Source organism: Euprymna scolopes, chromosome 15 (genome assembly GCF_053919585.1).
Source record: "Euprymna scolopes isolate OS-2025 chromosome 15, ASM5391958v1, whole genome shotgun sequence".
Taxonomy (NCBI): Eukaryota; Metazoa; Mollusca; class Cephalopoda; order Sepiida; family Sepiolidae; genus Euprymna; species Euprymna scolopes.
The window spans coordinates 19224665-19296753 of NC_136496.1; positions in this window are offsets into that span (position 1 = coordinate 19224665).

Here is a 72089-nt window from a genome sequence, read left to right on the forward strand (position 1 = left end):
TATATATATATATATATATCTGTCTACTATTATATAAAAACAAATTGTATGTGTGTCCGTATGTTCGTGTATTCGTTCTCTATGGACTCGGAAATGGTTATTTCGATCGATTTCAGTGTTCTTAAATAGGTTTTGTATGAGAAAGTGTACGATAAGTATCAATAATCGATAATCGAAATAATCTGACGAAAGAAGGAACAGACGATGTTGACCAAAGTAAACACCGTGCACAGCCTAACATCAGGGGCGCATTAGAAAAGTGTAATTATCGCACAAGCCAACAGATACAACACATGAAATCAACACTGAGTTCTTTGATATCCAAAATGTGTGCTTTCAAAATGAAGCTTTCCGTTTAAAGCACAATTTCACTTTACTTTGTATTTAAACTTTAATTAAAGCAAAGTATCACCGAACAACCAATTTTGACAGAGACCTAATATAGAATGTAGGTTTCTTTATATGAGAAAAACGGGTACGAAATTAACGTTTTAGTTTAGAAAACAATTAACGCATGATACTAGACTATTACATTTTTAAATTTAATTCAGGCGATTATATATAAATATAATGATATAAAATCAAAAGTGCCTTCCCTAAACTTCATTGTAGATTACTTCTATTGTGAACTTTAATCAAAGCGAGAAATATATAAAGCTTTCAACAGATGCATCGTGATGTGTGCCCAATTAGCACAAACAAACAATCGATTTGATTGAAAAAGAGACGATTTGGTGGACATCGATGAAAGTAAAAATATGAGTGTGTGAAATATTCGATAATCATCCCTCAATTTTTGACAATGTCGAATCACTGTGATCACACACACACACACACACACATATATATATATATATATATATATATATATATATATATACCTTATACTATCATCTCACTACTTTTCGAATATCTTGTACTAGAATATGCAACGAAAAAAATAAAAGAGCATTATAACATTTTTCAAGCGATCAATATTAGCGTTTCTATCTCTTACTCTTTTCATTGTAGAGTGGATAATTTGCTATAGAGTTATGATTGATTATTATTCTATTGTGCCTGATATACAGTAATAATTTCAAAAGTTTAAAACGAAGGATATCAGTTAGAAGCGAAGCAAAGCATTTAGCTTTTCAGCGGTATTCGCTACCATTTGACTTTAAAAGAAAACTAGAGTACAAAAATTTAACAATTAACGCACTAAAACACATAAAAATAAGTTGTGTCAAACTTTGTCATACCGTGATTAAATCTTCAAAATGCTAAGAATGCGTACATATACATTTCAGACCCATTATCCATTAAAAGTTGTGGGGATTCCTCGAATCTGGGAAAAATCTCGTCAATCAACATATGCACTAGTGTTTTTGCTTTTTTTATTATTGGAAACTAGAAATGCCCCCGGCCAACAACTGTACATATCTATGAATGCCAATATATACTTGGTTACTTGAAAGAGTCTTTTGTTAGTATGTGGAAATATCTAACCCCAATTTCGCAAAATTAAATGGAGACAAATTGCACATCTGCACTTCAAGTTCTTGCTTCCTCAAACTTCTCGTTTGGAGGAAATACATTTACCAATGTATTCATTTACTTCCTTAAACTAACCAGGCAAGGGATGTTTATAGCGTGAAACATATTTTCTACGCCCATATGACCACTATTATCGTGGTATTGGACTAACATCTTTTTCATGGATATGACGCTACATACAATTAATGGTTTATCGTCGGGTTGCGACAATAATACACGCCTTCGTCTATTTATATATAAACCTATTTTGTATTATTGATGAAGATTTATGACTTTTTATTCGCTTCTTTAAATTTAAGATCAGCTACTTTATCCATAATTAGAGATATACCCGATAATGTAGGTTGCTCGGGCTTTACTAGGACCCGCCAAAAATAGCCGAAAAATCAAGTTGTTGTTTTTTTTTAAAACGAAATTACATTTATTAAAATCCATTATTTCTGAGTAACTTTTTTCCAGAAAGATAAAACCCTGAAATTTATCATATAGAAAACAGAATAATGTAAAACTTTTTCTAATATTTTTAATTAAATTTTAAATGTTAAATTTTCCCAAAAAGTTAACAATTGAGATTTTTTTTCTTGCACAAAAAAACGTACATAAATATTTTAAAAAAAAGTTTTTTGAAAAAAATCATTTTTTTATTTGTTGTCTAATTAAGATTAAGGATGATTCTCTATGAGAATATGCAAAAATATTATAATATAAGTACCAAATAATTCCACTTATTCATATAGGCAACCAGTTACTTCGCGTCGATCTAGAGTCTAGATCGACACTGTTTACGTTTGTATTCGATAAAAAGCAAACTATGGAAGACCAAACAGGCCAAAAAAACTTTTTTTTCAGTAACGAAAATTCCAATGTATTATTAACGCTGAGGCTGGCCAGTACCAGATGGGTGGCCATTTGTATGAGTTTGATTTTTAATGTCTATGTGTGTGGGGGGTCAGGCTCCCCAAAATGGGGAAGGGGCAATTTAAAGCAGAATAAAAAAAAATATTTCAGCGCGTTTGGTCCACCGTAGTCGAAAGACGGCAAACGTTTTCAAACGGGATCGAAAAAATGATGCTATTTTTAACACAAAGGGCACAATATTTATCGATTTTTTTTTGTATCGATTCTTCAAAGCATGCCCTGTTTAATAATGGTCATGCATTATTCGGCTCGCTAAAAAAAAATGTTAATTTATTAATCAAAGGTTTTAAAATGGCTTTTTTCGTATAAATATTAAAAAGTTTTATTTTTTATTTTGCTTTACTTAAATTAATTATTTTACTTAACATACTCACCGAATTTCACGCTTCAAAACTCAAAAGCGGGATAATTAAACACAATCGAAGTTCTGATATTCAGACGTCAAAATAAGGTATGCAAACAATTTTTTTTAAATCTATATTTCTCTCCCTTATAGCAACACAATATGTTGTGTTCAGTTTCAGATGATTATTTTAAGCATATCTGTACCACCTCAAAACAAGGGAGGGTTTTGTAAGTAAAAAACATATATATATATATATATATATATATCGTTTATGAAAAATAAGTACACTGTTATAAAGTTCATTCCTCGCTTAATAATCGCTGAAAATTTCGTATTGATCGGATAATTACCTGATTTTTGGTAGATTTTTAAAAAGACGGTCCGTCAAAAAGTACTTGCCTGCCCCCCCACAGTTTTGGCGGTGCCTAGGCTTTACTGATGAATCCTCAGTATGCTTGTACTACACAACCTCTTTTGGCTCAAAGAGATTCGAGTTCAATGCACTCAGTAGATAGTTCAAGCTATCTAGCTCTACCGGAGTATCATCAGTGTCCTTACCCAAATCCATAGCACCTGACAAGAGATCCGCACAAACATTATATTTACCTTTCAGGTATTGTACGGTGGAATTATAGTGAAATATACTTAACTACTACGTTTGTATTTTTTTTGTGTCGGTGAGTTCAACAAATATTCGAGGGGTCTATGATCTGTATAGAATGTGAATGTTGCACTACGCAAGTAGTGGTTTAATTTATAAAGAGTGTGGTGTTTCGCATATGCTCCCTTTAGTATGCCTCACTATCTCGGCTACGTGTTACTAAATTTATGAGGTATAAAGAAGAGCGATTTTCTACCTTTTATTCTCTCCCTGATCATTTGTGACAAATATGCCCTAATTGAATGATCGGAGGCATCTATATACAATCGGTTGCTCTGATCAGGATCGGGTTGCGCCAGTATTACCATATCTGCGAGTTTCATTTTTAGGCTGTCAAAAGCAGAGTGCGACACGTCGCCCCATTGAAAACGCGCATGTTCCTCGCCAACCGGACTAATAGTTGGCAATATCCGATTTTCTTCAAAATAAATGACAGGTAGTATGAAGGCATACCGATGAAAGCCTTCACTTCTCTCGCTGCGATTTGAATCGAATAGATTTTATAGATTTGACTTTGTCCAGGTCTGCTGTATACCCTTGTAACTAACCTTGAAATCTAAATACTATATTTTTTCCTAAAAAATTCGCACTTTGTGGGTTTTCACTTGATGTTATGCTTGCGTAAACTATGTAATACCGTATCTATGTGTGTGAAATTGTCTTCTTTCGCGTTGGACAATATTAATATGTCGTCCAAATACGGTAACGCCAATTTTTCTTGTCCGTGTAAAATTATGGACATTAATACCTAGAAGACCATGTGAGGGGGTCGGTAGTCCGGACGGTATCGCGTTAAAATGAAATAAACCCGATTTCCGGTGGAAGTTGTTTCCTATTTATCGTTCAAATTATGTTTATCCTGCCAGTAACCAGACTTGAAATCTAATTTGGAGAAGTACATTCCTGACCCAACCGGGTCTACTATCTCCTGAATAACTAGTAATGCGCCGATATACTTCTTTGTGACTGTATTCAATGCTCTAAATCTGCACACCATCTCTTACATCATCATTTTTGTACTACATTAAAAACCAGGGACACGGGGCCACAAGGATACGTTTTTTTCTAGGTTACGATGTGAAATACGATGTATTTACGGATCCTGATTACGATATTTACCCTACTGTACGGTGTTATTGATAGTGTTATTTGATAATATACATGCGTAGCATATATTGAACACAAGCAAAGAAAATTGTAGATCCAGCAGTTGGTTTAATTTCGTGGGCAGAAGTAATTGGAAGATCGAACTTGAAGTTTCTTTATAGTATTACAGTCGAACCCCGGGATACGGCATTAAAAAAGTAGCAAATTACAGTACCCTACACAGCCACGAACAAGTTTTTACGAAACTAAATATAGGGGAAATATTCACAAAATATATCTGAGTTAAGCGTGCCTATAAAATCCCTTTGAGGGAGAAAACTCAAAACTGATGTGGATTACCACTTACAAGACACTTTAAGTTTAATGTTAGCTTTCAGGATCAGAGTCGCACCAGCGACTTTCAACAGATCATCGACAGGATTATTAGCGATCTTGATTTTTCCATCGAATAGCTGGACTATTTTCTAATGGACAGCGAATTTATAGTGCAACATAGAAAGCACGAAAAGTTTACCGACTATGGCTTCACACTTTAAGAGGAAAAATGTGAAGTTTTCTTCGACCAAATAAAATACCTAGGGCGAATAATATCTGGGAATGGTAGGCAGCCATATCCATAAAAAATATGCCTTAGCTACACGACATAACAATACTGCAAAATGTATTAAATTTATCCAATAACTATCAAGCCTTCATTCCTAAAATGCACTTAGAGCGCGCAGCTTTAAATGAACTACTTACGATGAACAAGGTTTGCAACTATACCACGGAATGCAGGACTGCGTTCGAACAGAGGTGATCACATCGGAACAAGTCCTGACCCTATGCAACCCAGATTTTGACATTATCATCGTAAATGACGCAAGCTCATACGAAATTTGCGCGTTTATCCTGCATAAAATGCGCGATGATTTTGCGAAACCGATAGCATCAAGAACCCTACTACCTGTGAAAAAGGAATTATTTCCAGATAGAGAAAGAATCCTTAAGCATGTGTTTTTGCTTTAACCATATTTTACAAATTTTTTCATGCACGACATTTCAAATAACAAAAAAGACAAAAAGCAATTGATCTCTATCTTTGTCTCGAAGAAAGTGTTGCCTACACATACAGCAACTAGACTCTGAAGATGGGGGAAATCCTACTAAATTACGACTTTGATATGAAGAACCTTCCGTTAAAGTGCTTAGAACACGCCAGTGGACTATCTCGGTTAATACAAAAGAGTATTGAACTACTTGAAGACTCGATGATCACATCACTACGAAGAGAGAGAGCGAGAGAGAGAGAGAGATTATAGTTCGATCCTATACAATGTTACTCTGGATGATATACGGACAGAAGCCGAAACCGACGATTTTATAAGAGAACCCAAGGAACATTTTAGACTGATACACAAGTAGCAGAAATTTTCTAAAAATGCGATCAAGTATTATTTTTTATGGGGAAAACGTAGGTGGCCCAGCGACTCTCCAAAAGAATATCATAAACGAATGTTCACACATGACGCCCTGACACCAGCAGAATAAAAAGTTTAATTTAGTCCATGGTTCAAAGCTGACAACCCATGGTCACGGATACATGTGGATTACGCGCGACAACTTGATGGGCAGTACTACATCTTAGTAATGGGCCGCTTCTCCAAGTGACCTGAAGTCTTTAGCTGCAAAACTTTAACAACGAACTTACTATACTCCTACTTACTATAAAAACTCTTCGTGGGTGATTCGCATGGTCAGAAACCGCACTCAGTTAACCTTCGGGGACTTTGAAGGGTTCAAGGAGGACTTTCAAGTGAACAACATCTTAACGCCGACATATCATCCCAGTAAGCGGACAGGCAGAAAAGTTTGTGGTCACCTTGAAGCGGATTTTGAAGAAGGCAAAGGACACTATGCGGAAACACGTTGCAACAAGTTCTTGTGATGTCCGGATAACGCCTTACAAGGAAACACCTTTCCAGATCTCACCAGCGGAATTGATGTTCGCGAGAAAAATACGGCCAGTCTTTGACAAACTATTGCCAAAACAAGTAAAACCCGCAAAGACAGCTGTTCCCAACAAGAATGACGTGCAGGAGAAAAATATTCTTCCGGATGTACAATGATAATAATGCTTTCTGAAAACCGGAAACAATCAAAACTATAGTTTACGTGGTGGAAGGATCACATTCCACGCATCAACAAACACTTGAATCAGATACGCAAACACACTTCGAACGAGTTAATTGGAATGACGCTAGAAGAGACACTGGATCTATTGCATGACTCATTGACGTTGAACTACTCAAACTAGTACAGAAATATATCGTTCCGGGAGAAAAAATAAACTGATGGAACCCTTGGATGAATAAAAAATTATATTTGGGGGAAACATTTTTGCAGTAGGTGTTCTGGGATAGTTAACACCCATATATTTATCATAGTATTGATTCATAGAACAGTGAGAACACGTGCAGTTAAAGCACTCGCAGTGATCTCCATAACCCTTTCTATCTTAATATTGAAACAATAAATAGGCGAACAGCATTAAAATGATTAAATTCATTTTTTTGAGATTTTAAGTAATGACACACATTATAAAAAAAATGTTGCATTAAGTTTTTGTTTCTTTTTTGTTTCTTCATTTTAGATGTTATAGTTGGGGGATTAAATCGACGTGGAGAGAAAAAAAATAGTTTCTTTTATTGACGCGGCAGCTAGTCTGAATCGATATGCACAATAACAATACGCTTGTCTATCGAATCTTACATAGCAGGCTAGTTGTCACACCTTAGAATACATTTCTTAGGTGAATTAAAATTATTTAAAGACCAGAGAATTTCAAGGAGTTTTTAAAATCATAAAATATTTTTTTTCGAAATAATACACTCACTTAGTTGTTAAAGGGATGTGTGTCAAAAACAAAAAAAAGAAAATGAAAATAATTTTATAATTAAATAAACTAAAATACCTTGGCATTTTATTGTTTTCAAATAACTTTGTATTTACTAAAGAAATGTATTCTAAGATGTTACGACAAGCCTGCTATCTGTTCGCGCCAACCAAGGTAATGTGTACATCGATTCGAACTGAGTGTCATTTTCAATAAGAACAGACGTCTTTCTTCACTACACGTAGAGTTATTCCACAATATCTATAACAGCAAAAATAATTTAAAAAAACTAAAACAAACACTAAAAGCAACATCTTTCTTTGATAATATATGTAATATGTATAGACTTTGTAATATATGTAATATGCATAGACATCGAAAGTATTAGAAAAGGTAATGATTTTATCTTTTAATACAAACATATTACTTGAGATTTCCTTTTTTCAAATCATTACCAAAGAAATGTTTTCTAAGATGTGACAACAATCCTATATATATATATATATATATATATATATGCGCGCGTGTGTGTGTGCATGCGTGCGCGTGTGTGTGCGTGTATATACTTGAGTCTAATTGATATAGACACTTGATTTTTTAAATAACTTCATAAATGACAGCTATCTCACACCCACTTTAATTTGATTGAATAATTTACATTCTTAGCAGCATCCCTTGCGGACGGCTATTCAAATTTCATCTCAGCTGCGTAAGCACTCGCAGTTCATTTTTTTCTAACGTCTATTTTGATATAAGATGTCATTATTCTTAATAACATCTACTCTTCCCGAACAGAACACGGTTTTGAGAGTAGAGTTTAATAAACTAATATCAACTTTTGTTTTTCAATGGAGGTAGACAAATAAAATATTACTAACGGGGCATGTGGATATTCCACAGGGGACTCATTTATATGTAATATATTGATGTTGGCATTCTGTCGATATTACCTGTAACTGGAGACGCTTTAATTTTATTGCAGCTTTTCTGTTAAAACTACAAATGTGTGTATCTAAATTAGCAAGAGCGCCCGGCAAAGCTCGGTCGTAAAGAAAAAAAAACGCTTCAATATCATATTTTAATTATTGCGAATTTCGCATATATTGTTAATAGAGTTAATGTGCTATCGAATTTTATATATTATAAAGTTGCGATTTAAAAAAATATATATATCAACATGACTTGGATGCACTAGCTTACATCGAAACCGAAATAAAAACTTACGAAAAAAATATGGGTGTATATGTAAACTGAGTTCCTTCAGCCATAATCAAAACCGAAACCAACACTTATGAAGAATTCTTGATAAAATTATTTATAAGAAAATATAGATTACGGGAATGGCATAGTTATAATCGAAACAGAAAATTATTTATGACAAGCAATCAAGTAATGACACCTTATCAATTCTCCAATACTATTGCTACACTATCCAACTGAGTACTGTACACGAAATAACCCTTATCCCCGAGTGGTCATTGGCCTTGATAAGTTATGAACTCCATGTAAAAAAAGTATATAACAATTAAACGAACCAAATGTAAGCTTTACACAGTGGTAAATAACATACAATATCGCATTAATATAGACGATACATTTTCTAAACTCAGAATTTTAAACACATTTCTCAGCATTTTTCGGGAATTGTATTCGATCTTTCTCTAAAGTCCATATTAGGTTTTAATGTTCGAATATGGCGGGGTTTAATGACACCAGACTACACTAAACTATTAATATACACATGCTTTATAAGCATCAATAGTTATATATAAAATGCATTTGTGTGTATCTTTGCCTATTTCCTGCGGACTCCGAAACAACTGGGCCGTTCTGTTTTTTTTAATTTATCATAAATTACATTTATGGGTATGGGGGTGTATTTAGATAGGCATTTAAATGCCTTCGAAAGTATTGAAAATCGATAATCGACAAAGTTGGATCAAAGACCGAATAGTCCAATTTTAACTAACATATACATCCTTACACTGCAAAACATCAAATCGTATTTACGAAGTTTTACACCGCACAAGCGAAAGGCCCCAGTGTATAAAGATTTACTGTATTTATTATTGCAAGGAGCACGTTTAAAATTATTTTTGTGTAGTACATAATTCTACCATGATACTTGACATTTGTAATTTAGACTTTTACTGAAGTTATAATATAAACTAATTTTATAACATCAACAGTAGATTCTCTACAGTGCTATGTAGATTACAATAATATTGTGGACTAATTAACTGCGGGAAAGCATGTAATGTTTTCAACTGGTGTACCGAATTCCTCCCGATTAGAGAATGCAACCAATCGATTTGATTGAAAATAGGCGATTACAATGATGCTAAAGATATGTAATGTATTGGAATTGTGGAATAATCGTTCAAACTCCTAAAATCCCGGTTTATATCGGTTGTGTCTGCTAGTTTATCCATACAGAATTTAACACATTTCTCGCTGTAGCAAAACTCTTATCTGCCTGTGGAAATACAAGAAGTTAAACATGTTATTTTCGATAGTGTATGCCTATCTGCTTCTGTGTACATGAAACTTGTTATGAGTACATGAAATTCTATTCAATATTAACTGTGTTAGTATCTAATTTTCCTCGATGATTTTATCCGGAGAGTTTTGCATTATCGCTAATGTATTCTTATTTACGAAATTTCTAAGTCAACGAAAGTGTGGGATAAATACATTGTCTCATTTGACATATTTTTAATAGATATTGCTTCCATTTGTAAGGAAATGGTTATTTTTTTATCTAAATAGTGGTCAAATCGAGGTATATGACATTTGTCCTTATTATGCAGTAACATTGCCATCAATGATAATATGTTATTAAAGAAATCGAAAAACGTACTTGCCCAGATATATGCCTGGACATAACATTTAATTTAATCGCGGTATTCTCTAATGTCATTATAAGTGTGCCAAACTGGTATTGAAAATCAATTTATATTTATAGAGAGAGATAGAAAGAGAGCAACGTTGAGCCAGATGAATACAAAAATGTGTGATTATTTGGGTATTCAAAGTGCTTTGCATGCTCTCCTTTTATCACGGCATTGGGTCCAGTCAGTTCATGAAATGTCACTGGACTTTAGCAGTGCCCATTCAGTATGCGTGTGGTCGAGGATTGTGTAACTCTTATCAAAAAATTACAGGCACAGCTACACTTACGATAGTGTCCATTGTCTCTTAATACTCAACGATGGCATCGATATATATATATATATATATACACACACACACACACACACACATATATATATATATGTATATATATATATATATATATATATATATTCAGGTTTGAGGTGTTCAAAAATAGGAACTAACGAAGACAACGAGGTTGCTAGATAGTGCTCACTACAAAGAGCAAAATATTCTTTTTTTATTATTTGAGGGTAAACAGTTACATATGATACCTACAAATAGCCATCTGTTTCGGTCAAAGAGACTTCCTCAGGTTAACTAGAACCTCTTGATACCCCCAATATTTTTTTCTTTTTAGCGTCAAGAGGTTCTGGGTCGCCTGAGGAAGTCGTTTTGACTGAAACAGATGACTATTTGTAGCGACCATATATAACTGTTAACCCCAAATAATAATAATTCTGATTTCGTTTATGAATGTCTCTCTGGGAAGGGATGGGGTTCATTTCCAGAGGAGTTCCCTTAATCCCGGCTTAAACCAGGAGCTTCAAAGATCAAGGGTTTTCCTAAGGATATTGGTGGTACCTATAATTGCAGAGGTTTGAAGCCAACCTAAAACATCGGGGATTTGTAGTTTTTTCAATTGCCCTTCCAGACGACTGGATACTACTCCTAATGTACCAACTACGGCCGGGATTATTTGTGTTTTAACCCCGTGTATACGCCTTATCTCCAAGGCCAATGGAGCATAATTGCTCCACTTCTCATTCTCCTTCTCTCTCACATTCCTGTCCCATGATACTGAGAAGTCTACAATCTGCCAGTCTTTTGAGACCTTGTCAATGACGACCAAGTCCGGAGTATTATTTTCCAATTGCTTGGTCGTTATGAAATTTTTTACACTTTTCAATCATCCCCCACCATATTTCCTCTTTTGATACAGCCTTGCTTCGCTACTTCGAATGTGAAATATACCAAACATTGCTAAAACTTTTCTTGTTTTTATATCCATGGCATCCAAATCCTAATCAGACCATTCTAAAATTCCCGCACTGTTTCACAAAACAATGACTGTCCATGCATTTACTGATTTCATTAGATTTCCTCCATACAGTTTCGAGTTTTCTTTCATTTCTCTGTTCATAATGCCTACACCCTCCAACACTCCTAAATACTTATATCCTGTATCTTCTATTTCTTTCATGATTTCTCCATTTGGCAGCACCATTCCATTCGAATGAACCTTTACTCCTCTTTTCATCACCATCACCGCACATTTACTAATCCCAAACTCCACCCCAATGTGTCCTGAATATGTCCCCACAAGTTCTACCAGTCTCTCAATTTCCTTTTCATTTCTACCGAATATTTTCAAATCATCCATAAGCAGTAGATATTTGAGGCGTCTGTTACCAGATCCAAAGTTATACCCCAGTTTTTCTCTCTTCAAGAGGATGCGCAGTGGCATCATTATCATTACAAAAAGAAGTAGCGATAACGGATCTCCTTGAAATATCCCATGTTTAATGCCAACCTGCCCCATCTCCTCTCTGCTTGCTGTCAGCACCGTTTTCCATTGAACCATACTTGCATCTCCAAAAGCCCTACCACATTCTCAGCAACCTTCATCATCAATAGTATTTCACGTATACATGAATGTGGAACCATGCCATAAGCCTTTCTGTAATCGAGCCATGCTACGCTCAGATTTCTCTTATTCTTCTTCGCATCCTGCATTATTGCTTTATCAATTAGTAGTTGCTCTTTAGTAGCTTTCGAGCCTTTCCGGTACCCCCATTGTTCGTCAGGAAAGCACCATTACTCTCTAGATGTTCATAAATTTTCTCCGCAAATATTCCTGGGAATAGTTTCCACATCAATGACAGACATGTAATTAGTCTATAATTTTTGGCATCTGTTTCTTTTGCAGGATATTTCCTAATCAGTCTTGTTCTTCCCTTCACAAGCCAATCAGGGACATCTTCCGACTCTACAACCCTTTGCAGAGCAGCAGCTATAGGTGGAAAAAGGCACGAAAACTGTTTAAACCAGAAGCCCATCAATCCATCTGGACCAGGTGCCTTCCAGTTTGTCATCCTTCGTATGCCAGCTTTAACGTCATCGATGGTTATCTCAACGTTCATCATCTGCTGCATTGCCGATATCCTTTCTCTGACCTCTCCCAACCAGCTAGCCTTCTCACCCTATCGCCCTTATACGGACCAAATCCCACTCCAGAGATTATTTGCATCTTTTGAATTTGGAGTGTTGTTATTTCCCGCCTGTTTACTATCATTTAATCTTTGCACAGCTGAGACTGATTATTCCGGAAAAGATTGTTCTGCTGAAACGCAACACATTTCTTCAACAAAGTTCCTTATTTTTTATACCAACAGTGTGGACCTTCTCTTTCAACATTGTTAGAACGTCCATCGTTCCCCTTTCCAGCAATATATACCTCATTTCAAGCTCGTCCTTAGCTTCCTGTTCTAGTTTAACTCCTTTTCTTATTTCTTCGATTCAACCAATGTCTTTCTGACACCGTTTAATACTTTCTTAAAGCCGCTTCTGCTAGCGTGGCCTTCTATCCTTCATTTTTCCCTTTTTCTTGTGTAATAAGTCAAGACGATTTGCAATAACGTATGACGCTGCATATAGAAGCCTTTTAAGTTCCGTAATCGATATGTTCTTTCTTATGATGTTGTGAATTACTCCTTGAATTATTTTTACCTCGTTTTTACCTCGTTTTTCACCTTCCATAATAATAATAATAATAATAATAATAATAATAATAATAATAATAATGATGATGATAATAATAATAATAACATATATCGAGAGAGAGAGAGAGGGTGTGTGTGTGAGAGAGAGAGAGAATAGGAGAGAGATATTGGAAAAATGAGATGTTATTAGAGAAATAGAGAGTGGGGGGATAGATGGTGGAGACAGAAGAGTGGAGGAAAATTATATAACATGTTGATATTGCAGAAGTTCGACTTTATTATATGAAAAGAAAAGAATTGAAAAAATGATATTGTAATGAATGTTACAGGAATTTAAATAACTAAAAAAAACGGGAATTTCAATATTTCTTTTTAAATCGTAAAAATAAAATGGAAAATAGAAAGAAGACGAAACATATAAAAAAAAACAGCGGAAAAACAAGGAAGGTTTTGAGATGCATTTTTACAACGTGAAGAGTCAGTTTTCGTGCATATTGTTTTTACTATTGTCTTAAGAAATAGGCTCCAACTATTTTATTCTCGCAGTCATCCTGTATCACTGCGTATACATTACAGTTATTTTAATTGAATATACTTTAATTAATACATTGCATGTGTACCCCTTAAACGTACAAAGACTTGACAAACACGTGTAGTAGCAAAATAGCACCCATTTCTAGATGTCCCTACACGCGTTTTACTTTAAAACCTTCATGAACATTGGGCAATCTTCTTTCTGTTTTCATGGCTGTGCTAATCAAAATCTGCACCTCACTCATCTCTGCAGTAGATACGAAGTAGTTTCTATAACTCTAAGCGGAAATAACATTTTTGGGGAGTAAAGAAAATAACAATGTCAAAACATTGTATATTCACTGCCCGCATAGCAGCAGCCGATAGCGCAACGGTTAGAAGCCCCGACGTTCATTTTGGCGATCGAGCTTCGATCCTGCCTTGAGGTAGTTACTTATCTAGCCGCACCGATGAGCTGTGAAACATCGAAACAGTACTCTGTGTGGATGACTTTATATATATATATATATATATATATATATATATATATATATATATATATATATACGCCATCACAAAATATGTTGTTACGAGTCGAATAGAATGATATTGGGGTAAGGACGATTCCTCATTTGTCTCTAGAATACCACATCTTTTTAAAAGAAAATGCTTGGGGCAGTGAACTTTTCTGGACCGAGTCGAATAATGCCTCCTGTTTTGACAATAGCTACCGTAGTTACCGCCTTGATGACTTTATTAGTTTAAACAGAAATGTTTAACTTGTGCACGTTTACTGTAGGAAATTTGCCTGCGAAAAATATACATTGATACGTAATTAATACTAACTGGAACGGCCAGATAGATAGTGTTTTCTTAATAATTTACTGAGAATGATATTTATTTATATAATGTATTTGATAATTAAATTAGCCATTGGCATTATCCTCTCTGAAAATCATTGTGACAGTCAGTATAATAATCTCTAAGAAATTGAAATCCTTTACTTGTTCCAAAGAAGAGAATGTTTATCTTTTTACATCTGATTTTTTCCTATTGTTTCTGGAGCTTTATTTTAAGTAATTTGAAACGTACTTTGAAATGTGCGATAATAATTTCATTTTCTCTTCTTTTTTTTGCTACTCCAACTACTGATTTCGTGATGTTTTTACTGTTAGAAGGTTTTGATCGATGCCGGTCTGTCGGCACTAACCTTATTCGGGTTTAACTGGCTTCCTCCAAAGAAGGACGTTCCATGGGAGTATGAAATTCACAAGCGGCCCCTAGTCGCATGTATATCCCCGTTAGGGGAGATGACGATGTTAGGTTTTTGAACTCTTCCAGGCAGGTGTCGACGTCCTCTTACATAGTGCGCCTGAAATCCGCAAATTCACACCGATTTTAGTAATAACCATATTCCACGTTGCTTAACTGCGGTGAGCTGATACGAACACGTGTGTCAACATGATTATTTCGTACACAATTGATGTACCCGAAGATTGCCAGATACGTGTCGGCTAAGAATTACACCTGGTCGAGGCTAAAGAAACGAGAAAATGATATCCATGAGTATTTAATAACGGATTCCTGTTGGAATTCTGCACAGATGCTAGTGTTCGACAGAATAAAAAAAATGTGGCAATATCCTCTTAAAGAAATTCCGATATTGCATTTACCAAACGTTGTGAGAATTACATTCAGCCATGAACAGAGTCTGAATAACTTAAATAAGACAGATAATGTTATGCTAATAAATAAAACCAACACCTAGGCTTTTTTTGATTTTTTTTACCGCTTATATGCATAAAAATGAACACTTTTCTTTGATTAGCGGATACACAAACAACGAGCGACATATTCCATCATTTAACTTGATAACATATCCTTTTTTCTAGTAAAGCAACTAGCACTGACGGCATCACAATTATAGTGTACAAAAAGCTCCAACGAGAACGTACAAATCTCCTTAAGCGTTGCCTTAAGGAGAAATGCTTCCCAACCCCCTGGACAACCTTATCAGTATGTCCTGCATTAAACAATTCATGTGATAAGTCATCTCCTTCTCAGTACAAACCAATAAGTCTCCTGTATGTTATGAGTAAGCTGCTGGAATCCATATTATATAGAGAAGTATTGAACCACCCCAGCAGAAATAACCTTATTAGTGACACCCAAAGGATTCCTTTCTAGGGCAATTGGTTTTGACAAATCAAAGGCCTTCGATAAGGTATTGCATAAAGGTCTATTTCACGAGATTTCCAGCTATGGTATAACTGGAAATGTTTTCTCAATTATTAAATCATGTCTCTCTGATAGCGGCATAAGAGTAGTGGTCGATGGGCAGAAATACGAGGCCCACAGTATTAATGCTGCAGTTCCTTAGGGGTCCATCCAGGGCCCAACTCTCTTCCTAATCTACATCAATGACCTCCCAAATCGCATACTTGAATCAGTCGTTGACATCTATACTGATGACACGAACATCTATAGCAACAAATCAAAGACCGTAAATGACAACGTTCTCTTTGATTCTCTCTCATCTGATCTTGAGCGCGTCGTACAGTGGGGGAAGAGGCTGGTTACTTTTTTATGCATCTAAAACCAAGCTTCTATCTTTACACCATTAATGCTCTGATCTGGCATCAATTGAAATGGGTGGCTCTCATCTTATGGAGTCTCCATGTTCTGACAAGCTTCGGGGTTGACCCTTACTCCTGATCTGGAACACGTATATCAGGTGTGTTGCCAAGGTCGCTGGGAAAATGGTGGGATCCTTCTTCCGCTCCAGAATATATTTCACTACTGATGCAATTGTCTATCTGCATAAAAGCCAAGTGCGTCCAAGGATAGAGTACTGCTGCAACATCTGGTCAGGAGCTGCTAAAAGCAGCCTATCCTGCCTTGACAGAGTACAAAATAGACTTCGTGGCTTAGTGGGAGATGCCCTTTTCCCTGCAGCCTCTCACCCACAGAAGAGACGTTGCGAGACTGTCTTTGTGTTATCGTAATTTTCATGGCAAGTGCTCATCTGGGCTCCAATCCCTGGTCCCCGCTCGCCAATCTTTCAAGAAAAACACCCGGCTGGCTAAAACCATTGTCATTAATTTTACCCACTCTTTATCTCTGCTTAAATCCAAGTTTAAATTCCATTAGCAGAGCTTTTTTCTTAGAATTGCACGACTGTAAAACTCTCTTTCGATTTTCATGTTTCCCAACTGACTTCAACTTGGATTCCTTCAAGTCCAATATAAACAAATTCCTGACAAACAGCCTCCTTAATTAAGACACTATGTCGAATCTCCAATGCTTACGAGTACTACTATACTATCCCATTGTTTACTGTACACGCAATAAACCTTATCCCCGAGTCGCTTCCGGGCCTTGATAAGCGGTGACCTCCCTGCAAGAAAAAACAAAGATATAGGAACCTAAAATAAGTTTGGAGTCTTATTGTAACAGTGCTACGTATCTTGACACAATTTAGTTAAATTTGCTCGAAATGTTTCATGGCGTAATCATTCAGTCATTAGTTAAACATTGTCTTCAGCATATTAAGGTTTCAGTCTTTGCTTAAAGTTATATTACTTAATGATAATATTATTAAACCATTTAGGAATCAGAAACCATGAAACGCCTGAGATGGATATTGTTGTGATACATTCGCCTAGAACGTTAACAAGTCCAAAAGAATCTACTGAGAAATTTCGATGAATTACAGTTGACGCGAAGCAATGAATTTACAAAGAAAGATGGACCAATTTTTGGAAAATAATGCCATGTAAAACAACACCAGGTACATAATTAACGTACTCCCACGAAAAACATACTAATAAAATTTAATTTTACGCAAGTCAACTAAATTTTTATGATACTCGACAGAAATTTAAACTATTTTAATAAAAGTATTACTTGACGAATATTATAACTATTTTAAATACAAGTAGTTTTTACTTGACGAATATTAGATTTGTTTTCATAAAAGTATTTATTACGTGAATATTAGAACGGTTTTAATAAAAGTATTTATTCCTTGATGAATATTACAACTATTTTAATACAAGTCGTGTAATAATAAAAAAGATTTATTACTTGACAGATATAAGAACTATTTTAATAAAATTATTTAACACTTTATTAATATTAGAACTATTTTGATAAAAAATATTTAATACTTGACAGATATAAGAACTACTTTAATAAAATTATTTAACACTTTATTAATATTAGAACTATTTTAATAAAAAATATTTAATACTTGACAGATATAAGAACTATTTTAATAAAATTATTTAACACTTTATTAATATTAGAACTATTTTAATAAAAAATATTTATTACTTGACAGATATAAGAACTATTTTAATAAAATTATTTAACACTTTATTAATATTAGAACTATTTTAATAAAAAATATTTATTACTGGACAGATATAAGAACTATTTTAATAAAATTATTTAACACTTTATTAATACTAGAACTATTTTAATAAAAAATATTTATTACTTGACAGATATAAGAACTACTTTAATAAAATTATTTAACACTTTATTAATATTAGAACAATTTTAATAAAAAATATTTATTACTTGACAGATATAAGAACTATTTTAATAAAATTATTTAACACTTTATTAATATTAGAACAATTTTAATAAAAAAGATTTATTACTTGACAGATATAAGAACTATTTTAATAAAATTATTTAACACTTTATTAATATTAGAACAATTTTAATGAAAAATATTTATTACTTGACAGATATAAGAACTATTTTAATAAAATTATTTAACACTTTATTAATATTAGAACTATTTTAATAAAAAATATTTATTACTTGACAGATATAAGAACTATTTTAATAAAATTATTTAACACTTTATTAATATTAGAACAATTTTATTAAAAAAAATATTTATTACTTGACAGATATAAGAACAATTTTAATAAAATTATTTAATACTTGATGAATATTAGAACAATTTTATTAAAAAAATATTTATTACTTGACAGATATAAGAACAATTTTAATAAAATTATTTAATACTTGATGAATATTAGAACAATTTTATTAAAAAAGATTTATTACTTGACAGATATAAGAACAATTTTAATAAAATTATTTAATACTTGATGAATATTAGAACAATTTTATTAAAAAAAAGATTTATTACTTGACAGATATAAGAACAATTTTAATAAAATTATTTAATACTTGATGAATATTAGAACAATTTTATTAAAAAAAAGATTTATTACTTGACAGATATAAGAACAATTTTAATAAAATTATTTAATACTTGATGAATATTAGAACAATTTTATTAAAAAATATGTATTACTTGACAGATATAAGAACAATTTTAATAAAATTATTTAATACTTGATGAATATCAGAACAATTTTATTAAAAAAAAGATTTATTACTTGACAGATATAAGAACAATTTTAATAAAATTATTTAATACTTGATGAATATTAGAACAATTTTATTAAAAAAAAGATTTATTACTTGACAGATATAAGAACAATTTTAATAAAATTATTTAATACTTGATGAATATTAGAACAATTTTATTAAAAAAAAGATTTATTACTTGACAGATATAAGAACAATTTTAATAAAATTATTTAATACTTGATGAATATTAGAACAATTTTATTAAAAAAAAGATTTATTACTTGACAGATATAAGAACAATTTTAATAAAATTATTTAATACTTGATGAATATCAGAACAATTTTATTAAAAAAAAGATTTATTACTTGACAGATATAAGAACAATTTTAATAAAATTATTTAATACTTGATGAATATTAGAACAATTTTATTAAAAAAAAGATTTATTACTTGACAGATATAAGAACAATTTTAATAAAATTATTTAATACTTGATGAATATTAGAACAATTTTATTAAAAAAAAGATTTATTACTTGACAGATATAAGAACAATTTTAATAAAATTATTTAATACTTGATGAATATTAGAACAATTTTATTAAAAAAAAGATTTATTACTTGACAGATATAAGAACAATTTTAATAAAATTATTTAATACTTGATGAATATTAGAACAATTTTATTAAAAAAAAGATTTATTACTTGACAGATATAAGAACAATTTTAATAAAATTATTTAATACTTGATGAATATTAGAACAATTTTATTAAAAAAAAGATTTATTACTTGACAGATATAAGAACAATTTTAATAAAATTATTTAATACTTGATGAATATTAGAACAATTTTATTAAAAAAAAGATTTATTACTTGACAGATATAAGAACAATTTTAATAAAATTATTTAATACTTGATGAATATTAGAACAATTTTATTAAAAAAAAGATTTATTACTTGACAGATATAAGAACAATTTTAATAAAATTATTTAATACTTGATGAATATTAGAACAATTTTATTAAAAAAAAGATTTATTACTTGACAGATATAAGAACAATTTTAATAAAATTATTTAATACTTGATGAATATTAGAACAATTTTATTAAAAAAAAGATTTATTACTTGACAGATATAAGAACAATTTTAATAAAATTATTTAATACTTGATGAATATTAGAACAATTTTATTAAAAAAAAGATTTATTACTTGACAGATATAAGAACAATTTTAATAAAATTATTTAATACTTGATGAATATTAGAACAATTTTATTAAAAAAAAGATTTATTACTTGACAGATATAAGAACAATTTTAATAAAATTATTTAATACTTGATGAATATTAGAACAATTTTATTAAAAAAAAGATTTATTACTTGACAGATATAAGAACAATTTTAATAAAATTATTTAATACTTGATGAATATTAGAACAATTTTATTAAAAAAAAGATTTATTACTTGACAGATATAAGAACAATTTTAATAAAATTATTTATGCCTGATTAATATTAGGACTATTTTATTACAAAAATATTTATTACTTGACAGATATAAGAACAATTTTAATAAGATTATCTAATACTTGGTTAATATTAAAACTATTTTAATAAAAAAAAGGTTTATTACTTGACCGATATAATAACTATTTCAATAAAATTATTTAGACACCTATCTGACGTGAGACCATCACAAGATGTTCTAGCCTCATTTACCTCGTTATTTTCAATATTTTGATTTGACATTCTCCCATAAATGGGGTTAGTGAATTTAAAGTTGCAACACCACCGATAGTTTTATAAAGACATTATCTCTATATAATAATAATAATAATAATAATAATAATAATAATAATAATAATAATAATAATAGTAGTAGTAAGATCCTGTGAAATTTTCTATTGTCTTACTATATTATTTATGAAGCAATATGTATTTATATGCTAATTTTCTTAACGATTTTTATAAGTTCCTGTCATTGTAATCTGAGTATGCTTTAAATAAAGTAAACAAATATGATTAAAATTAAAGCTAATAAATTTGTAGAAAAAAAGCTAGTAAAACTAACTGCCAGCAAAATGTTTTACAGATCCATGAAATAAATAACTATTCGATAGTATATATATATATATATATGTATATATATATATATATATATATATATGTGTTAGTTTATATATATATGCATATATATATATATATACATATATCACTTATAAATATATTCATGCATTTATGCATATATACATTTTACGCTTCGCAACAAATGAATTTAGATTTAAGAGGGATTTAATATAAAATGTATGAAATAGTATATTTTAATTCAATGAACAAAAGATTGAATAGAAAAAAAAATTTCAAGGTTTATTTTAAGATATGCGCGGAAAATAGTAACGTACAGCCAAATTCGGATTTGGATAATGTAATAATAGTAGAACCATATAAAGTAATATACTACGAATATAATAATTTAGTAAATAACGAATATATAAAAAACTAGCAAAAAAACGTGACGTCTTTGCTGTTACAACCACCGCTAAACCGGAAGTCACAATGGTTTAAATTAACTAGACAATCGAAAAGAGGGGATGACTTTCGAAAATATCGGCGAAAAAAGTGGCTATTCTCTGTAGAAAAGTGCCCAATTGAGGGTGAAGAAAGTAATGTTTTTAGGTAATTCTTCGGGATTTGTCGTCGGATTGATCGAGCTTCAAAACGATACAAATCTTCTACAAATCCATCGGTTCGGTCGAGAGTTTTAGGTAGAAATGCAAACATACATACATACATTTATATATTGGTAACTCAAGTTTTCGACCTAAACAGATTAAAAGGTTTGCCCTATCTCTGAATACCATTTATGTAAAATTTAAAATGTTTAGACCAGGAATTGTCTGAGTAATTTTGTAGAAACCGCAGAGTTTAATTTTTTCTTAAACTTTGACCCATATTATGACCCCTTAACATTTATTGTTTTGGGCTCAAATAAAGTTATCAAGTTAGATTCATGTCAAAGGAACCTATATATAAAATTTACAGTGTTTATATCCAAAATTGTCGGAGGAGTTTGTTAAAGTTCTCAAATGCCAAATCGTTGAACTTTGACCCCTTAACAGCCAAATTCCGGCTGAAAATAGATTACAAAGATGTTCCCCAATCTACATACCCTGTATATAAAATTTCAAGTCTGTGGACTGAATATTGATAGAGTTATTGCGCTAGGAAATGTACACATACAGAAACACACATAGAGAGAAAGATTAAATTTTATAGATATATAGACTAGCATGGGTGCCCGGCGTTGCGCGGGCGTTTGGAGGTGTATGCTGAGCAAAAAGAAAAAGGTCATTTTTTTTAACTTTGACCACTACTATGATCCCTTAAGATTGATCTTTTTGGGCTCAAATATAGTTATTAAGTTAGAACCATGTCCAAGGAACCTATATCTAAAATGTCAAGTGTGTATAACCAAAATTGTTCGAGGAGTTTGGTAGAGTGCTCAAATGCCAAATCGTTGAACTTTTACCCCTTAACAGCCAAATTTCTGGGCGAGAACCGATCACATCGATGTTCCCAAATCTCAGTACCCTGAATATCAAATTTCGAGTCTGTAGACTAAAAATTGACAGAGTTTTTGCGTAGGGAGTGTAAACAGACAGACAAACACAGACAGGCACATAGACAGACACACAGACACGCAGACACGTTCACTTTTATAGATATATAGATAGATTATGTTTAAAAAGCTGTTTACAAAATAAAGTCACAAGCATGCAATACTGGATGAACGATAAAAAAAGAAAGGTCTCTTGCCCGATGATACTGAGAATGTTTTCGTGTCCAATTCACTATTGGATATTTTGAAGTGAGATCGTTTTCTTAATTTTTTACATGGAGGTCACCACTTATCAAGACCCGGAAGCCACTCGGGGATAAGGGTTAGTGCGTGTACAGTAATCAATGGGATAGTGTCGTAATTATCGTTAGTATGTGAGTTTTGATAAAGTGTCTTACTTAAGGGGGCGGTTCATCAGGAATATTTTTATGTTGGATTTGATGACATCCAAGTTGTAGTCAACGGGGAAACAGGCAAATAGAAGGGCTGCCCTCTTAAGAAAGAAGCTTTGTTCATGGACTCTACGTTTTGATTTAGGCACAGATGAAGAGTGGGGAAAATTATTGACAGTTGTTTCAGCTAGGCGAGTGTTTATCGTGAGAGATTGGCGAGGGGAAGCAGAGATTGGAGCTCAGACGAGCACTCCCCATGGAAATAACGATAAAACGAGGATAGGCTCGCAACGTCTCTTTTGTGGGAGAGAGGATGCAGGGAAGAGAAAATGTTATCCCCCACTAAGCCACGAAGTCTATTTTGTCAAGGCATGATAGGCTGTTTTTTAGCAGTTCCTGCCCAGATATGGCAGCAGCACTCCCTCCTTGGACTTATTTGGCTTTTATATAGATAGGAAAAGGCATCAGTAGTGATATATTTTCTGGACCGGTAGAAGGACGCCACCATTTTCCCAGCGACCTTGGCAACATACTTGATGTACTTGCTCCACTTCAGATCAGGAGTAAAGGTCAAACAAAGAAGCTTGTCAAAACATGGAGCCTCCCCAAGAGCAGAGCCACTCATTTCAATTGATGGCAGATGGGTATCAGAACGTAAAGATAGAAGCTTGGTTTTAGATGCATTAAAAGTAACCAGCAACCTTTTCCCCCATTGAACGACGCGCTCAAGATCAGAGGAGAGAGAAACAGAGAACTTATTCATTTACGGCCTTCGATGTGTTGCCATAGATGATCGTGTCATCAGCATAGCTGTCAAGGAATGATTTAAGTATGTGTTTTGGGAAATCATTGATGTAGACCAAGAAGAGAGTTGCGCCCAGGATTGACCCCTGAGGTACTCCAGCATTAATACTGTAAGCGTCTGATTTCTGCCCATCAACCACTACTCTTATGAGCATATAAGAGAGAACTGATTTAATAATTGAGAAAACATTTCCAGTGATACCGTAGCTGGAAATCTTGTGAAATAGGCCTTTATGCAATACCTTATCGAAGACTTTGGATTTGTCAAAAGTAATTACCCCAGAAAGGAAGCCTTTGTTGAGAGATTCACTAATCGTATGAGATATAACTGTTAGCATATATGCTGTAGATCTAGCAGAACGGAAAAAATATTGCGTGTAATTAAGAAGGTTAATTCTGCTGAGGTGGTTGACTACTTCTCTCTATAATATGAATTCCAGTAGCTTACTCATGACACACAGGAGGCTTATTGGTCTGAACTTAGAGTGAGATGACTTATCACATGAATTCTTACATACAAAGCTTACTGATGAGGTTTTCCAGGTTGTGGGAAGTACTTCTCCTTAAGGCAAGGATTAAAGAGTTTTGTAAGTATGGGGGCAAGTTCTAGTTGAAACATTTTCAACACTCTGATTAGAAGTCCTTCAGGGACATTTGCTTAACTAGAATCAAGGTTCTTGCTTAGCTTGGCGACCTCATGCACAGATATTTTATGTTATAGCGTGCTGTCTGTTATAGGAGAAAATATGGGGAGTTGATGGCCTTCTTCACATAGGGTAGAATTAGCTTGGCAAAGAGTTCAGCCTTGTCTGATGCTGGCAAGATGCCCACAGGTCCATTAATGATGGGCGGATAAAACACACGCTTCTGTTCTGTTTGCTATTCGCCAAAACTAATGGGAACCAAGCCGCTGCTCAACTACTTTGTATTTAACGGACTGAGCATATAGCTCTCTTGCATTTTTATTACTCTTTTACAACGGTTGCTGGTAGTCCTTAAACAGCTTTAGTCTCGGTGCATCTATTACGTTGGTAGCTATGGAAAAATAAGTTCTGTACGCGATGGCAGCTGCATATTCGGGGAAAACCATGTTCAAGGGTTGAAGGGTTATGATTGTATGTCACCATGAACTCTCTCGCTTCACAACAATCACCAACCACAATGTTGTTTCATAATCAGCCTTGTCGTGTCTTCTTCTTCAGGCTGTTTCAATAATTGTCACGTTGAGGACGTAGTGTCTTTCTGGTTCAAAAGTCTAAGCAATAAGAAACCTAAGAGTAAATACTACAAACACAACCATTTCAGTTGGGCTATTAGGTTTATGTGTGACTCAGTAGCTGGAAATGATCCTCTAAGGGTTAACGTTTACGTTTTAGTAGTCTGGCGAGTTCTCTCTTTTTTTACATAGGCATCACCACTTATCAAGGCCAAGAGACCACTCAAGGATAAGCGTTAAAGAGTGTACAGTAGAAATTGGAAATATAGTAACGGTTAGTAATGAGGATTCGGTAAATTTGTTAACTTATATGGAACGGCTAATCAAAAACTTGTTTACATTATACTTGAAGAAAACAATATTGTAGTCAGCTTGAAAGCAGAAAAACGGAAGACAATTCCATAGTCGTGCAGTTCTAAGAAAGAAGCTTTACTCATAGAATCTACGGTTAGGTTTAGGCAAAGATAAAGAGTGGGAGCAACTAGTGTTTTCTGCTAGACGAGTGTTTCTTGTGAAAGTTGGCGAGGGGGACATAGAACGGAGCTCAGCCGAGCACCTGCCATGAAAATAACAATAAAGCAGAGGCAAACTCTTAAGGCTCTGTCGCTCCGGCCCAAGCTGCAGCCTAAACTGTAAACTTTCGCAAACTCAAAAATGTCCGTAAACTTTCATTACATGCCTTAACAATTCGACAAACTTCATTGGTCTCTGTGTTCTATCGTTTGTACCCATTAGTGCTATGCATTGCTTAACAAGCCTGTTATGCTACTTATGCGTGTTTTCGTAAATGCTTCCTACTCTATTACGTTTATATTGTTATCATTTTATAAACTTTCGTTTAGTTGATAAACCTATAATATATTTTTGTTACAGATTTTTTTCTAATTTCTTTTAACTTCACAACACAATTAAGGGGGATGTCCATAAAATTACTCTTCCTAAAAAAGCCCAGCACTGACGGTGGTCGAACAAAAGTAACACATAAATCGATGCTTTCTTTACTGATTTAAAATATATATTCTGCTTAGGTCTCCAGGTAGCTTCCAATTTGGTAAATATTTGTTTAAAATGATCTGTCAGCCAGGAAAAAAAGTTTTTCATAGATTAAATAGTATTATAAAATTGTTTTTTTTTAAATTTCTATTTTAAGATAAGTTTTCCTTTTTTTTTCTATTTTTAAGTAGTATACATTGGACAGTTGTCATCCAAGTCATATAGTTGTTTCAAATATGTAGTTTAATGGAGAAATTTGTCTAAATTAGCGTTTGTCATTAAAAGTAATACAGTTTAGCACGAGAAATGCATTAAGACAACACTTTATTTATAGATGTTCGCTGTTTAAATCATCGCAAAATATCTCAATTTCAAATCCTTTTTAAAGATAATCATGTCTATGTAAAAATAAGAAATCGGAAGTAAATGCATCTAATTAAGACATTAATACACGTTTTGTAAATCTGTAAAGTGCTTGACTTTACTACACATTCACAGCTTTTTATGATTTTTAGTTTTCGTAATTATTTTTGACGAAAGTTAGAAATGAAAATTGGCTGTTTGAAAAGATATGCAATATACGATGCGTTCTCAAACTTGTGCAATATCAAATCATTGATAGGTTATTTGAGCTTTTATAAAAATACTAGCAGGCCGCCCGGCATTACTGTAAAATACGCTAAAATATAATATTTGGATTTATGCAAATTTCGTATTTATTATTTTTTATATTTGACTGAATATATAATAATGATTTTTAAAATGACTCGCGTACCACCAACGAAAAATCAACCCAAACTTTTTTTCCTTTAATGTTGATGCCTGAGCTCTTAAGGCTTGAAATTAAAACTGACCCAATAGCTATTACGTTACGTATACATATTCGTAATGCTGTTGTTCGACCTTCATCTGGCAAATTGTAGTTTTTTTTTAACGCTCACCATTTTGCAACGATTTTTCCCCGGCTAAAATTATAGAATAAAATTTCGCATGGGTTCGAATACCCCACATATAAGTTCCATGTCTATATGCCAAAAACTGACGGAGGAATTTGGTAAACAAATATGTATACGCATACATAAGTGTATATATAAATATGTTTTGTTTACTATAACCGTTTTACCAAATATTACGCAAGTACAAATCATATAGACTGTACGCATGAATGAAATTACACTTGACAGTTACCTAAATATGATCATTGCATTGGAAAACCAAAAAATTGAATTAGAAAATAATTAAAATAAATTCTTGAAAGAATATGTGAAGTAGCTAGATCTTTTGCAGATTAATGTAAGTCCACGACCCATACATAACAAAGTTCTATGTTCTTATTAAATACATAAAAGTGGGGATTTTATTATGAATACCTATACACATAAAAACACTACAAAATTCATATATAAGATAGGCTCTAGTGTTAATAAATTACTAGCATAGTAGAGTGTTCCCGCTCTCTCAGTAACCGACTGATGTTGCCCGTGAATTTTAATAAATCTTATTATTTTTTTAGATATTATCTGTTCTACTTGAAGTTGCTGTATTTTAATCTGACGTGTATTTTTTTTCTTATTTGAAAATGTAACAATTTTATTTGAGGCCTTATTCTTTTCTTGAAACCATTAAATAAAACTCAGCTCCGAATCCTGCAATCATAGTTAGATCTGATAAAGTCCTTTTTTCTTTTTTCAATCGATAATGCATTTCTTAGTTCCATTTCCCAATATTTTGCTGCATTATCAGAGAAGTACGTATTTAACAACGTTCAGTTGATTTCCCAAGTGGGGCGATGTTATGCACAGGTTTGTTTTCAAGTGAGCCAAGAGAACCTATTTCTTTCGAACTATAATGGATGATCTTTTCCCTTGTGAATTTCCACTAATATTAAGAAAAAAGTATCCTTTATAACCAGGGATGGAAAGGACATATAAAAAATATCGTTACACTTTCTTGTTTCCAAAACCCATTATGCCTTTCTTTCACTATTTTTAACTACTTCCTACCAATATGCAAGGCCTAAGAGCGACCCAAGCCGAGTGAAATAGTGGCATTTTTCTGGACTGATTTTGTAAGTCCGTGGATATAGCTGCTAATGCCTTACAATGTAAAGAAATATGAACTTGACAAGCATAAATTGCCTTAATTCTAGTGCACTCATGATTTATATATATATATGATGATCCCTTAAAAAATATAAAAATTGGTATTATAGTAAATTTGAGAGTTGATGCAGTGATTGCAGGTGATTAAATGACTTACTGACTAGATGTTTTTTTTAATGAATGATAAAAAATAATTTTTTGTGTGGTTTCAAATGTTAAAAACTTCAAAGACTATATATATATATATATATATATATATATATATAGAGAGAGAGAGAGAGAGAGAGAGAGATGAACAAATGATTAATAAAACATGTTAAAAGACATCTTGAAAAAGAGTTAAACACATATTTAATTTTAAAAAAGGAAGCACAAGATAAGTGGATAGTCCTTAATCCGCGGAGTTTTGAAGAAATACTCTCCTTCTCATCAGAGGGCAGGAATTAGCAAAATGCAGGATCGGATATTGCATATAAAAGTATTTAATGAAACTACAAGTAAGTCAAAGATCTTACTTGGTTAAAAAAGGGTGAGGTAAGGGGAACAGGAGGCAAAAGAAAAATGATAAAAAGATTTCACATGAATGGATAGTCCGGTGAAGGGTAAAAATCCAAAAATGGTAAATCCCAAACGGTCGAATTAAAAATTTCAATTCTATGGGTAAATTCCAAATGGTCCAAAATAATCCAAAAGGCAGAGTTCCTTGAAAAAAAAGCGCAAATGGAATGAATTCCAAATCACTAACAGAAAAGCACTGGAGATAAAATTTTAAACACGTCTGTCAAGGCTGGATGAATCAAAAAAATTAAGGTTTAAAAAAAAAACGAAAAGCGGTGAAAGTTTAAATTTGAAAAGCAAGGTCAAACTGACCCAGACAAAAAGCTCGAAAGTAAGCGTTAATAATTAGGTCAGCTTAGATATGCACGTGAAAGTCCCAGAATTAAATTAAGAAAACTGATCAGAAGATAAATAAATGGCCAAGTTTAAGAAATGGGCCGTCCGTTATATAAATATATATATATATATATATATATATATAAAGTGAAAGTAAATAAATAAAAAATAGAAAATTATATATATACACACACATACATATATATATATATACTTACACACACATATACATACATACAGACACACAAATGCACACATACATGTATATACATACATATATATATATATATATATATATATATATATATATATATATATATATATATATATGGTTTTTACGATATCCAAGATGGCCCACCTGTAAAAACGTTGGGATGGAATTTCTTTTCCCAAAATAACATACCAGGTGTATGATAAAAAATAACTTAACACCGGATGGAAATTGCATCTAACAAGGTGATGGAAGGAAATTTTCGATGAAAATATAAAATCATAGAATTACCATCCCATTAACAAAATAGCTGCAATGAAGAGATCCACGCGAAATAACAAATATTATATAAGAGAAAATATGTCTTTAAATTGCAACCAAACTTGTACCATATATATATATATGTATATATATATATATATATATATATATATATACATATGTATTCATATATATATATATATATATATATATATTTATATATATATATATATATATATATATACTCTTCAGAATAGTTTTTTTTTAACAATCAGTTGGTAGGGAAAGTGGTTGAGTTTCATATCAAAGATTTTAATATTCTAAGCAAGCCAAAGAATACTTTAGTATATTAATTTCCTTAACCTATAGGGTTTCGATTTTTACTATCTCATCACAGGAGAGAAAATATTAGCAAATATTTATAAAGGTATGCAACCTAGTTGCTAAAGTCAGTGAGCCATGAAAAGTCAAAATCAATTGTCTTTAAATTATCAGAAGTCCTGTAGCAAGAGGATTTGCAGAAAAGGATATGAAAATTGTAGATCCAAATTGCTAGGTAAAATCCACAGTAGGCGTTCTTTACAGTAGTTGGGTAATAAGGTCCAAGTTATATATTAAGTAATCCGTATAGCTGTGTAGATATCCGAATCGGGCAACTGCTTGTATAAATTTGTTTGTGGGTCCAGCGAAAATAATTCAAAGTCTGGTGGAATCCTTAATGGAATGGGTCAAAGACGCAAATTGAATAATGCGATTTTTTTTCAAGAGTTATCCTTGTTTCCTAATAAATTCCTTTGTCAGATTAAATCGAATTTGTTCAGTCAACTTAAATTATATATATTATCCAGGAGGTGCTATTATTTTTAATTTTATACATATTTATAGTTTCCCTTTAAAACGGAGTATTGAAATAAAGGTTAAGAATATAGTAATGTTCATGAGCGAATTGTAAAACCAAGGCCAAGATTATTAATAGAACATATTATCGTCATTTTATAATCCTTATGGTAATAGTTTAATGTTAAATAAAACTAAAACAAAATAATTAAGTGATAATAATACCTTACTGAAAAGTATTTAAAAGTAATAAATAATATCCATATCATTATACTATTTTATAATATTTAACTTGGAACATACATATATACCCGCAACCATTCAGCATATTCAATTATACACACTTACACCTATATAGGTACATGCACACCCATATATACCTACATATAACCTCATATATACGAACACATTGATTTAGACATAAAGAAGGTTTACCAATAGCGAACACTATTAATTATAATAATAATTAGTGTAGGTAGCATAGCTACGTTTATCATAAATGATATTTAGCCCCTACACTGCTAGTTAACATTAAGCAGATGAGAAGAATGGGATTGTGTAACTTATGTTATAGAACTGAATTACTTTAGTACCAACAGGGATGACGTATCATTGAGTATAAGTTCTATCTTGTTTATATGTTCGGATCTGAAAAGTAAAATCAGAATGTCTAATTATGACTGACATAAAGGGGCATGCATAAAGGGGTTACCCTGAAAAGCCGTTATCCAATTAAAATGCAAATTGATGATTCAAACTTTTTGCCAGTTTGTCCAGTAATCAGACTCAAACGTTTTCGATTATCCATTCATGCGAAATGATGAGTGAAAATGATGTGTTGAAAAGACTAAACAGCCAATTATAATTTTTGTTGTAGAGACAGTATGTGTTTAATACATTTTTAGTTATGGTATTCATCTTATATTGTTTACACAGTATTTTCAAAGAGTTTTAAGCATTAGGTGTGACTATAAACACATTGAGGAGTCGGGCAGAGCTTACGTCAGGAAACTATAGTACACTCCTATAAATGGCGTACTTAAACAAGAGAAAAGCGAATATGTCTCAGAATAAAACAAAGTATTATTTCCCTATAAAGAAAAATGGAAGTAACTATCTTCGGTTTATAAACGAATGGATTTTGGAGAACGAGAAAAAAAAAACATCCTATACTATGTTACCGAGTCGTCGAACTACATTTGAGAAAACTTCAACCATGTCGAAAAAACATAATTTTATCAAACATAGTCACAAACCGCCGCATTTATGAAATAGAAAACAATAAAAGTATAAAGTAGGACGGACAAAATCTAGCGAAATATCTGGCGTTAAATTAACAAAATCTAGCGAAATATCTGGCGTTAAATTACGCAATTACGTAAGTGTCAAGATTTTAACAAAATCGTCAAATTACACCGAGATGAATAGTGTTCTTCCTATAATAATCCGAGATGCTATACAGCGAGATTGCTTCCCATCTGATCATAACATTGAAATTTTCAAAAATAACGCAAGCAGGATATTGTTTGCCCGTCCTCTTACATAAAAAAAATCCTTACACAAGTTCCGCTCTTTGTGAAAACAAGCGGGTTGCCTCATCGTCTACCCGAAACTCATTAACATCTATCCTAGAGTGGTCATTAATTTTTAAATAACTTCTAAACACAAGGTTGCTCTTTATTTGCTAACGAGAAGATTTACAACATATCAAGACCAAAAGCTACTCGGTGACTGTTGTAAATAATATGAATACACTCTTGTTCCTCCACAAAAGCATATAAAAAAAGAACACCAGCTTCTTTTTTTTAGTTGTTTTACTTACATTATCAGGGCTACTTGGCGTTACCCGGAGCAAAAGAGTAATATATTTCTATATCTTATAATCTTTGTTGTTTCCCCTTGTGTATCCTCTCACTCTCCTCACCGCTATTTCTCCTCCACCCAGTTCATCCCTCTCTCTGGACATACACACGCGCACAATAATCGATAGCTCTCCGTTGTATAGATTCTTTTGGGCAATGCATTGTTATAAGTGACTCAACGCCGTCGGAAAGAAGGCAAAGTTTCTTATTTTTTAGTTAGTACATGACATAATTGGGAGATTTAACTCCTTGACGCAATCCACACCATTTTATCTTCAATGGATGGCTACGTTTTCTAAATGTGTGATGTAATTAACCCGGGGCAAATCAGATTAAGACAATACAAACTTTTTGCTTGTTTGTTTTGAAGCTTTTGAGTTTCAGTCGGACTTGCCACATGCATACATACATAGTGAATACTGCCTTTAGTATTGATTTTTACATTAAAAAATGTTGGATTATTCAATGCCGAAAGAAGTAATTTTGGAAAAAAAAGTAATATATTTCAAATTCTGTATGTCTCTACATAGTTATCGACGGCGTTTGGTTTTATTATTTATAATGAAGAAATTGATTTCAACTACGTCAAACATTATTAATTATTTTAAAGTGAATGAAAATAAACATAGCGTCCATGTTTGGTGCATATCAGGTCAAGAAGCTACTATTCCTGATCCAGTCGCACCTGTAAAATTGTGTTAAATTTATTAACAACGACATTTCATGAATATGTAATTTCCAGAATATCTGACATTTTCGAGTTTTCAAACATGTTAATTCGTTCAAATTAGGCTCATAATGTTTCATGAGTCGTCGATAAATCCCGAAAAATAATTATTGACAAACACTAAGCGCTATATAGAAATTTGATGTAAAAAAACGCTCGGATACACGTTTTTAGTTGGATTCAGCTTTGAATTCTATTTTCAACACATGTCTTGAAATGAAAACAGAAAACAAATATCACCTGATAAAACCTCTACAGGCCATCCGACATGTGACAACGTAATTATGATTAATGATGCATAATTAAGTGGTCAAATGCAATTAAAATGGTTAACGAAACTGACTAAATCATCTCACTTAGCAATTTATTAACTCATCATGTAATGTAATGCAATAATATGGAATAATTACATAAAATTATAATACCTTACTTTCGTCCAAATAAAACGAAGTATCGAATTCGTATACATATATATATATATATATATATATATATATATATATATATATATATATATATATACATATATACGCCAGTTAATTATAGTATGTTAATACTGTTAACGAAAATATTATCTGGTTAAGATGATGTCGAAACAGCTGAGAACAGTGACAACGCCAGGGCCGGTTATGAAGAAAGCCTTTTGTTTCATTGTCCTCAAGACGGCATCTATCAATTTAACCTCAGGAGTAGTCAACAAAGATCGCCGTAAACATACGTATGAATGGGTAGATAACTACCAGAAGCTGTACTCCAGGGGAAATGTCTTCAGTTACTAATTTACCAAGAATATCACGCCACTAATCCCTATGGACGAGCACGGCTCAGAATATACCATCGATTACTGATTAACGTCATTTACGTGTTCGTCTGTTGAAAGACTCCAGGCAGTGATAAGATTGTGAAAGCAGGAAGAGTGAATTCACTCAAGAGCCACCTCCATTTGTTCCTGCTACGGAGCTCTAACAACTTTCGTAGACCCCCCCCGCATTTCAGCCTTTTAGAGGGTAGTCATCAACCGCCCTCAACTGTTGGCTGACCGTGTTTACTCAGAGTCACAGTGTAGGTTTGTGTTAAACGGGCAACGATTGCCTAAGTGTTCTCAATCAGGCAACTACAAGAAGAATGCCATCAATATATAGACGTCCCTTGTGTTTTGCTTCATCGACCTGGCCAAGGAATTTGGCAGTCAGACAGGTCTTTTAACCCTAGTTGGTTTAATTTAATGATCTCAAACTCCGGAATGCCAGCACAGCATTCCATGATAGCATGATAAGAACCGCCCAGTACTGTAGATCACATCGACGGTCTTCCCCATCTTGGAATCTTCTTGATTCTGTGCTAAGCATTCCATGGTTAGGTGAAATCAACTTTCTCTACACTAGAGTCGACGTAAGGTTAATCAATCTCGCCTATTTCAGAGTGACGACTACGGTGTACCGAGTTTTTTTATGGACATGCTATTCGCATATGATGCAGCTGTCATTGCACACTCTGATGAAAGTCTTAAATTGCACATCTCCCGCTTTCCGAACGAATGCACAGAATATGCCCTCACCTTCAACATAAAGAAGACAAACACATTAGGCCACGATGCCAATATCATCCATATAATCACTATCGACGACTACATACTGGAAGTGGTACACAAGTTCACCTACCACAACTCGGCATATCTAGCAACATGTTTCTAAACGAGGAGCTTAAAATGAGGACCGGGAATGCAACCATTGCTATGACTCACCAAGTTGCGAGCAGAAGACAACGCTTTTTTGCCACTGAACAGAAAAATGAGTGTAAATAACGTACTCTTTTACACAGTAGTGATTTCTGGACAGTGTACTCACACAAAGCATGAAAACTGAAGTCTTTCCACATGCGTAATCTTGGACGTCTCTTGGTATGATAAGGTCACAAACCCGGCTATCTTAGCCCAGACTCTTATTCTAGGCGCTGGCTTAATCATGTGTGTAGAATCAGAGTTGCTCGCCCGAGGCCAATAAGACGGATGTATCTGCGCTAGAAGAATAACTGCAAAAGATATCTACATTTTTCTGGTTTTCAATCACCAGACCTCGAATTAAAGACATGTTATGGCACAGGTTGGCGAGCAAAAAAAAAAACATTTACAAAAAATTAGAGTGAAAGAAAATGGAAAGAAACGTAAAAGCACAGGCGCGAAATGATACTATTCGTTCCTGCCCCTCCTGCCAATCACTACCGCTTATACTTGCAGCAACTGTCAACGTAGCTGAAACGGGGCAAGTAAGCCATAACACACGCTGTACTGAAGAAAACTATATGAAAACTAGATCGTTCAAGAGACATACAGTTGCTATATATATATATATATATATATATATATATATATATATATATATATATATATAGCAACTGTCTGTCTCTTGAAACGCCAGAAGAGCCAGTCCCCCCTCCCCACACATACACATTAGTAACGACCTCGGACCACAGCCGCCTTCCTAAGGAAGCAAATAACCCCATAATACTATAAAACAATATACACATTCCCAAACCAATAAAAGCAAACACACACGCGCACACACAAACACATAAACACACACACACACCCTACCCCACCCTAAAGGAAAAGAAAAAAAACATTAGCAGAAAGAGATAGCGACTACAGCCAGGTCAATGTCTCCCTGGACAAGCCCAATAAAAGAGCAATAAAAATTCCGCATACCAATGAATAATAAACACTTACAAGCCTCCACCCTTGGAAAAAACTTCAAATTAACTACGAAAATCGCCATTTTTACATCTCCAACACATTTGAAAATAATTTCTGATGAGGACGCATCACAGACCGTCTGAAACGCGCGTAAAAACAATATCAATGACTTAAAACATTATTACAATGATCCAAACATAATCCTCAATGAAAAACGAAGACACGGAATAATAAAATAATGTTAAAAAATACACATTTTGGTGACTACTCCCTTATTTAAATAAAATATATGTATATATATGTATATATATGACCATAGTAAAAATTATGGAACACATGAAAAACTTAAATACTCGCTCAAACCGTATTTAAATGTTAAGAATTGTATTGTACGATGAACACTTAAGCGTAAAGGAAAGATTTAAGAGTTGTATTTATTTGCTTTAAAGTCCGTTTAAAGAGTTCTATCTGAACTTCATATTTTGTTCATAAATTGTTCATTGTCATATTAAAATTTGTGACTTATTTTTAGGTAATATTTTGTTTCTGCAAATATTTCAATGGTATATTTAATTGAAAATGCCTCGAAGGAAGCACCGTTCAGTGACTAAAAGCGCACTGATTCTTGTTTTTTCTAAAATATATTATCAGGTGTAAATTTCCAAGAAGAAGGAATGTTCCAGGAAGGAGTTACAACAACGATTACTATGTACAAGAAAACAAAGTCTTTAAAAATACAGAGAAGGGTAAGGCTATAATAAGTCTACAACCGCGAGTGAAGACAGGTCCTTGAATAGCTCAGCCTTTGACCATAAGAAGAAATGTTCCTTAGACCTTTCTGCTTAGCTTAGGGAGGATGCAAACAAACGAATATAATCTCGAACAGTGAGAAAATGATTATTAGAAGCAGAATTAAAAAGATGTAAAGAGAAAAACAGATTTCCTTAAGACCAACTACAAAAAAAACGACTTGATTATGCAGAAAAAAAAACATGAAAACTGGACACCTGATTATTGGGCTCAAATTAATTTTCTACCTTATCGTTTTTCGTAATTTTTGGATATGTTCATTATTGCGACCTGGCAATTCAGTAGATAACATTGGTTTTACCTGAAATTCAATAGTTCAATTTTTAAATCTGACACTAATAACGAAGAAGCACCAAATGTACTTACCATAGACAAACTATTTAGTTTTGTAAGATACTAGTAGATCTACTTGACGTTCTAATTTCCATAAATCTCTATTTAAACTTGAGTATGTGGAAAGTAACTTATAAAGAAACAATTTAACGTTTTTATATAAATACACATCACTAATCTATTAAAAATTGTAGCAAAGTCTCATTTTTTTCAGATTTCTCGCACCCAATGGAGCAGTTTATAAGAAAAGGAGAAGTAATTAATCTTGATTGTTTGGTTCCAACTGCTAAATTTAGAGAGGAACGTGTAATGGTAGTGAACTGCATGGATTCCGGATTGTTGTACACATATGAGCGCAAAATTAACTCTTCTATTCATACCAAGGTGCTATACGAGTTTTACCAAACCACCATGAGTAAATATTTAATTATAACATTCCGAGTGATGCAACCTTCCAACAAGATAATGCCCGTAAAATGTTTCGATGGGTTAGATTGAGAAAATTGTTTTACTGTAATTAAGTTGTCCCCTCAATTAAAAGATCTTAATTTCATTAAAATTCTGTGGTTCAATCCACGGAAAAGTGAGATATGCACAAATGTATATACAAGAAAAATAGATAGAGATAAAAAATATACCTATCAATCTCTAATAACTTGGTCAATAATACACAAACACGGATAAAAGCTGTTATAAAAGCAACAGAAGGCATGTTAAAATAGATTTATTAATGTTTACTCAGTTATTCGTAACCTTTAAATATATAAGTTGGAATAATGGTTTCTATTTTTCATTAAATGTGACCAGGGCTGCATATGCTATGATGTAATAGGATATTTCTCTGTGTTAGTGTCAGTGTGTTCATCCCGCATGATATTGAAAATGACTGGGCTGATTTTTATGAATGTTCACATATGGGGTGATTATGTCCCTCGATGCGTTCTTTAATAAGTTTTGTATCGGAATGTCTTCGATAAGTATTGATAATCAATGATCGGAATGATCCGATGGTAGGGGTAGCAGGTGATTTTGACTACTATTACAAAATCGTACACCACATGTGCATTTAAAAAGTGTTATTGCCATATAAATCGATCAGCATGACATAACATCAACAGTAAGGTTTTTTATATGACAGAGACACGTTAGAAATGAATGTTTGCTGTGGAATCGAAATTGCACTACGATACTGGACTTTTATTACAAACTTGAATCCAATCAATTATCATCATACACACACTATAGATAGACATATAAAACATACTGTAGGTTCTTCGATATGGCAGTGGCGCATTCAAAATAAATATTTTGTTTAGAGCACAATTGAACGTGCTACTTGACTTTTGCATTATAAAATGTAATTCAAGCCATTGTCTATGAATAAAACACTTTCATGAAATATATTTTATCAACAGTTTAATAGGGACTACAATGTTATGTGGAAGTATATGTAGATTCTTCCCGGTGCATCGTGATGGATTTTCAACGAGAGCAGGCTGTTAAAGCTCTTATAAAAACAAAGTTTTATGAAATCAACCTAAACACTCTAGAATATATATAGATAACAATGTTGACATTTCTCCCGGTGCAACGTTGTCAGTCATTGGGCAAAGTATACACTTTAATTGATCTTGATTAGAGTAAAAGTATTTTAACTGTGAAATATTTGTGAGCCTAATTCATCTGCGTGCAACGTAGAGCCACACACATACAGAGGCAATCGTCTGCTAGAACACACACACCTACATTCGCATAATTAAACACACACATACATACATACACACACACATATATATATATATATATATACATATGAAATAGATAGATAGATAGATAGATAGATAGATATATGTATATGTACTATCAGGACGCGTGGATTTGAGTTGTCGGAAAAATTAAATGTCATATCTTAATTCATACTGATTTCGTATTTATTATGAAATATCAAACTCGCTATGAGTTATATACACACTAAGACACACCCACACATATCACACACACACATACACACACATATATATACACACACACACACACATATATATATATATATATATATATATATATATATATATATATATAGTGTGTGTGTGTGTGCAGGAGGCGATAAAAATAATCCAATAAAGTGCTCAATCGGGGACGTGAGAGCTGAAGATGAATTTGCGCTGATTTTTTTCCAACATCTTATGGTTAATTCAACGCAATGAACCTACTCGTAGACCTTTGAAATATGTATATAATAGTCTTGAAATAAATATTACACACGCACACACACTCACACACACACACACGCATATATATATATGTATATATATATATATATATATATATATATATATATATATACTGTAAAAGTCTGAGGAAGCTACAGACGGACAAAAACGGCCGGGTAGCTGAAACAATAATGTAACTTAAAAGAAAGATATTGTATTAAAAATTAAACGCATATTTGCTCTACAACAGTATTGAGCACTTTCTTCAGTTTGTATTAATTCCCATTTCTACTATATATATATATATATATATATATATATATATATATAAGTATATATATATATGCTAAAATTAAAAAGGTGCGAAATAAAAGTAAGGAACATGATAAACTAGCAGTATCAGAGTTTTTGTAGGAATTTTTGACACCCCTAACACGAAACTGCGAATACAATATAAAAATCTCGTAATTTCTCTGTTAAAAGTGGGTTATTTATTTTCTTTATGGATTATACTTCCAAAATAAACTATTACAGTTGTTTTAAAAGTAATAGAAATATTTTTTTTTAAAACAGTAATGAATTTTCCGAACTTAATATTTTTCAATTTTTAAACTTTAAAAATCTATCAAAATTTTTCTATTGATTCTATTTTTACGATATTTTCAGGGTCAATGTGAAATTTTATGTTCTTTCCAATAAACCGAATATAATATTTTAGACAAACGTTTTATTTTTAAATTCACGCCCCCCAAGTGTCACCCATTTTGAAATGTCTATTAAAAAGTAAATAATTAATTTATGTCGCACAAATTGAAGAGAAAGGGTCAATAAATAATATATTCAAATTTAAAACAAAAAAAAATCGATTTTTTAGAAATTTAATTGTAAAGTCCGAAGTTTAAAACCTTATTTTATAAGAACACATTGTTTTTTTTTGTCTTTTTTGTCTTTTTTTAATGAAACCTTGGTCCTTGCTCCTTTAATTGAAAAAATAATTAGGGCTTGAATTACATTTTTCGAGGAGTTATAAGCTTGGAAAGATGGGGTGGAATTATTCACTATTTTCACGAAATTTCTGACACTGCTAATGATAAACAAAGAAAAAGCCTAGTAATGTTAAAAAAAGATAAAAAGCCTAGTAATGTTAAAAAAAGAAAAAAACCTAGTAATGTTTGGAAAAAGAAAAAACCTAGTAATGTTAAAAAAGAAAAAGCATAGTAATGTTAAAAATAAAAAGCCTAGTAATGTAAAGAAAAAACCTAGTAATGTTAAAAAAGAAAAAAACCTAGTAATGTTTAAAAAAGAAAAAGTCCATTAATCTTAAAAAAAGAAAAAACCTAGTAATTTAAAAAAAAAAAAAAAGAAAAAGCCTAGTAATGTTAAAAAAATAAGGAAAGGGAGAAAAAAGAATGGGAGACAAAGGAAAAATAAAAGCCTTACTGCTGCTTGCTTCGGACATATAATACTGAAATTTGTAATTCTCATATCTGAAGTAAAATCCAATGTATATACGTAATGATGATCATATTAAATCGAAATCTGAGAGTTCGATTAATCTGTGGAAATCTTGCATATATAAACAAAGTGTATTTACACAAAAATACATATTAATAATATTAATAATAATAATTATTATTATTATTATTTTCATCATGATAGCAATCATATTAGTACCGTTAATAGTAATTATAATAATAATATTACTACTAATAATCATAACAGTAAACATAGTAGCATTAATAATAACAACAACAATAATAATGTATAATTTCATTAATAATATAATATTACTGTAAAAACGATGATAATAATATTAATGACAATATAATAATAAATAATAATAACAATAAGAATAATCATTACGATAAATAGTATATCTGTATAATAGTAACACTACTACCAATTCTCCTGCTAAAGCAATAAAATAATAACAATATTAATAATAAAATATAATATTAATAATAATAATAATAGCAATAACAATAACGATCACAATGATAATAATATTAATGATAATATAATTTATAATAAACATAATGATGATGATGATGATAATAATAATAATAATAATAATAATAATAATAATAATAATAAAAGGCATGACGATAAGGATAATACCTGTATCATACTACTAGCACCATCGTCAATGTCAATTATATGCATACACATATATGCACACACAGGCATATATATATGCATATATATAAACATGCATATATGTATCAAACAGTAGCAGTTATAGTACTAGTACTAGTACTAGTAAGAATAATAATAATAATAATAATAATAATAAGTTAAAAAATGGTTGCTAACAAGTACAAGAGATGAATTATTTCGAGTATTACGAGTTTTTGCATTTTTACGGGAAAATATTTTTCAACAGATAATTATATGATCTGCTTCACAGTATGAAAATTAAGCTTTATAACGGTATTTATTAGGGGGTGTTTAAACAGTTTTATTACATTATTCACACTAATTCCTAGAAGTTTAATTTAGGATATAAATTATGATAAGTGAAATCGTGCATGGTGAGTTAGTAAACAGTATGATATAGGAGGACATTAGTATATAAGCTAAAGAGTAGTACTCTCTCGTTTCTGCTATTCTGGTATCTTCTGCCATTTTGGATAAAAACATTGTTTACTGTTTCAGAAGTGTTCCCAGAATTACTTAAAGTACAATACTACACACGGACTTTATATCTTGTCCCGGACACTCCAGTCACTTACTGCTGATCATAGCATAGTGCGAAGAAGAGTGCGAAATATATATTTCTTGACTTATTGTTAATATTGGGGGTTAATCGTTTCCTAAGTGAACATTTACAAAAATAAAATTATACGAAACTACTCCCACAAGATATTGTATATACGAGAATTGCCATTTACTTCGAAATCTGGCGTTTGGTTTCTATAGCAACACACCTGCACGCACATATACGCGCATGCATGCAACCGCCAGGTATCTATGACAACGCACACACACAAACACACACACACAGAAACACACATGCATAGAAACACCAAGTATCAACTATAAATAACAATTATATTGATAATATATTTAATTGAATTTATTTGGAACAATTACTTCCGACATCGAATTTTTTATTAAACGAGTAGAGTTATTTCTCCTGAGTAGTTTTTTTTTATTATATGTTCCGAGGTTTGAAAGATAAAAAAACTCTTCCCAAATAAATTAATTTGGTAATCGCAAGATGTTTAAAGCGTGAAAAAATAATTTCGTGTGGACAGAAAGATGTTTTTCTTCATTTCAAAATATTCGATATTTTTGCATAATTTGATATATGTAACAATATAATAAAACATATTTTTTGCAGATATTTATTCTAAACGAACTATTTCTACACACAGTATTGATTCTACAAAATTTGAGAGCCCACCTTCTCAACAGAACCCCTTACTTTCCGCCAAGTTATCAAATATAGTTATTATATGAACAATTATCCTCCACATTTAAATACATTTATTCTTTTAAAATTAATAGTAAATGACATTATAGATATTTGGCAGGCAGTAAATCCGCGTTTGTCCCTATTAACTTAACTGTTGATTGTACACAAATTGCAGCACACCTTCTTTTAAAAAGTTAAGCAAATAAACAGAAAATATTTATCCACATTTGCCAAAAAATTTCTTGTCAAAATATTTATCCACATTTGCCAAAAATTTTCTTGTCAAAATATTTATCCACATTTACCAAAAATTTTCTTGTCAAAATATTTATCCACATTTACCAAAAATTTTCTTGTCAAAATATTTATCCACATTTACCAAAAATTTTCTTGTCAAAATATTTATCCACATTTACCAAAAATTTTCTTGTCAAAATATTTATCCACATTTACCAAAAATTTTCTTGTCAAAATATTTATCCACATTTACCAAAAATTTTCTTGTCAAAATATTTATCCACATTTACCAAAAATTTTCTTGTCAAAATATTTATCCACATTTACCAAAAATTTTCTTGTCAAAATATTTATCCACATTTACCAAAAATTTTCTTGTCAAAAAACCCGATAAATTATTTAATATTTCATCTTGTTCGTGTGACCTGCTAATTGCAATTGTAATGCTAGCCCCCAGAAATTCAGGAGATTGCTTTTAGAAATTTTCGAGTTAATGCTTTTGCCATTTTGCCTAAATATATTTAGTTTTTCAATGTTAAAATAACGTGGGGATAGAAGTTAGAGAAGAGGTTATAAAACCGTATAAGTGAACATCTATTTATATAAAACTGACCAAATTGTTTACGTCGATTTAAGTTACGTTCATTTCAAATTATTATTTAAAAAAGTAAATAATTAAACATTGTGTTCATTTGTTCAAGTCAATAAAATAATTTGATTTCTCTTTTCTTTTTTCAGGAGTGGTGTACCAGCGAAAAAGCGTTTAAAAAATTCAACAATAAATTTTGACGCTTTACATTGGTCACATCTGATAGACCGTTCTCAAAGTGGAGTGTCAGAGCCAGCATTGACTGAGGAATTATCATATCAGGAACTTCAGGAATTAATGATGAGCGACAGAAAGCCAGAGTAACCTGATTTGCCTGCACATTCACATAGTGTCGAAAGGGTCGTAAAATTAACATCGGAAGCCTGCCAATCAATCTAACGACTTAAAACAAGACAAAGACATATACTTGTTATAGTGTTATGTCATGAACTGAAGCCAGTTTTGTTTCCAAAGGGGTATTATAGAGATTATTTTGACATTATATCAGAAAAAGAGCTTTATTTTGTACTTGGTAATTTTTTGCATTATACTAGCATAGACAACTTGATTGTTTTAGTTTATATAAAAGTTTTCTCCAAACAGAATTAAAACATGTCTATTTTTACATTGACAGCGAAAATAATTAATTATTTGTGTTATCTATTGCTGTTATAATTAAATACATAAAATGCGTCATTTGAAAAATATTTCGGGCGGGAACCAATTAAATTTTTGAATTTTTAGCATATTAGTCATTATATAGATTATTTAGACAAATAAACACAATACTTATTATTATTAAAACTGTAAAATACTAAATAATTGCATAGAAATCTTCAAAAAGTAAGGAATTTTCCGTGTTTCAAGAAGACAATCTTCAAAACCTAATGCTCATCTAACGACTGTCGTTAGAAACATATAATCCCTATAGGTGTGTACAACTTTCTCTGTTCTGACATTTAACATTTTCCAAAAAAAGGTTGAACATCGACCTGCCTTAATACACATGCGTGTATCCTTTTTAATATATATATATATATATATATATATATATATATATATATATATATATATATATATATATATATATATATACTAAAAAACGTACCCGGTGTTGACTGGCTCAAAAATAGCCTACAGAAAATGAACTCTCTGATTTATCAAAGTATGAAATGTTATGAAAAGGAAGGGTTGTAAAGAGATAGCTTCGAATTTGAGGTTATCACAACCAAAGCAAAATATGATGAAAGTAAAAATAAAATAGATAAACCCCATAATTTATTATACAATACCTGGTCACACTGAAACACTAATTACAATATTCTGTGGATCTATATTAAAAACCTTGTTAAACTTTGTGACATATTTCAATTCTATGGAGGTCAGGCGCGAACGAACACCCCATAATTTTATTATACCATATTTTCTCAAACTGAAACATAATTATCAAAGTATATTTACGCAGATAGATGTGAAAAGTATTTATAAAAGTCCGTGCCCATTTCCATTCTATGGAGGCCAGGCGCGAACGCAGTCCCCACAATTTTATTATACCATCCCTATTTAATTTAAAATATACTTAGCAAAGTATTATTATGTTCATCTATATCAAACACACTTGTAAACGTTGATTTTTAATTTTTACATTTTTATTTCCATACTTTGTGGACGAGGCGCGTACGCAGACGTAACAATTTTAATGAATCATCATTATGCCAGATGAAACATACCCAATAACATGTCTCGATATATCTTCTATAATTATATGAGATCAGTGTTCTATAATAGTCAACCATACAGGAGCCTATTCGTGACCAGAAAACACACAGACGTTCAGCTTTATATTATCTATCTATCTATCTATCTTCTATACACCTATAAATTCGTTTCTCTTTTGTGTGTATTGATATTCATATTAAATCCCTCTTTTCTATTTATTTAAAAAGAAAATACAATGTTGTTATAAATGGTTCGTGGAATTGCATTCACTAGCAAAAGATCTAGCTAATTTGCATATTCTTTTAAACATTCATTTTAATTAATTCCCTATTAGTTTTTCGGTTTTCTCATGGAATGATCATCTTTAGTCAACTAGTATGTGTAATTATATTCATGCAGATATTCTACATGATTTATACTTGCATAATATTTGCGTAAAAAGTGTGCAGTAAGCACAAAATTGTTTCCATATATATTTATCTATGCGTATATATTTTTGTTTTTCTATCTATCTATTTATCTATATATCTATAAAAGTTTTTCTATCTATCTATTTATCTATATATCTATAAAAGTTAAGATGCGTATATGTGTATCTGAGTGTCTCTGTGTCTGTGTACATTTCCCTACGCAATAACTCTCTCAATTTTTAGTCTACAGACTCAAAATTTGATTTACAGGTTACTGAGATTTGGGAAAATCGATGTGACCGTTTTCTGGCCAGAAATTTGGCGATTAAGGGGTCAAAGTTCAACGATTTGACCTTTGAGAACTCTACCAAACTCCTCCGACAATTTTGGGTCTGCGCATTTGAATTTTTTAGATATAGGTTCCTTGGACATGGACCTAACTTAATAACTTGATTAGATCCCAAAGCAACAAATTTTAAGGGGGCATAATAGGGGTCAATTTCTTTTAAAAAATTGACCTCGGCGGTCTCTTCCAAATTCCTCAGACAATTTCTGGTCTAAATATTTGAAATTTTACATAAAAGGTATTCAGACATAGGGCAAGATTTTCATCAGTTTAGGTCGAAAATTGTTAGTTACCAATATATAAATGTATGCATGTGTGTCTGTTTGCATGTCTGCCTTAAACTTTCAAAAGAGGAGACCAAAATCAGTATTGTTTTAACGTTCGATCTTTCATACGGCAAATATCGAAAAATTGGTTAAAAAATTAATATTTACCCCTTCAACTAGTCATTTTACTACAGGGTGTGTCACTTTTTTCGCCGATATTTTTTAAAATAAGCCTTAATTTTTATAAATGTCGCTTCCGGTTTGGCGGTGGTTGTAACAGCATAAACGTTAGATTTACCCCATTCTTTTTCTTCGTTGCGGTACGGGTTCGAACCTACCTTCCTACTATCCGTTTTCTTTTGCTAAGGTCTCCGCTAATCGAGCCAGAGATGTCTCGTGATACGGGGTTCGAATCGTTCGACTGGTAGTAATCGTGACACCCTGCACTGAAGATTTCCGAAAGGATGAAACACTAGTGTCTGTAGGTATTTAATTATTATAGTAAAAAATAATTATGACAGCCCCTTTAAAAAAAATCGTTTCTTATCGTTGAGCACTTTCAGTTGAATTAAAAGTCGGTCAATTTAGCTCTTATGCGTAGATCATCGTATAACGATTAGATCACTGTCTGTCTGGCGTAAATGAACACTTAAAATTAAGATGTTTAAAATTCCACGTTATTTCAAGCGGTTAATGGAAGCCGAATGGATTAGGTCTCCGCTAATCGAGCCAGAGATGTCTCGTGATACGGGGTTCGAATCGTTCGACTGGTAGTAATCGTGGCACCCTGCACTGAAGATTCCCGAAAGGATGAAACACTAGTGTCTGTAGGTATTTAATTATTATAGTAAAAAATAATTATGAATAATTATATATATATATATATATATATATATATATATATATATATATATAATGAAAATTGCAATTAAATTTAACAAAATGATCCAAGATGGTAAAATTAAAGTATAATATAAATATTAAAGAATTAATATTTATAAAGTTATCTCAGCCAGATGTAAAAGCTCGATAAAACCAAATAGGAGATAGAGCTTATAATACGAGCAAACAGTTAATAAAGCATGCAAAATCTGATCATGCATTTTGCTAATTCCTACCCTCTGATTAGAAGGAAAGTATTTCTTCGAAACTCCGCAGATTAAGGACTATCCACTTATCAAGTGTTTCCTTTTCAGATAAAATATGTTTTTACTCTTTTTCTAAGTGTTTTTTAACATTTTTTATTTATTGTTTGCTCGTATATTATATATGTATATATATATATGTATATATATATATATATATATATAGATTTATATGCACACATATAGACACACGCACACACACGTATATGAATGCGAACCACCTCTCTGGATCACAATAAACACTTGCTAGTAACACTTCCTCTTCTTTTATATTTACATACATATTTCCTAGTTTCCGGAAAGCTTTTAAAATTACCTCGAACCTTATATAATTTGCTCTTCTGTTACAGAAACCACTTTATAACCAACGGAGGAAACTTGAAATAATATTATTCAGGTTTTTTACCTTTCGAAAACAGCATGGAAATTAATATGGATCCATCGCAACTGCGTACAATGGCTGCGCAATTCATCTTGCTTTAGAATAAGAGGAGATCCTCATGAAGAATATGATCGCCTTAACCCGCTTATATTATATGTATGGACTGAGAGATGACGAATCGAAAGCAAAAATATTTTAAATAAATTGCGATTACGCCGACTTTATTTTAGTTACGTTGTTCGGTTAAAAAGTGGCCGTACTTTTTTTCCGATGGATATAAGAAGGAATTCCAAATTCAATTGTTATAGTAACTAAACATATACTTTCAGAATCTTAAAGGTTAATTCTTTGTTTTATTTATTAAAGGAGTAAGACGTTAAGGAAACGATCTTTTTATGACGTATGCCAAATGCAGAGATATGTCGTTTTATGCCTAACATTGACAAGTTATATGACTATGTATAAAAATACATTCTAAAACACGAAAGCCAGCTTGTGTTAATGATATATCTGCCGTCCCCATAGCTCACCAACTAAAGTAAAACTGTCGAAAGCTAAATTCTTGGAACGACCCCTATCGAAAAAGCGAGCTCCGATCACCAATACAAAAACATCGTGTATCGCTGGCAAATACGCATTGTAATTAGATTTTTTAAATGTTTATAAATACCAATGGTCTCTTACAGATTAAAAAAGATATTATCAAAGAGGATTATGCACTGAGAGGCATCCTTACGACTTAAAAAAAAACAATATGGAAACACTCTCTCAGAAAAGTAACAGAACGGATTTTTCGGGAAAACTCCGATTGCCCTGCTACGGGTGCCTTTCAGGTAAAAATGCTTAAAATTGACCCTTTTATGAATATTAAAAAAAATGATACCTTGAATTTTTTAAAAACTTTCTGAAAATTTTAAATCACTGATTTCTATATGATTTTGTTTGTCTATACTTCGCGATAACTCTTGAATGGGGGTCTTTTAGGACTAATAATAACACTCCATTTTGGGAAGTTTTTAACATATTTGTCCAAAATTTTCTGTGTATGTCAATTCAGACTTTGTGCATGAATTCAAATTAAAATAAAATGCATTGGGGACTTTTGGGCTAAATGATTGGGGGGGGCAAATTATGGACCTAATCATTTATTTGCTTTTTTTGCATGATGCAGAACTCAAATTTACATATGTTAAGGCCTAAAACTGCACCGCCGGGGGCTTTCGGAGCTAAATAGACGGAGACAAATGCTGAACATCGTCATTTGTTATGCCTCATTCACTGAGCACACACGGGACACCATGCTTCACTCGTTTTCTAGTTTTTTTTTCTCACAAAATTGATAATGTCATTCAAAACATACAAATCGGAGGAGTTCTTGTGAAACAAGATTTTTTAATCATATGAACCGTAGATATGAGATCAAAATACAAATTACTATATGCTCGGAAACAAAAATAAAACCGTTTTACACTAAAACATATTTGTTTTTTGTTTCCTATGTTTACTTTCTATTATCTCATTTGCTTTCTACAGCCAAACTATTTTATTTTCACCCAGAAGTGTCAATCATTTCGCTCTATGGCGGCTGATACTTTAATTTAATAGAAAAGGCTTTAACATAGATTTTAAGTGATATAAATCTAGAATGGGTCGACCAAACGAAATATTTGATACAAAACGTCAGTTTGGCCCGGTAAAAAGGAATTTTCCTGAAGAAAAACAGCAAAGCAATACAAAGAGGATAGAGAAAAGAATGTGTAGAGATTATCTACAAATGGAGACGCGTTAAAAGGGCACAGCCTAATATAAAAACAAGCTTAACATGAAATAATTAGATGAACGAATAACTAAAACACGACCGGAAGAAATGATTTTAAAAAATAGCAAACCTTTAATATTTTAATAGTAGGAAACGAATTCACTGATCAAATTGTATCCGAGATTGGTATATTTGCTGATGGTAGCACATGCTATCATAGTCATTAGGAAACACGAGTGAACATATATAAAATCAATAGCAGAAATCTTACAAAACAAGCTTCAGTTTGTAGTAGAATGGGGGTTTAATTTGACAGTGAGATTTAATGCTACTAAGACTAAACTTCTTTTCTTTGAGCAATTATAATACCGTTTAAACCGGCAATTATCATGACAAATACGAGCATACCAGAGAGTCGATCGTTAAAACTCCTTGTCTTTACATCCACAGACATCACGAATTTGATCAAACACATTTATATTACAAGCGTAACATAATTCAATACCTAAAACATTCTAAAGAATTGAACCTGTAATAATTCTATTTCGCCTCCATATTCGATCACCAGTAAAACTATATACAAATAGACCAAACAAATTAATGAAAGGTCGAAAAAAAAACGAATTGATTTACATTATTGAATTAATAAAATTATAGTTAATATAAGAGCCAGATACGTACAAAAAATGTGTATTGTTTCCACATCTGGGCAATGGCTGCTAGAAGGAATTTATTATACATAGACAGAGTTCAAAATAGACTTTGTAGCCTAGTGAGGGATACCCTTTCCACTTCCCAGGAAAGCTTTCCCTCATAATGTACGTTATGAACCTATCTCTTATTTATCGTAATTTCATGGAAAGTGCTCGTCTGAGCTCAAATCAATGGTCCCCTTCGTCAATCATTCACTAGAAACACTCGTCTAGCTGAAAACACTATTAATTATTTCCCACACACTTAATGTGAGTCTAAACCTAAACGTAGAGTCCATGAACAAGGCTTCTTTATTAGAACTGCATACCTGTGGAACTCTCTTCCGTTTGCCTGCTTTCCAGCTAACTATATTATGGTCATCTTCAATTCCAATGTAAACAAGTTCTTGATGAGCGGTTACCCTTAAATAATCCAATTTAACAAATTTACACTTGTAATGATTATTATGATGTTGTCCCATTGACTACTGTACACCCTTTAACCCTGGTAGTGGCATCTGGGCCTTGATAAATAGTGATCCTTTTGTAAAAAAAGTAGTAAGTAGCAGATTCAGTGAATTCTATACTCTTTGCGTTCCTAATTTCTTCTACGACAGTAACTAATGGAAAAGACAAAATAAATCTTTATTTTCATCGCTCGGCAGCATATTGCATGACAATGATCGGAAAGTTGGTTTTCAATATATAACATTCTAGAGAAAGGGCTCTCCGGCTTACAATAATGTCTCAGCAGCCTCATCAATTTTAGGCAATTATACATGCACTAATCACTTCTAAAATGGAGACAGTATAATACGTAATCTTTTACAACCTACAACTTCACATGCAATACCTAAACTTAAAATTAGAAGACGTGTTTCAACAATAGCCTAAACCCTCTGGGTTTGCTTTCGAGGGATAACCATGACTAAGTTTGATAACCCATAATAAAACAGCGGTGCCATTGAACTGACACAATTCAAATTTATTAAACTGAAGATCTGTGACGTCATACGTGAACTTCTTAATGTTTTCACTTGATATAGTGATTGGCATACCTCTGTTGTATATTTATGCAGTTTGCATAGATAAACTCATGTAATACACAAAATCCATAATTGTAGCTATACACTAGACACTCAAATTTTATACGTGTAATCTATTTTTGTGAATGACTTCTTGAAAGTGTTATATCATCAGTTTTGTAGATGAAGAAGTTCATTGACAGCAGCCTCATTATATGAATTAACAAATGTATTTGCCAAAATTAAGCAGGGATATTTTAAACGTCATCCACGAATAGCGTTATCTAATATGTAAAAAGATAAACAGAGCTCATAAAGCAAATACAAGAAAGTGTACAGAAATAAATAAATAAACTGGAAACTATGTCTAAAGTAATTTTATTCATAGACGTCACAATCGTCTTTTCATATTTCTTAGAATTGCATAGTTGTGGACCTCTCTTCCGTTTTCCCGTTTCCCAGCTTACTATAACGTGGTTGTCTTTAAGAGTAACATAAACAAATTCTTGATAACCAGCCCCCTTAAGTAATCCAATCTAGCAAATTTCCATTACTCACGATTGCTTCGATATAATCCCATTGATAACTGTACATTCAATAACCGTTATACTTAAGTGGCTTCCAAGCCTTGATAAGTGGTGGCTCCAATGTAAAAAATCCAAATGAAAAAAGTTATGTTGCTCTATACAAAAACATCTATGTCTACATTGTTTGTTTAATATATATATATATATATATATATATATATATATATATATATATATATATACACATTGTGTCAGTCTTTTTATTGCAGATCAGTAAATTATCAATATTTCCCTAAGTATACGACACAAAAATGAAAATGGTACAATCAAAAGGTAGCTTTAAGGCTCGTTATTTACGAAAATTCTATTCAAATTCATGCCATATTCATACAGTTATGGAATTTTATTTATTATTAAAGGCATCTTACTGTCCATCGCTTTATTGCAGATCTCTTACAATGCCAAAAAATCAGGCGATAAAAGGTTATCGAAAAACAAATGAGAGTTACTGCACTCGCAGATGGATTGTTTATCAAAAATTAACTCACGGAGCTGGAATGGAAGCCAAACATCTTACCTGTATTCTTGAACAACCTTAACATCAAATCTAGAAAAATAAGGGCATCAGAAGAAACCTTTTAGATCTTGATATTCGGAAAATTCGTAGGGAAGTAAACCGAATCACAAACAGCACCAGTTCCTTCGGTTTTGCAAAAGTTAGAATCGCTCTAAGATCCTGGCATGCCCGATATAATGTGTTGAATGAGATTGCAAGGAACACCAAATCCATTCCAATGCCTCCATTAAGCAAACAACGTAGGGAAAAATGAATGGCTTGGGCACAAAATTAAATGAAAATAGATTTCCAACAGGACCTATTTAGGGATGAGGTCTATGCTACGTTGACGGTCCGAATAGATGGACCCAAGTTTGAAACTCGAATGGAACTCAGACCCGTTACAGAGTTCAACGCCAACAATGAGGTGGAGGTATCATGTTGTGGGCGGTAATCATTGGGTAGAAGTTAGTTGGACCATTCCAAGCGTAAGAGGTTTTAAAGCTTACCAGAAATTCGTACACGACCTTTTTGGATAATCATTTGTCGACATAGCTAGATGACCAACCATTGTCACGTCGCTTTCAGATGATTTTTATCCAAAGTAATGTGCCATCCCATTCTGCTTGAGGTGAGTGCACCCCTCTTGAGTCTATAGAATTCGTTGGGGAAACTGTAATCTCCTGACAACCGTGTTCTTCAGACCTTAACCCCATTGAATATCTCTGGTCAATATAAGAAAGAAGAGGTTATAAAATAGGAGAGCAATTTACTTCAAAAGATAACTTGTGGAGGTGCATAGTTGAGGTTGCGAGAGCCATAACTCCATTTTAAGATATAAGAATTGAATTTCTCGGGAGGAAAATGTTGTTTTTAGTTATTTATAAAAATGGTGTATATTTCAATAAATAATTAATTGATATGAGGATTTGTTTTTGTTTATTATTCTTTGACAGAAAAATAGAATGAAAAGTGAAGTTCGCAAGATAAGGTATTGTACTTTCCACTAAAACAACATTTACAGAGTTCTGCAATAAAACGATGGACAGTGAAAATTCTTGGATAAATAATTAAATATAATTTGAATAAAAATTCGGGAAATAACTAACATTAAAGGGGTCCTTTTATGCTATAATATAATTTTCTTGTGACGTATATTTAGTTAGACATTGGTATTTTACTAAATCTGCAATAAAGCGATTGACACAATATATATATATATATATATATATACATATATATATATATATATAGTTATCTACATGCATTAATGTTTCGCTGTATCACAGCTCATCAGTGAAGCTAGACAGACAACTAAAGCCAGGATCGAAACCCGACGGCCGGTACGACAGTCAAGGCTTTGAACCATTACGCCAATCAGAAGCTGATGCGGGTAGTGAATTAACAATGTTTTGACATCGCCCGAATAGCTAAGTTCGATTTGTTTACACAAAGAGCATCGATTAATATGCAAATGATATACTGTGTATAACTTCCCAATATGCATAACTCAAGATAAGAAGCATTATAGTAATGCATATATATATATATATATATATATATATATATATATATATATATATATATATATATATATATATATATAAATGTAACTGTTGTTCGTTCGGAATTAATTGTCTAAAAAAACACTGGACAGATGGCTTCCACGTTTTGGTATATGTTTACTATATCCATGTGTGTGTTTATATATTTCTTTTTAATTATAACATTATACTTAATTTTTCTATTATAAATAGGTGGAGTTCTTTGTACCGAGAGGCCAATTTTTAATTTAGGGACAATTATTTATTACCACTTCCTGTCACGTGACCAGTGTTACAATTTAGCGGTTTTCCTGCTAGATTGGAGATTTCGTTTACAATCTAGCGGAAATTCTAGAAAATCTGGAGGTATTTGGCACCCACACACCCGCATTAGATTATTAAACAATAAAGAAAAGCGCTGGGAAATACGGGTTACTTTAAAACATAAAATAAACTCATTCATGTAAGTAAAAAAAAGTAGCATTTATTGCCTTTGGTAACAATTTTTTATTGATTATTTGTTTTGTTTTTTTCCTTTTTTTTCGACTAACCATTCTTAAATCTCACTATAAAATCGATTTTTCCAAGTACATTTTAGGTGGGGGGGCATTCCAACCTCCGAAGGGGTTTGTATTACTGTACACATAGATTCGAGGAAGTTGTCAAAAAGCAAATATATAACAAATAAATGTTATCAAAGGCAAGATAAATTACTTTTCTGCCAAACTGGATATATTTTTCGTGTTTTTATTCAATGTAACATATTTATTCAGCTCGAAAAACATACAGTGTTTACCGATGTATTCGAAAATTCAATATGGCGTCTCACACCCTCTTTAACACGGTAAGTTTGGAAAAAGGTGTTATAAATAAAAAACTATACAAAATACTATTAAAAACCCGCCGAATATATGTCAACCAATGTCACAGTAACATGTATTGAGCGAGTTTTTAACAGTATTTTATCCGTTTTTTTTATTTATAACGTCTTTTTTAAAACTTACGGTGTTAAAGAGGGTGTGAGACGCCATCTTGAATTTTCGAATACATCGGTAAACACTGTATGTTTTTCGAGCTGAATAAATATGTTACATTGAATAAAAACACGAAAAATATATCCAGTTAGGTAGAAAAGTAACTTATCTTGCCTTTGATAACATTTATTTGTTATATATTTGTTTTTTGACAACTTTTTCGAATCTATGTGTACAGTAATACAAACCCCGATCAGTTAAAAATCTAGCGATTTTCTGGACATTTCTTTCTCCTGATCTCGCGGGTTTTTTTTTAATCTCAGTTGACAACATTGCATCACTAAAAAAACACTACAGGCTTAATGTAAACAGAATGTGTTTACAATATCGGTAAATTTTCAATGGATTTAATTACATGATTATTGATAATGTAACCATGTGATTGAACTTTAATTTAAATTAACCACACGTGGTCGCAAAATGAATGCCAACGCTCAAAGTGTATACACATTTTGACTCCTCCCTTTACTTTAAAATTCACCAAAAATCAGGAAATTAACGAATTTTAATGAAAATTGCAGTATTTTTCAAATAATGATCGCAAAATATAATGAACTCATTATTTTTACTTTACTCTTAGTGAAAATGTTTTATTTTGTTTAAACAAAAAATACCTTTACTAAAGTTATGGTTTTCAGTAGTAAATAAAAAACGCAAGAATTTATTTTTGCGTTTTTTTAAAGCATCGTAATTTGTAACAATAAAAAATAATTTTTACAGTAACATTATGAAAAAAAAAACCTAAAGTCCGTATTAATGTATTCGATATAACTATTTCAGTCACCTAAATTATTTAGGGTGAAATGAGTTTAGGAATTTATAGCCAAACCTATATATATATATTTTTTTGTAAATATCCAGATACGCTACTACAGAACACCGACCACTCTAATTTGATTGGGGGTGTGATGTTGGGGCGCGTGCGCGCCAACATCACATCCGCCCCCCCCCGCTCGCGCCCCCAATGTACAAAGTAACTTTGCCCCAAGTTTGACTATGAGATTCGTTGTCAGCGACCTCAATTAACTATAAAAAATAAATTAGAGTGGTCGGTGTTCTGTAGTAGCGTATCTGGATATTTACCTTTTTTTTCCTGCTTAAAAAAATAGCATTAATGCAGTAAGTTAGGTAAACTGACTTTTTCGTTTAAAAATGGAATTATTTCCCTTTCGTTATTAACTTTTTAAAAAGATTTTTTTTTAATAAATATTTTGTGTTTTATATACATAAAGTACAATTGTTGAATGTTACTGTTTTGATTATATTCGTTTGGGGGGCACAATTAAAAAATTAAGAAAGATTAAAATGAAGCGAAATTTAAGTTTCCGTTCCATTTTTACAACAACCGTAAAACAGTGCATACTCAGCAAGTTTTATCGTAAGTTATAAGCATATTGAAACACTAAATCAACATTTTATTTATTTTTTTTCATAATTAATGATGGAAGTATTTTTCTGTTTATTTTTTGAACATCTGTTAAAAAAATAAATAATTTGTACATTCTCTTTAAAAAGAGAATCAAACTTTTCTCTGCTTTCACATGTTCCATTTTAACAAACTGAGCCACATCAATGCGTGGCCGGGTACAGCTAGTATCTATATATATATATATATATATATATATATATATATATATATATATATATATATATATATATTTATCACATAGAAAAATGCAAGCATGATAATATGATTAGGATTATTAAACATGAAAAAGTAAAGGGACTAGTCATTAACACTGCAAGAGAAAAAGAAAATAAAAATCTAGTAAAAATATAATAACCTTTTAACTTAAAATATTGCAGGATTAAGATTTTTTAAATATTCAAGTTAACTTTATAAATTAAATTCTTATTGCTGAAATGTAGTAAATTATAACTTTGTGATAATTTTTACAGGAATATATTATCTTTTCCTTTCCGAGTTTTAACAACTAGTTATTTTACTTTTCTAATTTGAAGAATCTACACATTATTAGATTCAATGCTCCCATATTTGAAGTTTTTGCTTTAAAATAATTTTTCTATACGTTTAACCTGTTACCTGTGAATTATTACCGGCAGTGCAATTGAGTGACAGATCAGGAAAGCTGTAAATTATTAGCGATATTTTTATTATATATATATATATATATATATATATATATATATATATATATATATATATATATATATCATGTTACGTAATAATCTCCACTGTTCCCAGAGTATTGGAGGTAGGGTATGAAGTTTGGTTGGTATAATAACTAACAGCAAAAGAAAAATAACTTCTCTCCGTATTTTTACAGAATCTGCGAATTTCGGAACAAAAGTGTATTATAACTTTTGTTTCACTGAACAAAATCTCATTTTTTAATGAAAATTATTGCTGAGAAGGAAACCAATGAACTGTAAACATAATTTGAAATTAAGTCGCAAATTGCGTGAACGATGAAGCTTAAAAGCAGTTATAAATGAGAGAAACTAACGCTTAACGATATATTCAAACACTACGGTGGTGTGTGTATATATATATATATATATATATATATATATATATATATTTATGTATATATATATATATATATATATATATATATATATATATACATAAAGGCTCTGTGGTTCAGTTTTCACTCTAAAGTGTGTATGCACATAGAATTTTTTCTTTCAAGTGCTGCTCAATCCTTAAGCACATATCTTTTTAGTTAATACAGCTGTAATTCTAATACGGCGTGGTAACATTACCAAACTAGTACAACGCAGTCAAGATACGATTAGCGTAGTTCATGAGTGATCAACTAGGAATACTATGCGCGTATCAGGTACCTAAAAGTATATGCTTGCAAATGTATATATATATATATATATATATATATATAGTGTGAGAGAGAGGGGGAAGAAAGAGATGGAGGGAGAAGAGAGAAACTCGTATTTTTAGATGATGGGATGTTGTAATTTAATATGTGATATATGCTCATTTCATAGTATATTCAGACATCTTGGTTCATGAGGTAATCCGTTTTATCCCCATATACATTTAAGTAATATAACCTTCCTTCCGTGTCCTTCAGCTGTTTTTCTAATAAAAAAACACATTTTCTAGGTTCTACTATCACGCTGTGTGCGTGGAGATAACAGCAAACAAATCAAGTCATCGACATTTTTGTAATAAAAAGATTCAGTAACGCAATATATAATTGCAGCAGATTATATTCCGGAAATCCGATAAACCAAGACTGTCTTGCAATCGTTTATGATAGTGCTTTTTTGTTTGTTCTATATTATTAATTAGAGTGCAAGATATGAATATTACTTCGAAACGAGTATAAGGAAGTTGACATATAAATAAACATATTGCCATCAATATTGCGGTAGATACATGTTTTTGGTACGATTTAGCTATTTAGTATTATGACACCGTGTCTACCATAGCAGGAATTTCTCTTACAAAGGCATGCTACGGACGTATCATGCTAAATACAACTTAAAACACAAAATAAAAAAAAACGCTTTCTACACATTGATGATATCTAATGATTTACTAAAAAAATAGAAAAAAAACTGATAACAAAAGATATTTATCCATGACTTAACCTATGGGATTTGAAATTGAAAATCTATACAACTAGAGAAAAAAATTAAGACGGAAAACATCGAATAAGAGACGCAAGATTTGGCGAAAATACTCATTAGTATTTGACAGTTTTATAAGCAATCACCATGCCATCAAACGAAACATCGGAGACAATTTGACAATGATCAGTAAAGAATATAACAAATGCCTTAGATATAAAAATGTATAAAAGAAGCAAATAATTCGTTGATTATATATTCGGGACATTTTCATGGTAGATATAAACTAAACTTATGTTACTGCACCAAAAGGAGCCTAATTATAATAAACAGAGGACTTCTTTCGAAAGATGATATTGACCGTCTTGATATTGAATAAGGTATAAAAACGAAGACTTGCCATTATATTATACTGTTTGGATAAACAAAAGGCACTTTAAAAGAAAATGACTGAACATCGCAGCAAAATCGACCAGGAAATTTAACTATATAGGATAAAAAGCTACACTACATATACATAAATCTTGCTTGTGGGCATTCGCATAAATGAAGCTGCAAATTCAAATAGCTACGTAATTGATCCATGAAACGTAAAGAAATCTAGGTTGTTAACTTCCCAGAATAATGTAATAATGTAGTCGGAACATAATACCCCAAAGCACAAATAGACAGAGTTCGAGAAACCAGTATATCCAGATTATGAGAAAAAAGAGACAAAAGTGTATCTCGCGTGCGAGAATACAGAAAACGTGCTTAAAATAATAAGAAAACAGATTGACCTAAACAATTATGCAAATGAGCACATTTTGAACAGACAATAATGGTGCGATAATAAACTGAAAACTCTATCAGAGAACGAACAAACAAAAATAGAAAGAAACGAACTGACAAAGTAATTAAACAATTACTGGTTATAAAGAAGATATACCATGTCTATAAGTAACATTGAAAAGAACTCAAATTAACGAATGTCGCCATTTTATCTGGGGTTAATGTTCAATCGTTTTTTTTTTTTTTGGAAATGTGTTATCCAGATATTAACATACGTCTTTCGCAAAAGTGACGTCGATATTAAAAAGGAAAACGCATTTTACTATATAATCACGAGGGCTAGGACAAAAGCATATTAATTAAATTATTTGACTCGAGTGTGTATCCGTTGATATCTTATATGCTTTATACAATAGATATGGATATCGGTTGATTAACTGTGGCTGTGTTGGATATATACTCGAGAGTAAAACAATGATAAGAATAGTATGCTGCCATAGCCGTAATAATAAACCAATTTCTGTACATGTAACAAAAAACATAAAGGAAAACGTAAAGATCAACTCAGTCGTATATATCTCCCAATATTCTTATATATAATGTGTAATTCTTTTCTTTTGACAGTTTGTCTCCCTGGAAAATAGTTGAATTAAAGATTTATGCAGCGATAAGTTTGTTCACATCGCATTTATATTATGTATGAGTGTAAAAAAAAAACATCCAGGATAGTCCCAAGGTTAGCATTTTGAGAAAATGTGCAATTTGCGTACAACGCGTTTAGTAATCTGAATACTTCTACATTGAATTAATGGGATTTTGATGACATACGGGGGTTTCGATGGTATTTTCGCCGAGGGGATTACAAGTATAAATATGCCATCGGAACATATTCCATTAAAGTAGTCTTCCTAACACCAGATTAGGAGGTGAAAGTAAATAATGTAGGAAAGCAAAGCAAATGCGAGGAACTTACAGGAGAACCGAAAAGAATATGAAAAATGAAGAAAAACGGGATAGTATAAATAGTGATGGGACAATTCCAAAATGTTTTCCCGATTCCGATACAATTACTAATTCTGTTCTAAAATACCGATCCCGATTTTTAAACATGTTCTCAATACTCAATTAGAGATTTGTTTTTTAAGGAACATTTTGTTTAATTACTGTAACCCCCAGTGTATTTTCCACACTTACTTTTGCAAAATATAAAATGTATACTAGGAAAGTTGTGTTAGATGGCGTATATTACAAAAGTAAATCTATCTAAATGTTTTTCTTAAGTGTTTTCCTCGTAATTTATTGAAGGTTTTGAGAGACATAACGATGTATGTTTCTTTTTAAAACAAAACCAGTTAGCAAAGTTTCTTCTTAATGTAATTTGATTTTTTTCATAATGGAAATAGTCGACAAATTTGTATGCACAATAGGAAGATAGTGTTGAAAGCGAATAGTAAAGAAAATCTTTCTTCCCGTATTAAATTTTTTTTTTTAGAAAACCATTCTTAACGTGGATATTTTAGGGGGGGAGAACCATTCTGTGACTTCACTCTGTCAAAGTATATTCAAAATTCTTACCCGAATTATAACATTGATTCTGTTATTATACTCATTATTTTTACTGGGAAAAAAAGAAAAACATATTGCAGAAATACTACTCCTCCACCTTATCCTCCTCCTCCCCCTACTCTACTACTACTACTACTACTACTACTACTACTACTTATAATAATAATAAGAAGAAGAAGAAGAAGAAAAAGAAGATTCATAATATTTATGATAATAACAATAATAATAATTAAAGCAAATCTGTCGATTAAGGGCTTAAGGTAATACTCCCCTAAAAATATATATGATTCTACTTTTTAGGAGATTACGGCGAAATATTTTTAAGTTATTACTTTGAAAACTTTAAATACATTACCACGACGTGTTTTCCGTTTTCGCCAATTCGCCATCCTAACCTTTTGTTGTGAAAAAAATAAAGTTGATATCTATTTGCCTCCACACGAGGGCAGAGTTAGATACGCGCATCATTAGAATTCTGAAAACTGATCCAGGAGAAAAAAAATGTAATTCTTCATTTCTAAGGCGGTTATGAGTAAATTGTCTAAAAAACATTAAATAACAATAAGTCGGTGTTGCATACTGTTGTGGGAGTCAAATAACTCTTATTTCGGAACTAAGTGAAATCAAGTAGTCGTATGAATACCACTGGTTTCAGAGACTAAATGAAGGCATTAATCCCATGTTTAACCGCATGCTACGAACACGTTCCTCTCATACCACTTTACTTGTTCCTGTATTTTTATGATATGCGGATAGTCGAAATAATTTTTTTCTTACACTTGGTTTTCTTTAATTTGTAACCCCTAGCACGGATCTACAACAACTGGCTTACGAGGACGGTTCCAGAACTTCCCGGATCAATCTACAATAATTGCAACAACTGATGACGAATATTCGGTCAACGAATTCACTAAAAAAAAAACAACCATTGAAAGACAGCATTTAACGACAAAAAGGATTCAAGAAAAAAGAATACATGCGGATAGTCGAAATAATTTTTTTCTTACACTTGGTTTTCTTTAATTTGTAACCCCTAGCACGGATCTACAACAACTGGCTTACGAGGACGGTTCCAGAACTTCCCGGATCAATCTACAATAATTGCAACAACTGATGACGAATATTCGGTCAACGAATTCACTAAAAAAAAAAACAACCATTGAAAGACAGCATTTAACGACAAAAAGGATTCAAGAAAAAAGAATACATGCGGATAGTCGAAATAATTTTTTTTCTCACACTTGGGGTAAATTCGAAACTTCAAAAGTATTTATTTTTCAAAAGTTCGGCGAAGAACGGAAAAAAACTACTTGTCTCCTTTTGTGGAAAACAACATTTGAGCGTAAAAATCCACAAATATGCGATAAAGAACACTTCGAAAAAAGGATAATAATTCACATTTTTTACAAAGACGCCGTCAAAAGCCTTATCTTACTGTTAAAAAGCTACTAAAACGTTAATTACGAGCGGAAAACGAACTCATAATACGAATTACGTGGATATTTATTATTATTAAATAAATGAGACCAAGTTTTCAGTAAGTACAAAAAATATGTTATTCTAAAAAGCTTGTCTCGCTAATAGTCTTATGGTTAAAAGGCGTTGGAAAAAGGAAAAATATCTCGTTCAAATGTAAATGATATATTTTATTTTATTGGCTAAAGCGAGTACTTGCACAAATTAAAAAAGACCTCGGATTTTAATTCGATTAAAATAAACTTTTCACGTCGAAGAAGAAAAAAAAAACGATTTCGTTAAGCACGACAAATAAAGTGTTAACGAGAAAAGCCCATTCTTTATCGAACAGAGATCACAAAGAAATAGCCGATATTTAATAAAGCTTATTCTATGTGCAATGAGGTACTGTTGTACCGAGAAAGAGTGGTAACCCCAGCTAAGCTACAAAAGAAAATTCTAAAGGATTTTCATTCGGGGCGCCCTGGGGCTACGCGAATGAAGAGCCTCATGAGGTCCTACGTTTACTGGAAGAATATGGAGGCTGATATAGAAAGCACAGAAAAGTCATGTAAGTGATGCGCATGGGCTGCAAAAGCGCCCCCATTAAAATTTAGCCGGTGGCCTAAAGCGGGCCACTCATGGCAAACAATACATGTAGATTACGCAGGCCCGTTTGATAGAAACTAGTATTTAATAGTGCTATACAGTTTTTCAAAATGGCCTGAGGTATTCCGATGTAAAAGTCCAACCACAGATTTTACAATCAGTGCTGTTCAAGAATTGTTCGCTAGGTTTGGTGTGGTTGATTGTCTAGTTGTCTAGTGTCAGACAATGGCACACAATTCACTTCAGCAGTTTTAAAAGCTTCTGCGGGGAATCTCAGGTTAACCACATAACGACGCCAGCCTATCATCCCCGATGGAACAGTCAGGTAGAGGGGGTTGTAGACACGGTGAAAAGAGTCTTGAAGAATGCTAAAAGAACGCCCTCAGAAAAGGCGTTACAGCAATTTTTTCAAGTTTAACGTATTACGCCAAATGTAATAAAACGTCATTGAAGATGTCGCCGACAGTCTTCATGTTCGCGAGGAAAATTAGGCCAATATCAAGAAACTTTTACCAAAACAGGTGACACTGCCAAATACTATAGTTCCTACCAGCACGGTGTGGGAAATTGGTAAAGTCCAGACAAGGATCAGGCGGATGGTCTACATTATCGTATTACGCACAAGAAACATTTAAACTGAATTCGAAAAATATAACCGATGACGAGAGACAGCCGCCTGCTGAACAAGAAAAAGTAACGGATCATATATATGACACGCTCGACTTGAAAACACCACAAGCAACCGAACAACGTCCGTCCTCCAGGAAAAGGAAAATGCCCAACCCGATGCAGATCAACCCCAAGGAAAATAGCTATAGGATAATTCCAGGGGAATGAAAATCCCGGGAGGGGGTGTTGTGGGGGTACAAATCACCCCTATTTGAGAACTAAGTGGAATCAACTAGTCCTGCGAATACCACTGGTTTCACAGACTAAATGGAGACATTCATACCATGTTAAACCGCATGCTACGAACACGTTTCTCTCATACAACTTTAGTGGTTCCTGTATTCTTTATGATAAACACATATTATATTTTATACCCTTTACACTACTTGTGGTTTCTCTCACTTGTAACCCCTAGCACGGGTTTACAACACATATAAAGTTAACGGACCTGACATCGTTTTTAGCATGTGGTAAAATTTCGTTTGTATAAAAACTTTGGTTAATGTTCCTATTCAAGATGTAGTATAAAATATTTCATAGTTAATAGTCTTTGTAAAATACGATTTTTTCGTCGTATTAACTCTTAGGCGATAATGCGAAAAATAAAGTGATTGCAAGTGGTTTTATGACATATTCTCTCAAATCTTCGATTACTTCTAAGAAAAATTTAGTTAACTGCACTTAAAGTAAAAGGGCCCGAAAAAAGTTTGGATCAGTTTAAGTTATGTGCAACTTATCCCATTTTAAATTTTACAATAAGTTACACATAATCGCACAAAAACTTTAGAATCTAATTGAGCGGAAGTTGTTAATCTCCATATATTTTATTTTTTATAATTAGATGAATTTCTAAACGTTTACTCGTTAATTATTTATATATAGTTTTAAAAATAATAGGCGGAAGTTTATCGAGAGCTCTTTCGGCTGTCATCTCGTCTGACGAGATGGCAGCCGAAAGAGCTCTCGAGAAACTTCCGCCTATTATTTTTAAATATATATATATATATATATATATATATATATATATATATATATATCACTAGCAGGGGTGCCCGGCGTTGCTCGGGTGTTTGGAGGTGTATGCTGTGCAAAAAAAGCAAATAAAACAAAAAAATGGTTAATTTTTTAAATCTTTTGACCCCTAAAAAAAATTTATAGTTTCGGGCTCAAATCACTTTATTAAGTTAGATCCAGGTTCAAGGAATATATATCTAAAATTTCAAGTGTCTAGACCCAAAATTGTCGGAGGAGTTTGGTAGAGTTCTTAAAGGTCAAATCGTTGAAATTTGACCCCTTAACAGCCAAATTTCGGGCTGACACCCGTCACATCGATTTTCCCAAATCTCAGTACCCGGTATTTCAAATTTCGAGTCTATAGACTAAAAATTGACAGAGTTATTGCGTAGGGAAATGTACACAGACAGACAGACAGACACGTTCACTTTTATAGATATAATAGAATAGATAATTAATAATCTGTTTATGAGTCGAAGTGACAGTTTTTTAGGCATAAACAATAATATATTCTCTATGGAGATGTGTGAATAGTTAGATAAAAAAAATACCCCCTGATATTTAAATAATCACTTCCTTTTCAGAATATAACCGCTTGGATATGAAAATACATACACAAAAAATGAACAGTTCGTTTCTGTTTTCTATCTTTTAATCAATAAACGCATTGCTATATTATACAGTAAAATGAAGGTTTCTTTTGATATATATTACAATATACAAAAGTAGTTCCTACTAAATATTTTACCTTATTAAAATAAAAAATATCTTATAAATTTTTATAAATATTTTTATACTTATATATATGTATATATATGTATATATATATATGTATATATATGTATATATATACATGTATATATATATACGAGCAAACAGTTAATAAACCATGTTAAAACACTTTGAAATGAGTTAAAAACACATTTAATCTGAAAAGGAAACACTAGATAAGTGGATAGTCCTTAGTCCGCCGAATTCCGAATGTAAAAAACTAATATGTATTAAAAATAAAAATAAAAATGTTTTATTTAACTACCATTATTAAACATTGGAAAATTCACCCATTTTTTTTTCCTTTTTTATAGATAAAGTTAGAAGTCATTCAAAAAATACAAGTGGGAAGAAAAAAAATGGGAAAAGGTTCATTTAACTGATGAATCTAAATTTAATCTTTTCGGATCAGACAAACGACCACATGTCAGAAGAAAAAAATGAAGAAAGGCTGTCCCCTAAGTGCGTTAAAAGTGCAGTAAAATTTGGAGGCGGCAGTATAATGGTATGGGGCATGATATTTTCAAATGGAACTGGCCCCCTTTGTGAGAATTCATGGAAAAGTTAATGCCCGAATGTCAGAGAATTGATTAGAGAACATGTGGTACCTAATCTTTTTAATTCTGATATCTTTGTGCAAGACAACGCACCGTGCCTTAAAGCAAAAATAGTTTTAGAAGAGCTAAATAGATCCAATATTTGCGTTATGGATTGGCCAGCTCAGAGCCTGAATCCAATTTAAAATATTTGGAAAATTATTGGTGATAAGATCACAGAAAAAAACAAAAAATCTTGATAATTTATAGGAATGTATGAAAACATCCTGGAATAATATTTCACATATAACATGTGAACGATTGGTTCTGTCTTGCAGCAAAAGATGCCATAGTGTGATTGAAAACAAAGGGCTTTTCACTAAATACTGAAAGGATTCTTTATTTTTTCATAATGAATTTCCCTCGTTCCTTAACTTTTGGACGCCTGTAATTTAATTAAATTTATTTATATGTAAAAAAACTAATACGTATTAAAATCAAAAATTAAAAAAAATGTTTTTCCTTAAACTACCATTATTAAACATTGGAAAATTCACCAATGTTTTTTTTTCTTTTTCATAGATAAAGTTAGAAGCCATTAAAAAAATGATCGATCGTTCCTAAACTTTTGGACGCTACTGTATATATAGAATGCATTATAACAAGTTTTATAAAAAATTGGTTAATACAAAGTAGAATAAAATATACGTTTTGTTTGTTTGCATAAACATTCAGGTATCGCTACACAGTCGTGAGTATGTTTCAATCAAATATTTATAGATAAGTAGAGACTGCATTAGGGGATGTTACTTTTCCAAAATCCCAAGTGAGGGTTACTGATTAAATTAAATTAAAAAAAAATAGATGCGGCTAAAATAAACTTTGTGATGAGATTTAGGATTGTTGAGATGCAGAAAGATTTAAGCAGTCGGGATCAAAAACCTTAAGCCAATAGTAAGAGTAAAAAGAGAATATATATGATGATGATGTGGTTATCAAGTTCAGACTTGAATAGGTTGATAAAAAATGCTTGAAAGTTGTCCTTGGTATCGAGATCAAAGATAACGACAAGGTTTATAATAAGCGTAAGATGAAATGCGAGGTGAAGATATGCTAAGACGTAATTGAGAATATCGGGAGAGTACATATCTATTATGGAAATTACAGCCTTCTGTACGGTAAGTCGTACGTTATTGCAGAGTGACTGATGCAGAATGAAAATAAGGAAAGGTAGACCAGAAGAGCATACTGACAGAGGCGGCTCGCGTAGAGTATTAAATAGTAACAAAGACATATTGACAGAACTGAAGAGAAAAGAAAGGGAGTTCAATTAGGCCATAAAGTTTAGGAGAGATGGGCTGGGCAAATGACCAGATAAATCTTAGCATTTTTTTTGTATATTTCACATTCGAAGTAGCATAGCTAGGTTGAAGAGAAACAGTGAAAGATGATTAATGAGTGTGAACGTGTGTGTTATGGTGATAGAGACGTTTTTGAAGAAGTATGGGGTTAGAAGTGAAGAGACAATACTAAAGTTTGCAGAGTAAATGAAGAAAACACAGGGTAAGTGTGTGAAAATACAGAGAAATGGCTGCGAGGAAGATACAGAAAAGTTATTCCAGAATGTAGAACAGTTGGAGGATGTAAGACCATCGCAACGGTTTTGAACTTGATATCTGACAAAGAGCACCGAAAATTTGTACTGCACAAGAACAGACACAAGAAACACGAGTGTTTAAGAAAGTTCTTCCATGAGTGGACGTTGTATCAGTATGTTGAATTTTTACAAAAGTTATCTGAGTAAGGTGCATGCATTGCAGCAAGATATAGTTGATTGGCTCATAGAAATTACTACAGAAGGCACGACTAAATAGGACTCGATATATATATATATATATATATACATATATATATATATATATATATATATATATATATATATATATATATATTTATATTAAACACTAGCGATATATTAACGGGATTGGACAGCAAAGAAAGAAAGTTAGATTACGATAGGTAGCTAAAGTACAAGGGTTTGATCAGAAGTTTTAAGTCATAGGCATACATACATACATACATACATACATACATACATACATACATACATACATACATATATGATGATTGCAACGTCTTGCCAGAATAACGCCACTCCCTGGAACACGTAAAATCCATGAGCCCAAATGCCCGAGGGAGTATCTATACAAAGATGATATTACAAAGTCTTAGCTTTGTACGGCAGCTAAATCTCTCTCTCGGTTCAAAATGTTGAGATCCAGCAACAAGCAAGAGCGAGACAAATTAAACTGATGACTAGCTTAATGCGCGTACTGGTCTCCCGCGTTATGGTTATTTATCAGAAATGTGCTTCTCCTAGACAGGTTGCCTTCACCACGACTTACGGGAGCCCTCTCCACCCAACACATATATCCATACACACAAATATACACGGTGTTAGTTGGCCGTTGACCCCCAAAAAGGGTTCATTTGCCCTTTGAAAGTTCTTGTTTTTAATCCTTAAGGGAAACTAGCTGCCCTCCTCACTAAACATGTCTGGTGGGGAAACCAGTTTAGTCGTCGGTGTTCCGACCATGAGGCAGGTAGTACTGGGTTACATGGTACCCGTAGCATAAGACATGACCTGACACATGCATGCATACACACACACACATATGTATATATATATATATATATATATATATATATATATATATATATATATATATATATATATATATGTTGTAAGAAACGATGAAGTAAGAACAATGGGAATCAATGTTTTGACAAGCTTCTGGGTTTAACCTTTACTCCTGATCTGAAATGGAACACGTACATCAAGTCTGTTGCCAAGGTCGCTGGAAAGATGGTGGGATCCTTCTACCGTTCCAGAAGATATCTCACTACTGATGCAATTCTCTATCTATATAAAAGCCAAGTACGTACAAGGATGGAATACTGTTGCCATATCTGGGCAGGAGCTGCTAAAAACAGCTTATCCTGAGTACAAAATAGACTTCGTGGCTTTGTGGGGGATGCCCCTTTCTCTACCCTGCAACTTCTCTCCCACAGAAGAGACGTTGCGAGCCTATCCTCGTTATTTCCATGGCAGGTGCTCGTCTGAACTCCAATCTCTGGTCCCCCCTCGCCAATCTTTCACGAAAAACACCCGTCTAGCTGAATCCACTGTGAAAAATTTCTCCCACTCTTTATCTGTGCTTAAATCAAACCGCGGATTCCATGAAAAAAGCTTCTTTCTTAGAACTGCACGCCTGTGGAACTCTGTTCCGTCTGCCTGCTTCCCTCCGGACTACAACTTGGATGTCTTCAAGTCCAATATTAACAAATTCCTAATGAACCGCCCCCTTAATTAAACACTTCATCAAATCTCCACACTAACGTAATGTACTTGCAATAACCCTTATCCCTGAGTGGCTTCCGGGCCTTGATAAGTGGTGATCACTGTGTAAAAAAAAGAAAATTCACAATGTCATGAAATACAAAGAATCTCAACATAATCCTACGGATTTTTTAGTTAATGACAAGGTTTGAATGACCTGGCAAATCATTAATTTGTCAGTGCTTTGAGGCATGAAATTGGTAGTGAAAGAGAACAATCGTGCCATGTGGCCTTTAAAGAGAAGGTGGATGTTTGGGGTGAAAACACAAGTAATTCGATGGTAGTTGTTATACTAAGTGTGATAACATCGTCCCGAAGGACCTTTTTTTTTAAACTACGAACCTTTGGTGTGTTGGGCGGCTTTAAGAAATGTAATGTAAGTACAACTAACATTTTTAATAAAAAAAACGTTGAACTTTTAAGTTCTTGATTTGGAGCTTGGATTGAATAATGAATTTCAAAGTTATTTAAAGAAAGCATTATTATTATTATTATTATTATTATTATTATTATTATTATTATTATTATTATTATTAAATTTTAAATGTTTTGCAAGCGCGTACTCATATGCATGTAAACATCCGTTCACATCTGCAGTCTGTGAGTAAGTAAAAGGCATAATGACCCAAAGCGCCCTCAAGTAAGATAAATAATTATTTACTTTGAAATAATTATATATAAGAAAAAAACATTATAATACATCACACAAGCCTATAATATATCTTGGTAAAGTGAGATACGTATCATAATCTTAGATTAAAGTGATAAACTAATTAGTTTTGAATTAAATGATGGATACATAAGAAATAAATATTTAAGATAATGATACATGTAAAGAAAATTACGTAATAATAATTAAACAATTACAGGTAAAACCACTAAATAATCAAACATTTCAACAATAGCTAAATGTAAAATAATTATTTTTAGGAGATTATCTAAATAGAAATCCTATAATTCCCGATTTTTAATAAGATGATCATTTCCTGAAAAAAAAAATACCTTGACAAATTAATGTGCACTAGCGTCTAAAACTAGAGAGCAAAATTTTAAAGCTTAATATTTGTTAGAAATAACAAATGTGAAAATCTGAACTTTTGAAAATGTCTCTTTTAGTTTTGGACGCTACTTTATCACAGACATACTAACATGATTCGACACATTACGTTGAAAAATACATGAGGGGAATGCATGCTGTGACCATAAAATATTAAATGTAACGTCAGTTTGGAATATGAAAAAGTGTAGGTGTCAACAGCCAAAAATATGTCAGCGTTAATCCAATCGGGGAGATTTTGACAGGTAATTTTTTAATCGGGTTAGTACCAGTATATTTTTAATCGCAAGTCAAGAGATGTTCTCCGTAAACTATTAAAAACGTATATTTTACAAGCAGGGCACTTTAACTCGCGTTACGCGGTGGTAGCATGCGTCCTTCCGCGTCAAAATTAAAAATACGGCTGTTGTTTTTGTTGTTAAAGTATATTTTATAAAGAAATTCCCATAGTTTATTGTCTCGTGAGGGTAACATTTTGTTATAAACAGTACTGCCCACATCTTTGTAGTCAGACTATTTTAGTATGCCAAAACAATTGCTATGTATATGTTATTATAAATATTCGTACTGTCTGTCTGTGACGTGGTTTATCTCGGCCTAAAGGCAACCCACCTAGGCAAGTAAGGAACCGAAATGAAGCGTATGACCCAGCGAGTGTTAGTTATATGTGTATCCATGTTTGTTGTATGGAAATGCAAAACAGAAAATGCAAAAAATGCAAAAAAAAATTACGATTTACTAAACAATGTTTTATTTACTGGATATTTTTCGAGTATTCACCGGAAGTTATTATTTCCTTTAGTAAGTTCGATTTACTGTCTGCCTGCGTGTGTGTGACGCGGATTATCTCAGCCTAAGGGCAACTCACCCAGGCAAGGAAGTTACTAAAATTAAGCTTGTGACCCACCGGATGTTTTAGTGATATTTAAAAAAGTTCAAAAAAATAAAGATTTACTAAACAATGTTTTATTTACTGGGTATTTTTCCTGTACAAGGACTCAACGTGTGCCTAGTTGGGTAAACTTTGGTTCTTATCCTTAAAAATTATTCAATTCTGCAACAATGTAGATGTAACTGTTGACTTGGTCTTCTATTTAACGTTATTTACAAACAAATTGCACTGTATCATCTGTCAAAATTCAACTAGTGAATGTGCAAAAAACTACGAAACATTTTAATAATAATGTTTATGGAATGGTGTGCATGTTATTTTCTACAATGCATTTGATAACGAATAAATGCTATTTTTTCTAGAGATTGATAAACTAACGTGTCTTTATCACATATGAGAAAATGTTTACACTTTGCATAAAACTATAAAATGTAATCTTTTGATGTAAGGGTCTGCTTTCATTTTTAAAACGTCTGAATTATTTTATCGATTTATATTAAATATGATATGTACCATTATTTGCAGCAAAGAGCTTCGAATATGCTGCCCTACAAAAGACTAAAATAACAGCGTAATTAACAGACTAATAAAAAAATCAATATTTTCTGTAAACATTAATTTTTAATCAATAACATTATAAATGAGTTTACACACACACACACACACACCTACACACACACACACATATATATATATATATGTGTGTGTGTGTGTGTGCGCGCGTGTGTTGATATACACGTCGCTTGCAGAAACTTAATCTTTTGTACGTTGCAAAAGCGATTGTAAACACAGAGAAAGCATACACAAAAACCTGTGTATGGCTATACTGCAGATCGGTATTTCATTATTTATGTAATTACTATGAAACGCAGAGAAGTGCAATTTGGTACATTGGAAAAGCATGAAAAGATGCCGTATTTCCCTGATTTTCATTAAATTTGAAT